This window comes from Lutjanus erythropterus, chromosome 15 (assembly GCF_056507025.1).
Source record: "Lutjanus erythropterus isolate fLutEry1 chromosome 15, fLutEry1.hap2, whole genome shotgun sequence".
NCBI lineage: Eukaryota > Metazoa > Chordata > Actinopteri > Lutjaniformes > Lutjanidae > Lutjanus > Lutjanus erythropterus.
This window is the reverse complement of record NC_139331.1, coordinates 360,185-426,442: the sequence shown is the minus strand read 5'-3', so window position 1 is coordinate 426,442 and position 66,258 is coordinate 360,185. Positions and strand designations below refer to the sequence as shown.

General features: G+C 38.9%; 2 protein-coding genes across 3 annotated transcripts; one reads left to right on the top strand and one right to left on the bottom strand.

The window, feature by feature from the left end:
- The first annotated feature begins 6,247 nt into the window (after window positions 1-6,247).
- On the top strand, window positions 6,248-35,936 carry hsf2 (heat shock transcription factor 2). Its single transcript, XM_084737276.1, has 12 exons — window positions 6,248-6,448; window positions 10,791-10,899; window positions 13,389-13,516; window positions 16,747-16,871; window positions 18,990-19,065; window positions 19,380-19,441; window positions 26,011-26,089; window positions 27,335-27,468; window positions 30,360-30,644; window positions 31,993-32,095; window positions 33,394-33,457; window positions 34,995-35,936. Exons 1-12 carry the CDS (start codon window positions 6,356-6,358, stop codon window positions 35,321-35,323), a joined length of 1,587 nt encoding a protein of 528 aa, XP_084593402.1. The 5' UTR covers window positions 6,248-6,355; the 3' UTR covers window positions 35,324-35,936.
- Window positions 35,937-41,784: 5,848 nt separating this feature from the next.
- Window positions 41,785-64,377, bottom strand: serinc1 (serine incorporator 1). 2 transcript variants are annotated; one of them, XM_084736854.1, is made up of 10 exons: window positions 64,218-64,377; window positions 62,697-62,858; window positions 58,202-58,395; window positions 57,644-57,723; window positions 56,222-56,359; window positions 53,810-53,979; window positions 51,801-51,891; window positions 50,700-50,841; window positions 45,662-45,886; window positions 41,785-42,776 (listed from the first exon to the last, which is right to left on the bottom strand). In XM_084736854.1, the coding sequence occupies exons 1-10, from the start codon at window positions 64,254-64,256 to the stop codon at window positions 42,638-42,640; spliced, it is 1,380 nt and encodes a 459-aa protein (XP_084592980.1). In that variant the 5' UTR covers window positions 64,257-64,377; the 3' UTR covers window positions 41,785-42,637. The 2 variants fall into 2 exon arrangements, with proteins under 2 accessions (XP_084592980.1, XP_084592981.1); XM_084736855.1 differs by lacking the exon at window positions 41,785-42,776 and adding an exon at window positions 44,219-44,565.
- Between the last annotated feature and the right edge of the window lie 1,881 nt (window positions 64,378-66,258).

Genomic DNA, 66,258 nt, shown 5'->3' with positions numbered 1-66,258 from the left:
TATTATTATTTCAAAACTTAATCGCTTATTTAGGGGCTTTATCATATTCAAAAACTCACCAAATTTGGTGGTCGCATCAGTCCCAGCGAAAAATTTCATATTTTAGGGTTGTCGGCAGTGGGAGGTCCAAAATGGCTAGGCCACGCCCCTTAAACAGCAGCCCCGACGGCTCATTTCACCGACATGCACGAAAATTGGTACACATGTAGAACATAACCAGACGCACAAAAAAGTCTGTTGCAACCATAGGCTAAACCCAACAGGAATTTGGCCATTTTTAATTTTGTGGTCATTTTTTGCCATTTTTGGCGTTTCGCAAATTTCATATTTTAACGAACTCCTCCTACAGGATTAATCCGACTTCAAACTTCAAATTTGCTGTGTATCATCTAGAGAAGTTTGTGATCAAAAGTTATTAAAAGATCGCACTATTGTTAAAGGGCGTGCCTGCTGTGGAGTAACAAATATTGATGTTTCGCCATGAAACACGAAATTGCTATAACTTTAGCACAACTAGTCCAATCTGCACCAAACTTCACATGTTAGATCATAGTTGCGCCCTGAACACACATATATGAAAATATTCCGAAATTGTTATAGCGCCCCCTGGTGGCTACAGGAAATGACATGTTTTACAGTTTGAGGTGCTGCTCTGAGCACGTTCACCATATCTTACTCAAATTTGGTCAGCGAGGCCTTAAGACCTTGATAATGCTATACTATGAAAATGGTGACATATCGTCAAATGGTGTTTTTGTGTCAGAGCGGCAAAGTCAATGTTTCGCCAAACATGAGAAATTAGCATTAACTTCACTATACTTTGTCGCATCTGCCTGAAACTTCACATGTAAGTTAATGGTCCAGGCCTGAACATTTGGTATGAGTTTGGCCATGCCCTTTAAACAGCAGCCCCTGCAGGGCAGGGCACCCTGCCAAATACACTATAGGGCAGTGGTGCCCAACCCTGGTCCTCAGGAACCCCTGTCCTGCATGTTTTAGATGTTTCCCTGCTCCAACACACCTGATTCAAATGATCAGGTTGTTGTCAGACTTCTTCAGAGGCTTGATGATGAGCTGATCATTTGAATCAGGTGTGTTGGAGCAGGGAAACATCTAAAACATGCAGGACAGGGGTCCCTGAGGACCAGGGTTGGGCACCACTGCTATAGGGGAAACACTGAGCCGCACACCACTAGTCAGGGCTGCGGCTCTGTCAGACGGCAGCCCCTCTCACCCAGTGCGTATAAACCGATTGCCATGGCAACTCTGTATGTTTATATCAGCAAAGTCGGACAGATGAATGTAGACTGTGACAGAATAAGCTGATATATATTCACTCGATTGGAGAAACTTGACCACATTAAGCACATACACAGACATAAACCTGCAAGCGGAGCTGCTGCTCCTGCTGCTACTAGCACTGCTAACGTTAGCCACACTGTGTGTCAGGCTGGCTGCTAACGTTAGCTCTGGGTCCTTTACCTGCAGACACGGTGACCTTCAGTCTGAAAAGGTAATGCGTTTAGTGAGTTATTGTCATGTTTTGTACATTAAAGTGTAAGGCTTGTACTGCACAGCGCAAAGTAGTGCGCATTTCAGCAGCATTTAAAGTACAATTTGGCGATTGTAGACTGTGACTAATGGCTTCAAATGGCTCTTAATACACAGTAATTTTTTTTGGACAGTGTTTAACATTATAAATTAATAAATTCTGCTATATTTTAACAGCTTTCTGAGGGTTTTCTTAGTGTTAGACTAGGGCTGGGCGGTATACCGATTCGTACCGAAAACCGGTCTTTATTTTCGCTATGATATTAATTTTTCATATATTGCCATACCAGTGAATAGCCCAAACAACATCCAGAACGTGCGCGGCGGCAACGTGTTTCAGCGGGGACCCATTTCACTGCTGCACACCAACACCACAGGCGTGCTTGCTTGAGCGTGTGTACTAGGGATGTTCCTGGCAACTAATTTCTCTGTCGATTAGATGCAAAATTTAATTTAGAATAGTCACTAAGAAAACACAAGGCAGAATTTATTAATTTATAATGTTAAACACTGTCCGAAAAAAATTCTGTGTGTATTAACAGCCATTTGAAGATGTTAATCACAGTCTGCAATCACCAAATCGTACTTGAAATGCCGCTGAAATGCGCGCTACTTTGCGCTGTGCAATACAAACCTGACACGCTTATGCTTCACCTTTTCAGACTGAAGAGGGTGCTGCCAGCCTGACACACAGTGTGGCTAACGTTAGCAGTGCTAGCAGCAGCAGGAGCAGCAGCTCCGCCTGCAGGTTTATGTCTGTGTATGTGTTTAATGTGGTCATGTTTCTCCAGTTGAGTGAATATATATCAGCTTATTCTGTCACAGTCTACATTCATCTGTCCGACTTCGCTGATGTAAACATCCGGTGTTGCCATGGCGATCGGTTCATACGTGCTGGGTCAGAGGGGCTGCTGTCTGATAGAGCTGCAGCCCTGACTAGTGCCGTGCGGCAACAGATAACTGGCATCATGCATGAATGAAATATTGACACATATTTCATTTTTAAATATTTTAAACGACTAGTATTTCTGGTGCCGACTAGCGTGGGTGGGGACGTTTAATTGTATAGTTGTCCATGTGATGGTAACCATACTTTGAAGGGGTCATGCTTTTACCTGTCTTAGCTGTCATGAAAAAAACATGATACAATCCTTATGACAGTAAAATGGGCTGTTTAAAGACAATCAACTGCAGTAATTCTGTTCTCAGTAAAAGAAAATGTGGGTAAGAACACTGTTGCATGAAAAAAAAAAAAAAAATACCGTCAAATACCGTGAAACTGATATGATTTTTTTTTTTTTTTTTTTTTTTTTTAAATATTCTTTTTATTGCCGAGTGCACACTGGGTAGAATACATGTCTCTTACAAAGCAATCATAGATTTTTATATTTTGTAATATATACAAATAAAAGAAAATACAAAAAGAAAAAACAAAAAACATAACAGCAACATCAAATATGAATAGATTGGATATGACAATATGGCGGATTTCTACACAGCTTGGGTTCTGTGGCAAAACAACAACAAGAAAAAGGTGTAAGCCTGAGCTGGAAGTTTATAGAACAACGATGGCAACAGAAACTAAACAGAAGCTATGCGTCTGACGACAAATGAAATCAATATCATTTGACAGGGAAAAGAACCTTTTTACAGTCAGCATCATCACAGAATTATCATGAGAAGACGTTCATATTGTAACCTTGACTTCACTCGAGTCCTTCAGGTACTTTAATACAGGTTCCCTCAAGTTTTTCCATGCACAGGGTCTCGCTGAGCTCCCTCAGCCACATTTCAATTGAAGGTACATTATCTGACTTCCAGTGTCTTAAAATAAGTATTTTAGCCAAAATGGCACCAAAACATAAAGACTGTTGTAAAGACTTTGTACTGTTAGAATAATGAGTTGAATCACCCGCTGATCCCAAAATGGCCACCAAGGGACAGGGTTCACACAACCTTTTAAATGCCTTTGAGTAAAAATCAAATATTGAAGACCAGAATGAGTGGAGACTGGGACACGTCCAGAGCTGATGAGTGAGTGTTCCAGCCTGGTTCTTGCATTTGTCACATGAGGCTGATACATTAGGATACATCTTGTTAACTTTTATCTTTGAGTAGTGTAATCTATGTATTATTTTAAACTGAATTAGTTTATGCCTAGCGTTAATTGAGCATCTATGAATATTTGAAAGACATGTATCCCAGTATTCCATAGAAAGAGGCACTCCCAGTTCAGAGTCCCACTCAGACCTTTGCTTTTCTGTACTAGTTTCTATCTGGTTGAAGAGTATTTGGTAAAAACTTGATACTGCTCCTTTTTTACCTGGCATGATTTTAATTATTTTTTCAAGTGCATGGTGGCGTGGGATATCTGATAATGTTGATACATGGGCCTTTATAAAATTTCTGATCTGCAGATAGCGGAAGAAATGTGAGGCTGGCAAGTTATACTTAGCTTTCAGTTGCTCAAAAGACATCAGGTGCCCCCTCTGATATAAGTTGCTCAGGGACCCCACTCCCTTCTCCCTCCATCGAGCAAACACTGGGTCTCCGGCAGAGGGCTTGAAAGCATGGTTGTTACAAATTTGTGTATCACTGTACATATTTGGAGCCTTTAAATGTGATTTAATCTGATTCCAAATTTTTACCGAGTTGTGTATCATGAAGTTACCATTGTACAGTGACTTGCTAATTTTGATGGGGCTGTTCAGCAGGGCTAGGAGAGAAGTCCCTTCACATGCTGCTTTCTCTAAAGAAAGCCAGACAGGGGATGGACTGGTTGTATCCTCAGTGAGGTTCGAGTTCCTCCAGAAAGCCAGAATATTTAGATGTGCTGCCCAATAGAAACATTTGAAGTCTGGTAGGCCGAAGCCTCCCTCCTGTTTTAATTTACAGAGGTGTTTTTTGTTTATACGTGCTGCTTTGTTTTGCCAGAGAAAAGGAATCACTATAGAGTCCAGCCTCCTGAAGTATGCTTGTGGAATAAAAGATGGTATTGATTGAAAAATATATAAGAAACGTGGGAGAACTACCATTTTAATGGCGTTTATTCTTCCTACCAGTGATAGTGGGAGGGTCTTCCAGAATTCAATATTCTGCTTCAGTTGTTTCATCTTTAAATTCCAATTTTCCTCAAGTAGCAGGCCAGGATTCCTGGTGACAGACACCCCTAGGTACATGAACCTGTCCGTGGCAATTTTAAAGGGAACAGAATTCAGAGTGGTACTGTTATGATTTAGATGTATTGGCATTAATTCACTTTTTTCCCAGTTAATTTGAAAGCCTGAAAGGGAGCCGAAATGGTCAAATACCTCAATGATTGATGAGATTGACTCTTTTGGGTTAGACACATATAATATGTCGTCCGCGTAAAGTGACAGGTGATGTTTTTGCCCTTTAATAGAGACAGGTGATATCCTGGGGTGCTGGCGTATTTTTGTGGCTAGCGTTTCTACAACCAAATCAAAAAGGTACGGGGAGGTGGGATCTCCCTGTCTAGTTCCACGAAATAGTGGGAATTCAGAGGAGACATCCTGGTTTGTAATAACGCTTGCAGTAGGATGAGCATATAAAATCCGTATCCAGTCTATAAATACCTTCCCAAAGCCAAATGCATTTAAAGTCTCATACATGTACGGCCATTCGACCTGGTCAATGGCCTTTTGAGCATCAACCGATATTACAACTGTTTCTGTAGTATGCTTAGTATACAGTATATTGAATAGACGCCTTAAGTTAAAATAAATATGCCTATTAGGGATAAAACCCGTTTGATCAGGATGCACAATCGTATGAATATGTGTTTTTAAGCGGTTTGCCAGGATTTTGCTAATCAGTTTTGTTTCGTTTGGGATTAGTGACACTGGCCTGTACGATGAGGCTTCCAACTCATCCCTGCTCTTTTTTAAAATTAATGATTTTTTTTAAAAAACGTGATATGAAAATTTTGTCATACCGCCCAGCCCTATGTTAGACTACTCGACTAGTCTAAATAGACAGAGAAATTAGTCGCCAGGAACATCCCTAGATGAAGCACTGAAGCAAGCATGCCCAGAGCACACCTGTGGTGTTGGTGTGCAGCAGTGTAATGGGTCCCCACTGAAACACTTTCCCGCCGCGCACGTTCCGGACATTGTTTGGGCTATTCACCGGTATGGTGGTATATGAAAAATTAATATCATAACAAAAATAAAGACCGGTTTTCGGTACAAACCGGTATAGTGCACAGGCCTAGCCACAGGACATCCTGATGGGTGTGAGGGCCCATACAATGCTACAATTCTAATTGTTTTTTGTTTCACAGAGTGTCTGATTGAATAAATGTATTGCTTGAATTATTTACTAAATGCAGTAATGCATGGCTTCTTACCTGTACATTTACATTCATGGATATTGAATTACACCATTATAATAATATCATTAATTAATCAATTAATACAGTACAACACAAATTTAAAAATACAGAATTTACTCTAATTTCTTCCCTACTGGACACTGGCAAAACAAATATCAGATTCTGGACATTCACAACATAAACAATTCTCTCTCTTGCATTTCGTTAACATACTCTTTGGCCAAAACATATCAACTCTCTTTTTGTTTGCATGAAACTCCACGTGAGGACTCTTACGTAAAACCATTTTGGACCAATCAGTTGTCGTTCACTGGAACCGGAAGTTGTAAGCCATTGGCCTCATTAAGCTCTGAACGACAAACCTGAGAGCAGCTTCTCTCCGGGTTGTAAACAGTGCAAACAGTGCGCATTTTACCCCAAACTGAGTTTGTCCTGAAATTTATCTGCGATATGAAACACAACTCGAACGTCCCGGCGTTCCTCACCAAACTGTGGACGCTGGTGGAAGACGCAGACACCAACGAGTTTATCTGCTGGAGCCAGGTAACGCTAACACTGGACACTGTTAGCATGCAGCTGTGAAAGCTAACGCAGCTCACGCAACCGTTAGCCTCAAGTTAACGCAGCAAGTGAAACACATTAACAGTCAGGGTTCAACAGTCGTCTATTTGACGTTACTGTTCGTTTCAGCCACCTACTTATAATATGGTTTCAGCACAGAGAGCGAGCAGCAGCACTAGCTGAGGCTAATCATCAGCTGTTGGTTAGCCATTCACGTTTTTTCATTGTGTACCAGCTAGATTTCCTCCATAGGTCGGCCAGTCTTAAGAGTTTGGGCACAGAGTCGCTTAAAGGTGTGTGTGTGTGTGTGTGTGTGTGTGTGTGTGTGTGTGTGTGTGTGTGTGTGTGTGAGAGAGAGTGTGAGTGTGTGAGAGAGAGAGAGAGAGAGAGAGAGAAAGTTAAGTGTAGTTAAATAACACACTAACACAGATCCGTAGCCTGCGAATGAGCCTTTAATTTACCCATTGATGATTGTATATGGGTCCTGTTTGTGCCTGTGTGTGTAAATAACAACAAAGGAAACTGAAAAGAAGAAAGAGTCATACATTATTAACTAGTGTTCTATGCTCTGCTTTGCCAAACTGTGGCATTTCTAATGTGGCCTATGGGAGATGCAGGGAAAAACACACTCAAACCCAACATATTTATGTTTTATGACCTTTGATGTGAAAAGGTCTCTAGCAAATGAAAGAACATACTTCAGAGAATACCATGCTGACAGATTTATTAAAAAGTGATTATAGGCAAGTCATAGAAACAAATGATTTATTTATCATTATACAACAGAGTTGTACAGTGAGAATTTAAGATAGTTCCCTCTTTGACTGATCGATTAGATTGGGTGAAGAGATAAAAAAAATACATATAACAAACCATTTTACACAGAGGAGGTGCTGAGGATGAGTTAAACCATCTCACAGCTTGAGGAAAGATGCTGTTTTTCAGTCTGGCAGTGCAGCAGCAGAAGGGTGAACAGGCTGTGGTTGAGATTGGTGTTGTCTTTTAGTATTGTCTGGGCTCTGCACAGGCACCTCGCCTCCTTGATATCACTGATGCTTAGTAGATCGGTACCAATGATGTTCAGGGCAGTGTTAATAACCCACTGCAGAGTCTTTTTGTCCTAGGCTGTGCACATCCCATAATACCAGTTTGTAATGTTTCCTGTTTCCTTGGATTCTTTCAGTTGCTCCTCTGTAGACATTAATAAGAACATGGTACTGGAATTTTTTCTTCTTAAGTTTCCTTAAGAAATAGCATTCTCTTCATGTTGGCGGTCATGGCTGTACAGCGTGTTTCGTCAAGTTAAACTGCCCACCGTGTCAAATTTAGAAAACATTGCAAGCAAAGTGTCCCTTGAAAAGTTTGAGTTTAGAAAAGATAACTATTATCAACAAAATCTGTCTTATTGCTTGTCTCATCCTTTTATTTCGATCCAGAGGCTGCATCGCCATGACTGACTACTAATAGCTAGGGGTGGTTAATCTGTCTGATTTCCCGATCCGATTCAATTATGATTATTGAGGTCCCGATTCGATTACCAACCGATTTTCGATTATTAACGATTCTCGATTATTGATTTTCCATTTGACAACAGTAACCCAAAATACACCACAAAGTTATTGCACCATTAAAAAAAACAGTCAGTCCCTGAATTACTTAACTCTTTTATTGAGTAACAACTCAAAGCACTTCCTGTGCAGTGCAAAAAAGAAAAAAAGTGGGATTAGGGTTAAATTATTTTAAAAATGCACTTGTCTTTGATCTTTGTCTGTCTGTAATTATCACCATAGTTATGTAATGTAAAAATAATGATAATAGTAATGATAATGGTAATAATATTAAAAACGTCAAACTTATACAGTGCTGTACTACGTATATACTATACATATATTAGATCATTATACACTGTACAGTATAATACACAACTACACTCTGTAGTCTGGCTTAATGTCCCGCCTACAGCAGCACATCTGATTGGTTAGAAGTCATGATCAATCAATCAGCAGACACACTGTGTCACAGACGGGTGTAGAAGTTAAGACAGCTGATATCACCAAAGTTTCAATGAACATCACAGTTTTATGATCTGTTTCTTTGGTGATAGCAGAGTTACATCAGTGAAAAAAGTTATGGTCTGAATTTCACTCAAGGCGATGTGACGGCTTTTAAATCAGTCGCTCTTCACAGAGATGCGCTGCACACAGCAGCGTCTGTCTTCACTGCAACTCTGCATGGAGATTTCAGGTATTGTAACTTATACAAAACTAACAGTGACAGTAAAACTATGATGCTCACATGTGGTCCGCGGATCACATACATGCCAAACCGTAGAGGGCGATCTGTACGGGACACGGATCAACTGTGATCCGTTGCAGCCCTAGTTGGTTGCTCGTTGCTGGTTGATCCTCGTCCATTTTACACACCTGCTCGTACGGCTCACTCGCTCTGGCCGCTGCACGCACTTGCGAACTGGGCGCGCTCGCGTGACGTTCAACTTCGGTTGACCGTGGGATAACATTTTTGCAAAATAAAATGCAAAAAAATAATCGACTTTTGGAAAATGTAATAATCGATTCATACTCGTCCATAACATAATCGCGATTAATTAATAATAATTTTTTTCACCACCCCTACTAATAGCCATAACTGCACAATTTAGAAAAAAGTCATGTAGTGATTACTTTCGCTGAAATTGCGATATGATTAGTTGCAATGACCAGTTTTACATTACAATGATCCTGAAAAGAAAACTATTAAAATCGTGATGATGTGATATTTATTGGTCTGTACCAAACAATTTGCAAGTCTGTACTTTAACGCTTATTTAAGTATGCATTACATTATGTGAGCTACTTAGTTACTTTTAAAATCATAACTGAGTACTGAGTACAATTTGAATTAAAATCTTAACATTTCATCTGCATTTTTGTGGCCAGTCAGGTGATCACAAATTGGCCAATGAAAACCAGGACATACGGGTGAAAAACAAAAGACTGCAGCAGCACAGGGTTGGAGTAAGGATGGTAATAATTGATCATTAATTGATTCATCGCCATGAAGAATTTAAAGCGATAGTTAACCCCAAAATGAAATTTCACTCAATATCTACTCATCCCTGTGCTGATGTAAAGATGGGTGAAGATCTCCAGTTCACAAAACACTGCTGGAGCTTCAGCAGAAAACAGCGTTACAGCCAAATCCAGTACAATTGAAGTGAATAGTGAAAAAAAAAAAAAAAAACACAAAATGACTCCATACTGCTCGTATGGTGTAATCCAAGTGTCCGTAAGTCACAACATTAAAATTTGACCCAAAAAGACACCACTTACACCATGTTTTTAGCCTAAATGTCAACTGTAGCCTCTCAGACCGGATCTGTGTGCACACACCTGAAGCGGGTACACAAGCTCTCGCCCAAGTGGCGCAGCTGCAGCAAAGAAATGATGTTCTTCTATGTTGAAGTCCTCTGATACTTTCTTCTTTGTTGAAAGTTTGCGAAGTCAACTGTACGCATAACAAGTCACTATTTCTGAGCAGATCTCTCTCTGTTGTCTGAGTCGTTTCAAGGTAGCATGTAAACACAGGTATGAAAGTATCGTGAGATCTCGTATCTCATGTTGCGCCGCATGTGTTTTGTATGTTAAAAAAATTCATTGTCAGTGTTTTCATCAGTTAAAGAAAATGCACAACAATTTTATGGAGTAATTGAGACTGAAGATTTTGACAAGCATAAACCCCTCTGAGTAAATGCTGCTAAACATCACGAGTTAAAAAGTAAATAATATTCTGAGTATCTGTAAAAGATACTTTGTACTTTTACTTAAGTTTTGTTTTTTTGTAATGTAACAGTACTTGTACTTGAGTACAAATTTTCAGTACTCTTTCCATCACTGACATTATGCCTGTTATTTTAAGGATTAGTTTATAAACTACCAATGGACAGTTAATAATCAAAGGAGGTTTGTAAATGTTTCATATGAATATGTGATATTTCTGTAACACTGTCAATAATGCTTACGTTAATGAGACCAATAGTTAATAAATAGTCAGGATGTAATTCACTGAAGTTTGGTCTTTCATTTGTTAGATACATTTCTTCATCAAAAGTCATGAGGTGTAGATATGTCAGGTTTTACTGTGCTTCTGCCTACATTTCCCATAAGCTTCAATCACACTAGCACCAAAGAGCATTAAAAGACTGTTTAATGATGCAATGACCCATCTTTCATTTCTAGTTTCCTTGATGACAACAGCTTCTCAGAGGAATTATTAAAATATATATTCTTTTTTTTCTGACTGCCATGATGGTGTTTGGTGTTTCCAGGAGGGCAACAGCTTTCTGGTCTTGGATGAGCAGCGCTTTGCCAAGGAGATCCTCCCCAAATTCTTCAAGCACAACAACATGGCCAGCTTCATCAGGCAGCTCAATATGTGTAAGATGGCATTCATGACCTCGTCTTCTTCATTTGTGCCTGCCATTAGTCAGTGTTTTACAGCTGTTCTGGAATGACTCAGGGGTGTCTGCTGGCTGTTTGATTCTGGCTTTGTTGGTTTGGCCTGCAGCCATACTCAGATAACCCAGTGGCAACACATAACTCAGTAAGCATATACAGTTAGAATTAGTTTCAATGTCTGGATGACAAGCAGGAAACAATCTTGGCAGGTGATTGTAGATATCATTGACTCACCTCTCCATTAGGGCTGCATGATATGGTAAAAACAAATCCTGAATATTTTGACTGAAATTGCAATTGCAATATGCAATACACTTATTGGCAATGATAATTTTTGTATTATTTTTCATCTTTGCCAGGTCATCTCTGCAGCACCACAGTACTTCATTGTAATGCTGTTTTCTCGCACATTTTTCCTTTTTCAAAAAGTTGTGATTTGGTTCTAGCTCTGCAGTTTGGATTTTGCATTCGGCCATATTGCAATTTCCAAAATATTACAATTTATATTAATATGAGTAATAATTAAAGCAGGATCAAAACTAGATATGGCTGCAATTAACAGTTATTTTCAATTAGGGCTGGGCAATATTTAGCTTGCAAGGCAGCTGTTTTCCTGAGATCTTTCGAAAATCAATCTTGCCAGGCTTCAAGCTGTCTGTTTGTATCAATACCAGAAGTGGTGCAAGCCATTTAGCATCCTCAGTGGGACTACTAGCAGCTATGGGTGTGGTTTTAGAAACACAGACAGCAAGAGGACCTCGTGAAGAGGTACTGTGATACTGTGATTGCATCAGTTATATCAGATCTGGAGAGTCTTTCTTCCTTGCAAGTAGAGCAAAGAACGACACTACAGACTGACTTATGGATGGAAAAGATGCTTTTGCTCTTCTTCCAGGCAACTTCGGATTCGGTTCAGTGAGTTGATCTGATTGGTTGAAGTTAGCCCATGTTATACAAGACAGACAGTTCATCCAAACACCTGCCGAGTGTTGGTCAAAAACGCCCGCCCTTTTCCAAACAGTTTGTATCTTGGCTTCCCAAATGGTACTGTGTAACAAACTATCTGGCTTGTCAGGTTAGGGCAATATGCACAGAATCGAATATCACAATATTTTTGACCAGCTTCCTCAATATCAACATTGTGACAATATTGTAGCGATTACTATTGGTGCTTTCACAACATTTTGAGATTTTTGCTAATTGATATTGAAATAATGATATATAGTGTGAACAGGCAAGTAATGGAACAGTTAGAGTAGTCTGATAACTTACGTCATTTCACTGTTATGCAGCCTTTAAAACACTTAAGTGATGTGACAATATCTGAAATCTAAGACAATATATAGCCTGATATCACTTTATAGATATAATATCAACATATTGCCCAGCCCTGCTGCCACTAATTTGGACATTATTTGCTTGGTTAGGCGATTATTTGTTTGGTTTATAAACTGTCAGAAAACAGAAAATACTTATTATTTCCTACACTCCAAGGTGATGTGGTCAAGTAGCTTGTGCTAGGGCAGATAGTACAAAACTATAATAACTCTGCGTACCTGTAACCAGTGATGTTGATGCAAGGTAGATACAAGGAAGAACATTTTGCCACTGAAGAACTCTGCTTTCTCAATAGAACATAAATTTCGATTGACTACATTTGATGGGAAATGTAGTCATCCACATGAAAAGTGCCAGCTTTTCTCTCTATAATTGTTAATGTATGAAATGACCAGTTCTTTATCACAATCATATGATTTGCATCATCCAAAATAGCCTAATACAGTCAGAGATACCAAAGTTAGAGTTACCATGATCTAAACATAATGTCAAAAATTAAGCAATTTATAGGATTCTATAAATATTTCCATTCAAGATATGTATCATCCTATTGCATAGCTCTATTCCACTGACAGTCAGTCAGCGGCTATGTCACATTATTACCCAATCCTAATCTGTGGTGTACTGGTACACCAATCATGTATGGATATTTGAGCAAAAATCTGAATCTGAATTTGTTTCATTTAGGGTGAAAAATGCTACAGATCAAAGATGGACAGTGCTTTGAACAGATACGCTGTATCATGTAATTCAATCCAATACAGATAACCTGCAGTTATTATTGATACTGTCAGAGAAGTTTTGATTGCTAGTTTGGATATTTTTTGGTGATTTTTTGGTGATACGTTTCTAAAAATGTGACTCTCCAGGCACTGGGAAGCATTAAGGAAACCTGCATATTTCTGTTTCTATGTTTGTTTTTGCATGTACACTTGTATACATAAATGTCTGGGTGAATTTTTGATGTGTGTGTGTGTGTGTGTGTGTGTGTGTGTGTGTGTGTGTGTGTGTGTGTGTGTGTGTGTGTGTGTGTGTGTGTGTGTGTGTGTGTGTGTGTGTGTGTGTGTGTGTGTGTGTGTGTGTGTGCGTGCGTGCGTGCGTGTGTGCATTGGTGTGTTTTGTGTGTTCAGATGGATTCCGTAAAGTGATGCACATTGACACAGGCATTGTGAAACAGGAGAGAGATGGTCCAGTGGAATTTCAGCACCCCTACTTCAAACATGGTCAGGATGACCTGCTGGAGAACATCAAGAGGAAGGTGGAGTCATTTGTATTATCTCTCTTTTAATTTGTCCTGACTTTAAGCGGTTCCAGCAGTGACTGACAAGCACTGGTATCTGCCATTTCCAAAATTACTAACCATGAATAGGTACATACACTGTTGTGAACTGAATGCTCATTTTCACTGAAATCAAACCTTGCTGAACGCAGAGAGAAGTGTCATTCACTTGCCAAGAGTATCATGCTAAAAAGCTCCTCAGCAGGTTCTTTGAGCAGTGTACTTTTTTGGCATTGAACCCAAAGTCAGACAAGATGTTCCATGGCTGTTTCATCTCTCTCTAGCTATGACAAAGCTAGGTAAAGATGTGTAATTTTAGTATTTTATCATTTTATGAATCATATATAGGGTGTTTTGTTCAACTCCAGTTCCAAAAGAGCTGGGACATTGTGCAAAATGTGTATTTTTTACTGTGTATTCAGTTTAATACAGTGCAAAGACAAGATGTTTAATGTTCAAACTTGTAAACATAAAATTGTTTTTTGTAAATAGACACTCATACTGAATGTAATGCCTGCAACATATTTTTAAAAAGTTGGGACAGAGATAACAAATGACTGAAAAAGTTGTGGAATGCTCAAAAACAACTGTTTGGAACATACCACAGGTAAACAGGTTAAGTGCTTACGGGTGAAAGTATCATGATTGGGTATTAAAGCGGCATCCTCAAAATGCTAAGTGGTTCACAAGCATGAATGGGGTGAGGTTCGCCGCTTAATGAAAAACTGCTGACAAACAGTTAAAGCACATTTCTCAACACACAACTGCAAGAAAATTTAGGGATTTCACCATCTACAATCCATAATATCATTGAAAGATTTGGAGAAGCTGGAGAACTATCTGTATGTAAAGGGCAAGGATAAAGCCAGCACTGAATGCCTATGACCTTTGACCCTTCACAAAGCACTGCATTGAAAACTAGGGGTGGTGAAAAAAATCGATTATTAATTAATCGCGATTATGTTATGTACGAGTATGAATCGATTATTACATTTTCAAAAATTGATTATTTTTTGCATTATTTTATTTTGCAAAAATGTTATCCCCCGGTCAACGGAAGTTGAACGTCACGCGAGCGCGCCCAGTTCCAGTTCGCAAGTGCATGCAGCGGCCAGAGCGAGTGAGCTGTAAGAGCAGGTGTGTAAAATGGACGAGGATCAACCAGCAAACGAGCAACCAACTAGGGCTGCAACGGATCACAGTTGATCCGTGTCCCGTACAGATCGCCCTCTACGGTTTGGCATGCATGTGATCCGCGGACCACATGTGAGCATCATAGTTTTACTGTCACTGTTAGTTTTGTATAAGTTACAATACCTGAAATCTCCATGCAGAGTTGCAGTGAAGACAGACGCTGCTGTGTGCAGCGCATCTCTGTGAAGAGTGACTGATTTAAAAGCCGTCACATCGCCTTGAGTGAAATCCAGACCATAACTTTTTTCACTGATGTAACTATGCTATCACCAAAGAAACAGCTCATAAAACTGTGATGTTCATTGAAACTTTGGTGATATCAGCTGTCTTAACTTCTACACAGCTCCTCTCTGCTCGCCGGTGCAGCTCTGTTTCACCCCGTCTGTGACACAGTGTGTCTGCTGATTGATTGATCATGACTTCTAACCAATCAGATGTGCTGCTGTAGGCGGGACATTAAGCCAGGCTACAGAGTGCAGTTATGTATTATACTGTACAGTGTATAATGATCTAATATATGTATAGTATATACGTAGTACAGCACTGTATAAGTTTGAAGTTTTTAATATTATTACCATTATCATTATTATTACATTACATAACTATGGTGATAATTACAGACAGACAGCATTTTTAAAATAATTTAACCCTAATCCCACTTTTTTTCTTTTTTTGCACTCCACAGGAAGTGCTTTGAGTTGTTACTCAATAAAAGAGTTAAGTAATTCAGGGACTGACTGTTTTTTTTAATGGTGCAATAACTTTGTGGTGTATTTTGGGTTACTGTTGTCAAATGGAAAATCAATAATCGAGAATCGTTAATAATCGAAAATCGGTTGGTAATCAAATCGGGACCTCAATAATTGTAATCGAATCGGATCGGGAAATCAGACAGATTAACCACCCCTATTGAAAACTGCATTAAAAACCCACATAATTGTATAAAGGATACTACATGAGCTCAGGAACAATTTTGCCATATATAAAGCCATATATTAACAACATCCAGAAACATCCAGTCCACATTTCATACTGTTTTTGGAAATCATGGACATTGTGTCCTCCATGCTAAAGAGAAGGACCATCCAGATTGTTACCAGCGCTAACGTCAAAACACAGCATCTGTGATGCTGTGGGGTTATGTTAGTGCCCATGGCATCATGGGTATCTATCACATTTGTGATGGCCCCATTAATGGGGTACATGCAGGATTTGGAACAACACACGCTGCCATCCGGACGTCATTTTCAGAGACGTCCCTGCTTATTTCAATAAACAGTGCCAAGACACATTTGCCTGTGTTCCAACAGTGTGGCTTCATAGTAAAAATGTTCAGGTAGTAGACTGACCTGCTTGCAGTCCAGACGAGTCTCCCACTGAAAATGTGTGGTGCATTATGAAGCACAGAATACAACAACAGAGACCCCGGACTATTGAGCACCTGAGGTCGTATATCAACCAAGAATGGGAAAGAGTTTCACGTTTAAAACTCAAAAATTAGTGTCCTCAATTGTCAAACACTTGCTGAGTGTTGTTAAAAGAAATAGTGATGTCTCACAGTGTATTAGAAATTATATACTGAGGCTGTGAGTCCTCTACAGTGGCTGTGGGTTCAACTCCTACCTACACCCCTTTGCTGCATGTCATTCCACCACTGTCGCTCCCCCTTTCCTGTCATATTTTCAGCTCTCTTATGATAAAAGGCAAAAGCCAAAGCATTTTTTAAAGAGAAAGGTTTTTGCAAATCATTGCATTCTGTTTTTATTTATGTTTTACACAATGCTCCATCTCTTTTGGAATTGAAAGAGTTTATACAGGCAAATTTAAGACAAAATTGTGACTGATTAATTAAATGTATTGAGACATACTAAGTCAACTTGGACAGTGCTTGTCAATAAAAGAATTAAAGCTTGTTCCAACATATTCTCTCTGCATTATCTGAGATTAGATTAGATTATCTGTTCTATATCTATCTCTGAACACACGATATGAGATTTGTAATTTGTATCTTTCAGGTTTCTAACACTCGGCCAGAGGACAATAAAATCCGACAGGAAGACTTGACAAAGATCTTGGCGAGTGTTCAGAGTGTTCACAGCAAACAGGAGAACATTGATGCCAGGTTAGCAACGCTCAAAAGGTAAGTGTGAAGCTCTGTGCAGGTCATCCCAGAAAATAAACAGAAAACAGTGACCAAAAGCCAACATCCATGGAAAAGTCCGTGCTTTTTCCATTGACTCTACGTAGGCCTGTCGCCAAAATTACTTTGTTGGATGTTATACTACAAAAAATAAACAAAAATAATTGCGATAAAGATTGTAATTTGAAGACCATTTTATGCCACTGATATCATGTTAATATAAATACAATTACACCCTTTTAAAGAGCAATGAACTTTTAATTCCTGGGTATTTTCAGATATTGAAATTGGAATATGAAAAATACATATCCTGAATAAATTAAAAATAAATTATATCCTCACAACCAAAACAAAAAATAAATTGGACTGTCAGGGTCTTTTGACAAAATTTACACTTATAAATTAAATAAATTAATTTTAAACTTTTGGCACAGGTGTATAGGTTAGTCATATTGCCACTTTTTGTTGACTGTGGTTTTAAACAAAGTCGGCATACCTGCTTGTTTACTTTAACCTTCCTCTTACATTCAGATTAAACACAAATTGCTCCCACACTGGAGCTGTGGAGTGCAGCTTTGAAACAAAGTCCATTTGGAGCAAATGTGGTCAGCTCTTATAAAAGCAGGGAAAACCCATGCTGTTTATTATGGCATCATGGTGAAATGTTGGTGACATTCCTATGTATGTCTTTAAAGTATGACAAAATAGTCTTGGTAGGTGATTTCAGTTTCCATATGACAACACATATGTGCCTGCTTGTGTCTTTTTTTAATGCAATTAAAGCCTTTAATTTTATTCAACATGTGAAGGATCCTACTCATAACCCAGACCACACCCCCGACCTGGGGCTGTATTTACAGACATTCTGAGAATACTTTCATTGAGCTCCTGACTAAACCTACAAATTTCTAGCTTACAAATACTCAGAGCAACTCTGAGTTGGTTAGGAACAGAAACTTTTATCGTAGTGTGGAGGTATGGTTGACCCCATTTCATATGACACATTCTTTTTTGATTGGTTGACCCCACCCCACCCCCCAAAAAATTGCACTCTTAGTGATAATGGGCATAGAGGTAGCTGACAAAACACAGGCCTATTTGTGCAATAGCTTATAGATGTGCTTATAGATATTGATAGTATTAATTTGCTGAGGTTTATTGCCCATGCTGGTAATTTTCATACCTAATATATTTGGTATTAATGGGAAAAGTCCGTTGTGTCCATGAATTCCCTGTGCTTGCTGTATGTGCGCATCCAGTGGAAATAAAATGAACTACATCACAATATGAGAGCATGGAAGTGCTGTAACTGTTTATCACTCTGCTGATGAAGGTTTGACAGACCTAAGTCATCACTGCAGCACTGTTGTATTTTTCCAAATACTTTAGTCTTGATATTTTGATATATCTGCCTTGTTTGGTTTTATTTTCTTTTGTAAAGCATTGAAAGCATTTGTAAAACATGTGAAGAGAAGTGCTATAGGAATGTTATTATTAGTAGCACATAACCTCTTAAATGTCCCCCCTCCTCCTCACAGTTTTGACCTGAGGAGCTCACTGAGGGGCTAAGATCTTTACCAGGATATACTCTATACTTAAGGGGAAATTCTTAGAAAACATAATTTTAAGAATTTTCTTAGAATTTCAGCAGTAGAAACAACTCACTAGGAAGCTTTATGAATAGCTCTACAAACTGGGACTGGGTGACTTCATCTCACTTCATAAATGCATTAGTTTTGATTTCATAAGTCAGCCCTTTTAGCACACTGCATTCTCTTTCCAAATGTTTTTTTTTCTGTTCTAGCCCAGGGCCTTCTCACATTGCTGATATGGGAATCATATCAATATAATCATGCTAGCCAGCCTGCTTTGGATAATCTGTCCCTCATGATCAGATCCATCTCTGTAGGGGCCCTCTCCAAAGTTTTGTCCTCTCACATATATACATATATATAATGCAGTGGAGTACAACACTACTCATCACTACTACAGCTTCAACCAAGTAACCATGAAATGGAAAGACACCTTTGTGATCATATGTCAGAAATCAGAATGAAGCTACAGGAACCCATTAGAGATGAGGTTGATTCTGTAAATGTAACATGTTTTGTTGTTCAGGGAAAATGAAGCTCTGTGGAGGGAGATCTCAGACCTGAGACAGAAACATGCCCACCAACAACAGCTCATCAAAAAGGTGAGTACTTCACTAGACCCACATCTCCACACTATCTGGAACTGTTCATGCCTCCTGTAACCACTATAATAACACAGAATAAGCTGTTTTTTTCTGAAAGTAATGAGATTGCCATTTGTGGGAGGAATTAAAACTTTCCACAATCCATTTAACAGAAGAAAATTTGATGAGTCTTTTAGATTACTTTGTACTCTGCGTGAGAGTACTTTGCCTGATTGTGTTATATTCGTCATTGGCATCCGAGCAGCAAATCCAGTTGCATATTCTGTTGAATCTCAGAGAGTTTTTGTTAAATTATTATTTTTTTTTTTCAGCTGATACATTTCATCGTCACATTGGTACAGAACAACCGCATCCTGAATTTAAAGCGCAAAAGGTGAGTAAACTGTGTTACACCCTCCAAAAAACAGAGGCTCTGTTCAGACCTGGTATAAACATGTGTCCTGGGTGATCCGAACACAAGTAGACAGCTTCAGACAGTTCACACCTGGCATTATAGTGCGTCTCCAGGTGTGTCTTTAATTACCTCATGTCACTTCCCCACTCTGAATGTAAATAAACACAAGAGCTGTTTTGTCCGTTGCATGTCCATTACTGTCTGTTTGACTGTTTATTCCACACTAAATTTCTCTATCAGCCCTCAGTTAGCCTCATGTTTTACCTGCCATCAGACTGACAGGAGAGCTCTGTGGTTCACTAGCATTTGTAACTGAATTATGATCAGGATGCTCACTGTAACTTTTCTGTGTGGAAATCTGATGTTAGACATTAATGACAAAATCAGAGAGAGAGTTAAAGTGTCTGTCTGAGAGCGTTCTGTCCTGTCTGCTCCTCTTTGCAACACAACACTTTTTACAAGGAAAAAAATAATTTAAAGCTGCAGTGGGTAGAAAGTTGGTTGATGGTTGATTTTTGAGTCTTATCTGAGTTAGGTTTTGTTTCTGTGTCTGTGGCCCATCCTAGACAAGCAGGACACACTTCATGCACACAAGCAACAGTTTACTGAGGCAATCGTGTGCGAGCACAGACCGACAGACATCAACTGTGTATAATAAAACAGACACCTGACAGTAAAAAACACTGACAGAGAAGAGAAACTACATTTTAAAACATAAAGATTCAGTGTGAAGCTACAGAAGTACTGAGATCTGAACATAAAGAGGCTTTTAAAAACATCTTGCTCTCTGCGCTCTTGTGCACTAACATGAGCTCAGTATCACAACACTTGCTTGTTGGAGAGGGTAAGAAAGGAGGCTCACCACATGACCGCAGCCCGCTTGGAGACTAGTCGGGCTCGCTCCAGAGTTGGTCTATGCCGGGTGCAGCTCGCCACGATATAAGCGGTAATGGAAATGCAACTCGACAACAACGCGGTTTGACTTTGCCAAAAATGCCAGAATAAAAGCACAGTGTCTGTAATTGTGTGTCATTACTCACCTGGAGAAGTTGATTCTTTACTCTACATTACTCCTCTCTTTACTCTCATGACATGACTTTCAAATACATTTGTCCTCCAGTCAGCAGTCACCATAGACAGACAGACTATCTTATTGTAAACAGCAAAGTCGGCTCCTCCGTGATGCTGTTGCACACAGGTTTACACGCAAATATGAAGATGAATCCACATTTTAATCCCGGAAGTTTAAAAAACAAACTCTGAGCCCTCATCTGGCCAGTCAGCACGTCTGTAATTGTTTCGTGAATCCTGCTTCAAAGGGGCTGAGAGGCAGGAGTAAAAATAAATCTGCTTTTTCATCTCAAAAAGTTTTCAAAACCAATGCTGAGCTCTGGCTGGTTCGCAGTGCCATGATTTCTGCGTCGTTGCTGGAGAGGGTTTAAATGCAGGAGTGAAAATTAGTCCACTTTTTAATCCCAAAAGTTCGAAACACACACTCTGAGCTCTCCTCCTCCCAGTAAAGTAGCTGGCATAAGAGAAGAAGCTTCACTCCACCGACCCTCTGCTTCAGAGCTACCCGGCTTTGAGCAGCTGTCTGTCGGCTCTGTGTCTCAGCTCCAGTCCTCTCGGCAGAGTTCTGCGATACACATGAATGAAGGTGAAGTAAGCTGACAAATTCCTGGGCTGAGCATGCTGCTCATTAGACTCTTTTCACTTTATTATAATTCCATTTTATAGCAACTTTTCCTGCAGTAGTTTCTGTCATTGATTCAGGGTCTCACAGAAGAGACGTGCACACGCAGCTGCACTAGAAGGGGGAGCCCCTCAGGTCTGAGAAGATTCGTTATTGGTTTAAGTCTACTGTCACAGGCCAGATTCTCTAAATGCTGAAAACAGAGCCAAGGGGAGATGCAGAAGTCTCTCTCAGAACACTTGATTTTCAATATACTGAAAGGTTATTATGAAATTATTTCTCAATGATGTTGCCTACTCTAGCTTTAATGTTTTGTATTTAATGCCAAACTTACAAGAAGGCACAACTGAATTAAGAATTAGCTGTTTTACTTTGTATGCAACTAATACAAAGTAATAAATATTTTTACAGCGGCTCACTGAGACACAAACACTATATTTCTTCCACAAACAAAAAAGAAATTAATGGGCCATTTAAATATATATGAATATATAAGAAATTGCCACAAAGTTTCTCCTAACTCAACAACTCAGAAAATAGCATTTTTTCAACGGACTCTGGAGTTACTAGCATGCTCACAATTATCCATTGCAGGGAAGAGTGCCCAAACACATAATTTGCGTTACAATGAAACAAGTGATGCATTTAAAAATACCAGTTGAGTACGTGGTCTTTCGACGTGGCCCAGGACACATACACCGATCAGGCATACCATTATGACCACTGACAGGTGACGTGAATAACACTGATTATCTCTTCATCATGGCACCTGTTAGTGGGTGGGATATATTAGGCAGCAAGTGGACATTTTGTCCTCAAAGTTGAGGTGTTAGAAGCAGGAAAAATGGGCAAGCGTAAGGATTTGAGCGAGTTTGACAAGGGCCACATTGTGTTGGCAAGATGACAAGGTCAGAGTATCTCCAAAACTGCAGCTCTTGTATCTATCAGAAGTGTTCCAAGGAAGGAACAGTGATGAACCAGTGACAGGGTCATGGGCGGCCAAGGCTCATTGATTCACGTGGTGAGCGAAGGCTGGCCCATGTGGTCCAATCCAACAGACAAGCTACTGTTGCTCAGATTACTGAAGAAGTTAATGCTGGTTCTGATAGAAAGGTGTCAGAATACACAGTGCATCACAGTTTGTTGTGTATGGGGCTGCATAGACACAGACCAGTAAGGGTGTCCATGCTGACCCCTGTGCACTGCCCAAAGCACCAACAATGGTCACATGAGCATCAGAACTGGACCACGGAGCAATGGAAGAAGGTGGCCTGGTCTGATGAATCACATCTTCTTTTACATCACAAGGATGGCCGGGTGCCTGTGCGCCACTTACCTGGGGAACACATGGCAACAGGATGCACTATGTAGTGTTTCCCCTAGCTTTTTTGCTTTGGGAGTGCCTGGGCTAGAATGAGCATTGTCCGTCACTGGGACCCTTTCGTCAAAGGACCCCATTACCATGATTATAGAGCATTTGGACCTGAATAAACAGTTAACACTGATTTGTGTTCACATTTTTTATTTTAGCAATGGAACACTGTCTTTATTCATTTATTCATTAATTTATTTATTTATGCATCTATCTATCCATCAGGTGCAGCATTATGGGTGGGCCTAATGGGCCTGGGCCCACCCACTTATACATCTGGCCCACCTTAAATGACTGGGAGAACATATATTTTCTTAACTTTTATTTTTAATGATTAAAATCAGGATTTTAATACACCCTTAAGACAAAAAAGTTTCAATTTGACAAAAAGAAAACATTTATTTTGCTATTATAACATGTGAGGTCTGGACCAATCACAATGGGCCATAATTCGTTACACCAGATATGTTACGCTTGCACACACACAAAAAAAAAGCCAATGTGCAGGCCATGTCTCTCCCTCTCCCTCCATCGCCCACTCCATCTCTCTCATACAACACACACACATATCGAATGTGAATAGTGAATCTCCACAATTTGACGAATTTAGACAGACCCAAACCCACACATTCCACATTTTGCGTAATAATGAAAGCCAGGGCTGGCGCCAATAAGTGAATTAAATACATGTCTTTCTTTAGAAGAGCTGCAACCAGCGACTGTTGTTGCTGAACCTCCTGAGAACAGTGTCCTTCCACTCAGTTGTACACTTTCTGGTTAAGTCCCTTTCAAATGCCAGCTGAACCAACTGGGCCTTTCTTTTGTGGAGCATTACGCGTCTGTGGTCCGAAAATATGTTTCTCAGGGTGGAGAATGAGTTCTCACACATGGCTGTGGAGGCTCCAAATGTTATAGCATGTTTGAAAGCAGTCAATACACTCGGCATTGCGGTGAGATGCGTGTGGTACTTGGAAATGATGTGCTGTACAGTTGAGTTGCGCTCGCTGAATCTGTGGTCCATTTCTCCAAGTACTGAATCAATAGTGCTGTAGTACAGTCTCTTCAGTTCTGTTTTGTCATCGCCATCTCTGTGTCCTGTGGTTCCCACAAAGACATACTAATCCATATTGGCGGCCGCTTTGCGTCTCCGTTTGGGAGTCGTGGGTCTCAGTGGAGCGCTCGCAGCCACAGCCACATTCCCACACCTTGTTAAACTCCTCGTCACAGCGGAGTCTCCGCACACAGGCTGTTGCACTAGCTACGGTACTTAAACCTGTCATCAAGTCAGCGTCCTCTCTCTGAAGAAGCTTGTTTGGTGGATCCTGCAGGGCAAGAACTGTGTGCACCAAGTTAGCAATTAACAAGAAGCTGGGCTCAGTCATTTCGTGCAGCAGGCCCGCAGCCTCCATCCATACCTCTGCGCCAAACTGTTATTTCAGTTTGATAATAGCTTGCTTTCACTGTGAAAAATGATAGCGCTGTAGTCCTCACTGACCGTGCATTCTCTTGACAAAACGACAACAAATCAAACCAGTAGGTCATAGGTCAAGCACCGGACCAATGAGCATAAGTCCTCGCATGTGACGCAAATATAACTAACAAATGTGTGTTGTGGTAGTTGTTTTTTATTTATTTATTTATTTTTTTAATGTCATTTAACAAAGACAATTTCACGTTCAATATGATAAATTTAAGTAATCAAAAAAATACAAAGTTTGGCACAAAGGCTTGGTCTGCTTGTGGGTGTGTGGAGGGGGGGCACAATGACTCATTTGGGGGGGCATGGCCCGCGAGTGCCCCCCCATGACGCCAACCCCGATGATTATCACTTCACCCCTCTCTTTTTACGGAATTGTATGGTCTGATTCTGGCACGTGAAATGTGCATGCTCCGTAGATGCCAGTAAATGCACAGCGTTGGCTACTCAGTTGAAATGCGATCAGGTGCGTAGACAACATATTAGAACACGTGTCAAACCCAAGGCCCGCAGGCCACATCCGGCCCGCGATTCAATTATATACGGCCCGCGAGATAATTTCATGTGGCCATTATGAGTGGCCCGTCGGTAAATAGCACTCCCCCTACTCATACTACAACTCCCACAATGCACTGTGACAGCTGCCGCGCAACTCGAGAAATAAATCAGCTCGCAGTCGCGGAGACACGAGTTTCTGTCAAACGACAATGTAAACAGGTTTGTCTGTTTAGGCAACTGACTCAGTGCAAAGAAACACAAGTATATGAGGAGGGAGATGAGCTGCAGCTACACCTGAAACCAGGTAAAAATAAAAATAAGACTGACCCACAGCAGAGAGAGAGAGAGAGAGAGAGAGAGTGAGAGAGCGAGCGAGCAGTGGCATAACTGGGCTGTATTCCACATGGGTTTTGAGGTCAAAGGGGCCTGACATTGCACACTTGAATAGAGGACAGAAAAAAGCCAAAAAAGTAAGGAATAAGTAAGCCAGGAATAGACCATCACAGTGATTAGAATTATTGTTTCATTCTTCAGCTCCATTTAATATATTCACACACGTTTGTTTTGTCTCTGCTCCAAACCATGGATGTATTATGGTCAAAATGCGCACCACCATCAGAGCCTCTGTTCCCATGACAACTGACCGGAGAAAGACACATGGTGCGTCATGTTTATGGGCTTCAACTGTGGCTGTGGCCACACCAAGCAGCTGGAGCGGATACAGGTTCAGTCACGTTCAGATTACCGGTAGTGTCGGTTCTTGTGACAGTCTCAAGTCTGAGATCATGATAGCGCCGTGTTACAGCAGACAGTGCTTGTTTACCTGCTGTGGCCGTACTGCTGCTCGGACCCGTGTCGTCACTGGCCTGGCTGCTCCCACCATGACAGAAGAGATCTGTCAGTTTCCGCATCCTCAGTTAACTTTTTTTTCTTTTTTGCCCCATGCTTATCTGCACCACACATCTCTTTTTCTGGTGGCTTCTTTCTTTTCAGCATCTTTGCAAATCTCCTCTACCTTGCTTGCTTTTTTCTTTCTTTTTTCCCAGAAAAATAACAGTCACCGTCTGAGCGGCTGAGCCAGTCACATTCAATAGACGCGTGGATCAGTTCAAATTGGGAGGGGCCGCTCGTATCCCCCCTTATATGCAACAAAATGCAGTGACCCAGTCTGACGTTACACTCCGTGCTACCTGCCGCTGCGAGGGTCAACCGTCGCAACATTACATTTAAAAAAAAAAAAAAAAAAGTTTGACCACAAGAGGGCCCATGGGTTTACAAAACCCACCAACCCTACGTCATCTACGCCACTGAGAGAGAGAGAGAGAGAGAGAGAGAGAGAGAATATTTCTTTTCCTAAAATACTCTTCTTTTAGTCTAAAATAGTCTTCTTTTAATTGTGATACTTTTGTCTTGAACAGCTTATAGTAAATCAACTGTTTTCACTCCTCTCAAGCTGTATACTCTAGCCTGTATGAACTTTAAGTTGATGTGTCTCTGTTTTTTGACAGGCCAGTTCTTATGAACAGCAACGGAAAGAAGCCCAAATACATACATCAGATCTATGATGAGAAAGTGTGTGTGGAGCAGGTCAGTAAATTATAGTTGCTAGAAGGTGACTACAGATATTTAAAAAGTCTGAAAATGTCTTTAATTCATGTTTAGTGATGCCGATTGAGGGTCGGGTTTATTTTTTTAGCCCATAAAACACTGCTAGAGTATCACAGGAAAACTGTATTAGAACATCTCCCAAACAATGTATCTGAATAGTGACCAGTTTTCAAATGAAAAAAAAAACAAGTTTAAAAAAATGATAAAATGCCTCCATACTGCTTGTCTGGTGTAACCCAAGTCTCCTAAAGTCCCGACATGCTGTTTGCACACCACCACAGCACACACACAGTTCAGTCAGTGTGCATGTGCATGTGAACATGGCTCCAAGCTAAGGATCTACAGTGAAGATAACATCATGGTGTAAATAACATTTTTTTAGTCAGCTTGGTATGTTGGATCTTTGGGAGACTTGGATTACACCAGATGAGCTTTAAGGAAGCATTTTATGTTTTTATTCTTGTGCTTTTATTACATATGTAAACTGATCACCAGTCGAAATGACATATGATGACATGTACCCATTTATTTAAAAGCCACATATAAACAATAAAACAGAAGCATAATAATAATACAGCTCAGGCTGCTTATAAATTGGCGTTCTACCTTGATACAAACCCTGGCTGTAGGACAATTGTAGTGATTAGACTAGATAAATTCGTTAGATTTTCTTTACTCTAGTTAATGAATTTGGACAAATTTCTTTCACTCAATGAGTAATTGTCAATTTGCCTTGATGACAATTTTGGACTGGCAATAAACAGATATGTGTGAACTCAGAAGAATACACCTATATTTTCACATCTGATGTTTAGTTTTATTACAAAATTGGCCTTAAATTTAATTAAACAGTGGTATTGAAAAGTCCATCCATCTATTTTCAACCATTTATCTGGAGTGTGGTCACAAGTAACAGTTCCAGAAGGGGACCCCAGACTTCTCTTTACCCGGGGGTATTAAATACCTGAGGGTACGTATAATGCACAGGGGTATTAAGTCTCACATTTAACTTGCTGATATATGTAGATACCCTGACCCAGTGACTTAAATGTGGCAAGTATTACCTATAGTGAACACTTGTGAATCAGTGTGTTCCTGATATGATCAGTTCCTTTTTGCTTTTTTAAGCCTATGTGGTTATTTTCTGCTTAAAAAAAAGATAATATTGAATATGTGAAGTGTTATATGGGAAGAGTTGTAATTCTGACTGTGTGTCGTGTTCAGTCATCTGTCAACAGTCTGAATGGTGTGAAGGGCTCAGAGATATCAGATGATGTTATCATCTGTGACCTGACTGAGAATGATACTGAAGTGACAGCAGAGATCACAGAGGGATCCCCCCAAGCCTATGAGCAGGGGTAAGACTATTTACCTTTGACTCTCTCTCTGTTCTTATTTTTTCACTGCCACATTATATGTAAAGGGAAACTGCTAACAGCTGCAAGACAAATGGAAAGACAAATGTCTGCTTTACAACAATTCTCTTCTAAGTGTCTGTGAGGGTTTTTCGTGGTGGGGAGTAGGGCTAGTTGTGCTGTGAATGACCATAAGCGATCAAACTGCATTGGCACTGTTAAAGTGTTTTTCCTTTACAGCAAGGTAAGTTATCTACCTTGACGACGTGTTGGAGGAGTTTTAGTCACAAACTACAGTGAGAGTCATTTCAGCTCACTGTTAATATTTGTGCTGTTCCTTTCTGCAATATTTTAAACTGATCCATTGACCAAATAGCACAGAATAAGTGTATATCTTACAAGGGCTGGGGTGATTCTCAGACATAGTCTATGTCATCGATTTGGGAAATACATCGATTTGCATATCGTGTGTGGACGCATCGCTATGAACTGCTGCACATAATCAAAGCATAGATTCACTCAGAGAACAAGCTGCAGGGAGCAAGACTTGCCACAATCATCGAAAGTGTGGGGGTATTTTAGACAGAGTTGCAAGAGTTTGGCTCTCTTAAGCTCAACAAACTGGACATGACTTCTCTCAGCAGGACAAACTGCTCTGCACAAGTGCTAGAAGTAAGTCACCGAGTGACCTGTCCACCTCCTACAGCTGCAGCAGCATCATCCTGTTTACTTTCTGCCAGCACCCAAACACCATATATGAGGAATGTCAACGTGTTTCTGTTAGTAGAAATCGCTGAAGATAGATTTTCTAGATATTTCTTCATCACTTTATCAGCCACTTATGAGTCAGAAATGGCTAAAACTAATGTTTAATTCAAGTTGGCACAAAAACAACAAAAGAGATTTTCTTTGCCCCACAGTGATGCAAAAATACACTGCCAGTGATCATGTTACCTGCATATGAATTAACTCCATGTTATAACCAGTTTAAGTTTTAAGTGAAAATATTGATTTTTTTAGTTCATTGAAGGGTTTATGGTGATTAGTTATTGAATTAATATGCATCACAACTCCTTTTGAATCAAGATCCCGTAAGATCCAGTGTTTTTCTGATCAGGCATCTGACATGGAGTGTATTAAATAGGGTGGAAATATGACACTATTGTTATTATTCTAATGTGCTTTATGTGTCTCTTTTTCAGGATTATAATTGCATTAAGTAAATTAATTGTTATATAATTGAATAATTTAAAGAAAAAAGTGAGATTAATTGATAGATTAATTGTTTCAAAAATAATCAATCAGGTGCAGCCTATATCTGTATATATAGCCTATATCTAACACTAAAGAACATTCATTGAGTCACGGAGAAAAAACATGGTTGAGAATGATTACTTGATATACAAGGATACATTGCTGGTATGACATAGGTGCAGTTGGGGGTAGGCTGTGGGTGTATTGACCTACCTTGTTAAAAAACGCTATAAATTTGTATAATAAAAAGTGTTTGTTTACCATGATAGATACAGAGTGGTTGTGATCGGGGGAAGAATTCAGATCCTGTACTCAGAATCTTACTTAGTTAACAGTATGTCAGAATTCTTAGCAAAATGAGAAGTAGTCATTGTGCAATAACATCGTCCCTATCAGTTGGGGATGCCCAGATCGATCATTATCGGTGGATTTTCAGTAAAAGAATGTGATCAGGAGATTGGGACTCCCTTCACTCCCAACATGATTTGCATATGAGTTACTCAATATGTGTGAACATAGAAGCAGTCCAAAACACTAGACGATCAATCGATTGTGAAATTTATCAACTATTTTGATCAGTTAATCTGTTTCAGTAATTTTTTAAGAAATAAAGGTCAGACTTCTCTGATACCAGCCTCTTAAATGTGAATATTATTGTTGGACTGTGGGGTGGTGAGGAAATCATCTTAGGCTTCTGGGAAACGATGATCAACATTTTGACCATTTTATGGACCAAAACACCAATTGATTTATTGAGAAAATAATGGATAGATTAATAGACACTGACAATCCTTGGTTACAGTACTACAAAACACACTATCCACACACTATATATATGTTGGTGTTGATTGTGCTCCAGTTATCAAAACTATATGAAAATATTCATCTAAAAACTTTGACACAACTTGTGCAGTGTAATCCATGTCTCATTTATCTGATGATTGCTCACTACTTTCAAAAAAACTCAAAACATCATTTCTGGAGGAAAACCATGAAGGTTAAATAGTAGTAGTACTACACACCTGTGGTTAAACACAGGTGTGTGTACTCCCGCCTCCCACCTTGTTCACCAGCCAGGAGCTGTGCATGTGATTTTTCAGGCTCTGTGCAGTCACACAGAGATGTCAGTACACTACAAAGCAGTCACACTGACCTATAGTACTGACACTGAAGTTAGAAAACAAAAAAGAGTATTGGCCAAGATGGCTCATAGATGATCAGAATCTGTGGCAAAAAAACATTATTGGGCATCCCTACTGCCAGTGTTTTTCAAACATGTCTGATGTTTTCAGATTAATATTACTGCTGCATTTGTGTGCATGTTGCCTTTTACTGCTGTAGATGTTTATGGTTGAGTTCATTACACAACTTTATATATTGTTGACTAGTTTATTCTACAACAATTCATCATATTCGAAAAGGTCATCATCTAACAAGTCCACTTTTCAAGGTGTCGGCTTTGTGACTATGCATTTTCCAACTGGTCCACGATGGTTTTTAAAGAATTTATTGAGCTTATTTTTTTAAATTCAGCTTGAAAATATCCATGTTGTGTTAAAACGTCCCTCTTGTGGGACAAATAAAGTAATATCTATGGAAGGAGGAGAATTTTCATGCTGTTTGAAACTGTCCTCTTTCAGTGATGTAGAAATCGTGGAGGTAGAGCTGGACAGCTCTGCGGTGCTGCCAGCTGAGACAGAGGTGAGCACCACATGCACAGCTGATGTCAAACCGACAGAGGCTGGTGTGTCAGCAGCAGCAGATGAGAACCACAGGAGCAGAACTTTAGACAGCAGTGGAGCAACCAGCAGCGCCCTGCAGCTCAATAAACCATCAGGCCTGAGTCTGGAGGACCCTGTCAAGATGATGGACTCCATACTAAATGAGAACGGAGCAATATCACAGAACATCAACCTGCTGGGCAAGTAAGTGCAAACCTTAATTATAATTATTTTTATTTAAAATACTATATTTAAAGGGTGTTATAATAATGATGATAGTTTGATTTATGTTGGCTTCATTTTTGGGGAGCTCTCAAGTTGTCCATCTTTAATATGTCAATGGTCTGGATGAGTTTCAAGCTTTTCCTCCCTTCCCTATGAAGCTACTGAGCTATGTACAACCCCAATTCCAAAAAAAATTGGGATAATGTGTAAAACGTAAATAAAAACATAATGCAATGATCTGTCAGTCCTTTTTAACTTGTATTCAATTGAATACAGTACAAAGACAAGATATTTAATGTACAAACTGATAAACATTTTGTAAAGACACTAATTCTAAATTTGAGTCTGCAACACATTCCAAAAAAGTTGGGACAGGAGCAACAAAAGTCCGTGAAAGTGGAAGAATGCTCAAAAACACCTGGTTTGAACATTCCACAGGTAAACCTGTTAATTGGTAACATGATATTATCATGTTAGGTTGTTAAAGCAGCATCCTTGAAAGGCTCAGTCATCTGCAACCATGGATGGAGGGAAGTCTACCATTGGGTTAAAAACTCTGTCAGCAAATAGTCCAACATTTTAGAACGTTTCTTCACTCAAAACTGCAGGAATTTTGGGATTTCATCATCTATAACCCATAACATCATTAAAGATTCAGAGACTCCAGAGAGATGTCTGCATGTAAGAGGCAGGGCCAAAAACATTGAATGTCTGTGACCTTTGACCCCTCAGGCAGCACTGCATTAAAAACCAACATCATTGTATAAAAGATACTACATGAGCTCAGGAACACTTTGGAAAACCGTTGTCAGTAAACACAGTTTGTCTCTGCATCTACAAATACAAGTTAAGATTCAAACATGCAAAGAGAAAGACATATATCAACAATATCCAGAAACGCTAAGACCAACTCAGAGGAGTTCACATTGTTTTTGGAAACCGTGGGCATTGTGTCCTCCAGGCTAAACAGGAAAAGGACTCTTACCAGTGTTAACTTGTATGCTACCATCCGGATGTCTTTCAGAGATGTCCCTGCTTATTTCAGCGAGACAATGCCAAGACACATTCTGCATGTGTTACAACAGCGTGGCTTTGTAGGATACTCCAAAAATCGAGCCAACAGTATTTTGTTTTACATAACTCATACTTTATCTTGGTTGGTTACACTGTGGATATTGTAAAATACATCTAATCTAATAATCTCAGTCAGGACTTCCGTAGGGTAGACTTTTTTGATGCTAAAAAGAAATCAAAAATTGTATTAAGGCAAGTTGATATTTTGGTGAATTGGTTATTGATGTGTGTGTGTGTGTGTGTGTGTTGCCAGGGTGGAGCTGATGGATTATCTGGACAGCATTGACTGCAGTCTGGAGGACTTCCAGGCTATGCTTCATGGGAAACAGTTTGGTACTGATTTCGATGCCCTAGAGGTAAACTGATATCACACACACAATAAACTAGAAACCATTCACCTGATCAGTACCTCCTCAAACTAACACATGATGTCTAATCCAGACATTCTTAAATACTGGGTAGTGACCGAAAGGTGGGTCAAAGGAGATTTTATTTGGTTCAGCAAATAAATAAGACTATGGAAGACATTCTGAAAAATATCAGATCTATGTCAGCAGTAAACATTTTATAAAACATTTAAAATGTTTATGTTATTTTACTTAGAGGGAAAAAATAGGAGCCTGTTAATTTTATCTACATGCACTTATTTTGTCTCATTTATGAAGTAGGTTAAAATGTCCTGTACTGTAAAAAATGTTGAGGCAAACTCAGTAGAGTTTTTACTTTTCTTCTTTAGATAAACTTGAATCTTTGGGTTTTCGAAACCCCCAAAAGTTTATTTCAGAAAACACTGAGTAAATCCATTTGAGTGGAAGTGAAGAATGGTTAATATTTTAATATAAAAAAAAATGTTCAAGCCTAATAAGATCAGGTTCTCATCACATTGTGAATACTTTTTGAATTACAATTTGTTTTGAGTTTCTAAACTGCATAGATTTAAGTTGATCTAAATAAGTAAAGTAAAATATCTCAACTAGTTCAACAAAACTTTTTGAAAAATTTACCTCAAAATTTAAGTTTGATTCAAAACTCAAATGTCTATTACAGTAAGTTGCCTTGAATTTTTTAGTTGTCTCAACTTTTAAGGGTGTGTTTTCTTGATGAGAGGAAATAAAAACAATAAGTTGACCTGTTAACTCAGCCTAAATGCATTTCTTTCTCATTTATCAAATATTTAAATGTGTGTATGCATGCTTCCAGATAATATAAGGTGATGTGGAAATGATTGTAAAATAGTCAAGAATGTTAATTTATGCACAAATTAACTTTAGATTTATTGATAAGACCTGTTGGCATATACACCTTATGACAGTTTTCACACTGCTGTAATGGAAGTTTGATAGGAAAGTTAGAATAAAGGGACAGAAAGAGGTTTGTATGGCATCAGTAAAGACAGGACAGCATGTCTACTCCACCACTTTATTCAAATAAACTAGTGGTTGGCTTCTAAAAGTGGGGCATGCCAGAAAAACCTTGTACTTATACTGAATGCCTTGTACCCATACCAAAAGTTACACAGAATGAGGAGTTAGGATTCCTCCATTCCTCCTCTACATCTATATGTTTACAAACCACGTTTTTTTTGTAGTTGTTGGATTTGAAGCTGTTGTTTTTTTTGTTTTTTGTACTCATCATTTTGTCTCTGTGTTGTCAGGAGAGTGTGGCCTCCAAAGAGAATGCACAGCTTAGTCAAGGCAGGACAGAGGAAGACAACACAGGTGAGTTTGAGGACAACTGCACTACCGTGATAACTTACCTGATCTATACAGAGGCCATATCTGACATTCTTAGTTCAATCCTGTTAGACATGTAGACAGTTTTAAATAGCAGTTATAATTATAACAATTCCAACAATATGTTGGAGTGCTAAAATGATTGGTTCACCATAGTTGATCCACAATTCAAACATTTTTAAGTTTGCTTCTCAAGCAGGAGAAATCTTCAAGCACTTAATAGGTTAATGAATTGTCAGTTGCAGCTGTGACACAATTTAATCTGAACTGTAGAGATGCTGAAACAAAATGATGATAAAAGGTAGCAACAGATGGCAAAAAAAATCAAATGGTTCCTTGTGACTTTATCCTTTCAAAAAGCCCTCATGTTCACTTCTGAATTATCACTTTTTCTTCCCACAGTCCCTCAATTAGTCACCTGTAATGGGAATAAGGACAACCTAAGTTAGATCACAGCAGTTAACTGTCTCAAACTACTAATAAATCTGGCTAGTTTTAAAAGTGAGTACCTCATCTACACCAGTGGCCTTTCAGTTGGGGGGGGGGCAAAAGAAAGACTGTGGACACTTGTCTCTTATATTTATACTGAAAGACAGACGGAGTGTATCATTTCCAATTAGGATTGAGGGCCCTGATGATTACAAATGTGCAGGGAAAAAAAACACTAAAGGACACCTGAAAACACACTTAGTATCTGTCAAGGTAAATATCAGTTATGTAAGTTGTTTGTTTCAGTAACATGTATGTTGATTCCCTTTCAGGACTATATATAATGGTGTTATAAAGTTAGTTTAAGTTCTGTGTGAATTCAGCGCACATTTTCATGCTCCATTAAATATTACTAGTTTTATGGTAACATTTACTTTTTCTAAAAGCTCATCTCTGATTTCTTATGATTCATAAACTGATACTAACTATACTACACTAAATATTCAGCGAATATTTAACAGAATTCAGTATTAATTCTAGCTCCATGTAAAATGCTGGTCTGTTTTAAGAAATCAGCAGTTATAAAGTTGTTAAGGCAGAGTTTAGTCAAACATGCCACCAAATTTAGCAGAAGACCTCAGTAATGTATAAAAAAGTCTGATTTATCAGGTAATAAACATTATGAGTGTCTGATGACCAGTGATTAGATAGAATAAGATAGCTTTTATAGTCCCACAACTGGGGAATTTGCATCAACAATAACCTAAGCATTCATTTTAATATGATATGAAAGAGTGTGTCCGTAACACATTCTCAGCCTAGATCAGTAAAATTCCTTCATATCCTTCATCAAAAAGCATGTCATGAACCTCATCAATTGTGACTAAAATTAAAACTGAATTCCAACAACTACATCTTTACTAAAAACAGAAAATACTAGCATTCGATTTGAGCTAACTATAATTCTAGCAAGTGACTAAGACTAAAACTAAACCAAAATTCTTGTCAACATTAACAGTGCAACAGATGATGAAGTGTGTGGTTTTTTTTTTTGTTGTTTTTTTGACTGGTCTCCCCTGTGTCATGTGTTCAGATAAGCAGTTGATTCAGTACACCTCATGCCCCCTGCTGGCCTTCCTTGATGGATGCACCCCTCATCCAGAAGTGGATCTGGGCACGAGCAGTGGCAGCACCAGCTCTTCCAGCACCCACCTCCAGTCGTCCTCCAGCTCCGGAGCCTCTGTGGATGCTGAGCTGCCCTCAGAGCTGTTGGACACCAGCCTGGAGTCCAAGCAGCTGGCTTGCAGCTCCCTCATCCGTCTGGAGCCTCTGACAGAGGCTGAGGCCAGCGAAGAGACACTCTTCTACCTATGTGAACTCAGCCCTGCTGGAGCTGAGGCCGACTCGACCCAGCTGGACTGAGTGTGAGTAGAAATGGATCTGGTTTGACAGTGATGCCACTCATACTGATGTTGGTTCACCACAGACTACATCCCTCCATCCTCCATACATGGCCGGCAGTGTGTGTTCATAATCCCTCACCTCTCTGGCCTGAGGTTCATGTTGGGAAAAAGAAACAGAACTGAAGATAACACCTGGCTGGTGGAAGAACAGTGGCTGTTTGGATCAAGTACACATTTTTACATGGGCGAATTTTGCGTTGAAGAGAACATTTATGTTCCAGAAATAAACCATTTTTCATCAAATAGGATGATAACCACAGGCAGGAGTGAACTTGATAACTGTGCTTGATAACTCAGTCAAAACTAGGGATGCACTGATCAACTGAAACTGGCTGGTTTTCTACATGACCTGCCCTGACCAGTGACTGGCTGGTCAGTGTCACATATCTGATTGTGTGCTGGTCATATTCGCACACATGCTTGCACGGTGGTCATGTCATTCACACAGCAGACACTGACCTTAATGTCATACCCGCAACAGCGCTGATAACAGCCACACACACTCAGATACATACTTGCATGTAGTCAGTGATAGCGATAGATTCCAAGAACAGGATAAAGAGAAGACACAGACTGCTGTTCACAGAGGGACAGTTAAAATCTCATCTCCTGTTCTGGCTGAAGAATAAACAACCTGTGTTGATGTGTCTCCTCAAACATTTTCTCATCCAGACTCATTTAACTTCTGCTTCTGTTTTTTAACATCTGCTTCCACATGATATCATGTCAAATCATGTCCTGCAGGATTCCACAAAATCTTTTGAGATTGAGCTTGTGTTCCCTCTAGTATATAATATTAATATAATAATATAATCAGGCCTGACTGTAATCAGGAGCACTTTTGGAGAAAATGTATGTTTTATTATGAACATCCAATTTAATTTAACAAGAAAAGTTGCAAAAATGTCTGTGAGTGCTGTTAATTATAGGTCTTAGAAGGACTGAAAATCAGAATCGGCCAAAATCAGTAGGTCAGACCCCTAAAAATCAGATTTGGCCAAGAAAATTGGAATCGGTGCATCTCTAGTCAAAGCAGAGCATACACACATCTTACACATAGCATATACATACAGTATGAATATAAGTATCAGTGCATTAAGGATAAACATCCATGTACTTAGCTGAAATAATAGAGTGGAGGCTGCTGCTATTGCTGATATAAGACTACTTCATCAATACCATCTTGATATTTTATGATTTAAATGTTTTTCTTCAACGCAATGGTCTGAAATGTAAAAATGACCTGAGGGACACAAACTGTGGCTCATGTAAGCACAAGACCGCAGGACCATGATTTCTTAAACACAGCTCTTCCTCAGCACACCTTCATCTCTGTGCTGTTTTCTGAAGACAGAAGCCTTTGGTCTCATCCATCAGTAACTCACTGCTTCACATCTGGTCTTGCCACATCAGTGTGGAGACATCCTCACCTGAGCTGTACTGAGACCGACTGAACCTTTGTATGTACCTCTGAAAATCTATTTATTCTTATTTTGTTTATCTTTTGCTATATTTCTGTCCACAGAGCTGAAACTGTTTCAAGTGGTGTTGTTTTCAGCTGGGGCTGACTTCATTTTGAGTTCAGATTTGGGACAGTGAATTTTGTTAGATTCATTTGATGAATGCATTCTAGAGAACTGGGACAAAATGCAATCTGTGTAAGACTGTACATTGACCTGTTGAGCAAGTATCAGATTATCAAAATTCATTTGACAGTTTGCACATCTGTGTTGTATCCTGGAGAACATCTCACAAGCTTCACTTCACTCAGAGCACTGTGGCAGAGCGGGGGATTATGTTGTGCAGTTAATGAAAGTCACCTGAAAATCGATCTACATATGTGTCTGTGTGTTTGGATACAGATGTCATACATCTGATGGGACTGGATCTGGAACTGAAATGTCTTAAGTGTCTTAAGTGTCAAAGTTGGAAACAGTAGTTTGATTTCTAAAACTGCAGTTTGGTCCACTTGCTAGCTTCTAGCTGCATCTCATATTTGAAAGCTCATGAAAAAGCTCTATTATCATGAGAACAAAGTTCATGTAATAACATCCTCAGGCGCAGTCTGAACCACATCCGTCACTTTGCTGTTGTTGGGTAAAAATACGAACTGTGAAATGCTGGGCTAATCTGTACATCTGTGGCAAACACTTCACCACAGGTTAGTTAATGCTGTTACTGAGTAAATGATGTGTGTGCTGATTGTGCCTGTAGGTCAAAGTGAATCAGAAGAGTCATAGTGATGGTGGTGAACTTAAGTTTTTACTATAAAAAATATAGCCCTGCCATAAAACCTCTTCTTTTTGAATGGAGTTTGGTTTAACAGTCTGTTTCATGTTAATAATTCAAAGAAATTGAGCTGACCTACCTTCTAATAATAAACTTAAATAATTAAAGTAACATAGGAAGTCGTGGGCAGGCTAAAACCGACCTGTTTTCTCTCTGCATAATAAGCACAAACTCATATCAAATTACTCCCCACCCCCAAACACTAAGAACAGACCTGCTGTCCCAGTTGTCAAGAATGGAAAAACAGCAACAAACACTCCCTGATTTTGTTCCAGTGCTCAGTTGTTCCTTAAGTCCCCAAATCTCCTGGGGATTTGGACACAATCAAGAAATGAGAGAACACTGAAATTCATTCTGGTTTGCTGCAACAGAATCAAGGAGCCGATGTTTGGTGTCAGTGGAGCAGCTGTACATGATTTCACTCAGTTTCCTGATATAGAGCTTGTGGGGTTGAGTCGCCTCAGTATGTTCCTGTTTTGATAAAGGGAAACTCCTCTCCTGTCTCTTTTTCTCTGATATGAAGTGCCTGCATCCCTCCTCCATTTCTTCTGGTAGAGCTGCACTTTAGACCTAAGATTCTGTTTGTTGTCTACTGTGCATGTTCACAGTGGTCATATGACTTCTCTGTGTCCTGCTCACATCCCAAGCCCTGTTGCAAGCCCTGCAGTTACAATAAAGCAAATGCTACAGTGTTTGTCTTTTGTTTCATTTCTTCTTATTGTACTCAGGAGACTGGAACTAGTTCTTTATTCTATGTTAGAGGTTCTAAATTTTTTCTCAGCCAAGGACCCCTTACATAATAGCAATTTTACCAGGGACTCCGTCGTGTGTTCTGTGGAGTTATTTGACATAGCCTTTTAGTTAGTTATATGAAAGAAAATCACAAGAGAAATGTAGAGAGAGTCAGTTCCCAACATCTAGTGACGTGTTTAATTCTGGTGGGAGGAACAAAATAAATATTTTTATGCTCTGCACCAGCGACAGCCATCGCTGGAGGCATTATCTTTTCAGGTTGTCTGTGTATATGTGCATGCTGTTCTTGTGAACACAATAGCTCAGGAGAGAATTTCTGCAAACATGGTACAAACATCCACATTGACAACCAAATTCTAATCAATTTATTCTTAAGTCAAAGGTCAAAAAGTTACTGTGACCTGAAAAACCACATTTTTGGCCATTACTGAAGAATTTACACAGTAATTAGGGAAAAAATACACTCAAATGTCTAAAAGTATAAAATGATGAGGTGATGGCATTTTATACACAGACAGTGGAAAAATTAGTAGTATTAGTTTGTGAACTACGATTTTGCCTTGAGTTTAGCAAGACTTCAAACTAGTGGTTAAAGGGACAGTTCACCAAAAAATGAAAATTGGCTACAAAACACAGCTGGAGTTTTACAAGAAAACAGTGTTGCAGAATCTCCCAAACAATGGAAGTGAATGGTGACCAGTTTTCAAACAAAACAACAGAAGCTAGTTTTGAATATTTTAGTTTTGAGAAAAGGCTAGAGGTTTCTAGAAAACTGTCTTAGCAATTGTCAAAAACTGTCATTTCCAATGGCAACACACAGTCCTCACAAGGTAACCTAGAATAGAATCCTCATACATGAGTGATTCAGCATCAACTAGCAATTCATACAGTAAATGCCTGCATGGTCTATGGCTGAAACCCTAATACCAGGAAAAAAATTCTCCTTAATTTCCACCCTTTCTGTCAACAGGTCAGAATTTCCATTTTTTATTTATACTACTACCTGCTGGGTGTTTTGTTTTTAACTCTCCTCTCATTTCAGTCATTTGTGAAATAGCTGGTGATGGATTCAGTTTTAAGGTTAAAACACACCGTGGTGGAAATCTGGCATAAAGATTCTGAATTCAATGTTGTCTTTGAGAGTTTTACTGAAGTTGTTGTAAAGGGGCCACAGTCATCACAGTTCACGCTCTGGACAGAAATTTCTCATAGACAGGAGTGTTATTTGTTCAAGGACAAATAGGAAGGGAGTGAGAGATGAGCAAAGGGTCAATCTGCCTGCTATGCAGACAGATAAAAAATATAATATAACACATACAGAATAAGAATACAGAGCAAGTAAGATTTGTGCACAGACTAAGTAAGAAGACTGAAATGGTGCTTTTGTAAATTAAACACAAACAACTAAAGCAAGATATGATTTATTCAAGGTTCTTTTTAATAAGACATGACAAAAATAAACATTTTAAAAATTAGTAAAACATGAAACAATAAAACTCACCATCCTCATCCCAACCTGCAAAAACTGTGTGAAACTATTTGCATCAGTTTTCACTCTGAACCCACAAAATTAGTCCTTCAAAACTTCCAGGAGTGTCATATTATTTGCACTGAGCTGGAAGCCACACTGCTGCTGATGCCAAAGGCTCTAATAAAATAATAATTTATTATCACATACTCTAAATAATGTCTTTGTATCCCAACAGTTACTACATTTTAATATTTTAATTCATCCAAATGTGACACAGGTATGCTTTGAAATCTCCTTTTCCATCAGGAGATAGGGGAAGATGGTGATATCCCTGAACAGGCAGGCTCGTGGGAGAGTGCCACTCGGGGCAGACAGATAGGGAGCAACAAAAGGGGGGTGAACAGTCCTGAGGGAGCACTGTCCTACAGCTGGGATTGGAGCTGCGTAGCAGGGTAGAGGAAGTGGCTGCTGGGCTGCTGTTGTTATCCTGTTGCTACGCCCTGTCTCTTCTGGCCAGAGCTTGTGGCCTCCAGCCACATGGGGAGTGGGGGGGTGGTAGCACCAGGCGTGGCCCAGGAAGAACTGTCACTATTCTTTAATCCTTTTGCCTCTGGTAAGAGTCTCTTACTGTCCTTGAACTTTTGTTTTGGAAACCAAGAAAGAACAGCTCAGTGCCCACAGACTTCCTGTAAGACCAGAGAAATCTACCTCCAAAGGTCCAACAACACTCGCATCCACAGGCTGCAAGATGTGAGACAGAGAATGACTTGCTCGTCCTGTGCTGCCCAGACCAAGTGTGTACACACAAATATACATAATAGTACTTTAAAAGAAGACTGTGTGAGAAAAGCTGTGGGCTATATTATGTGAATTGTAAGTGAGATGTAACTTTGTAGTACAATACTGTTTTTAGGTTATGTGACCATTTTAAGCCTACAATGTTCCTGTAAATGTTACTCATAGATGCACTTATAAACTTAATTTTAAATAATTGCTAAAATTTTATATTTATCTATTATTATTATTATTATTATTATTATTATTATTATTATTGTTATTGTTATTATTATTATTATTATGATTGTTGTTGTTGTTGTCATTTCTTTTTGGAGTCATTATTTCCCTGTTGAAGATTTTTTTTTCCTTTGATTGTGAATAGTGAATATAGCAGCCAACTTGGTAATACAGGGGCCCATTCAGGACCATTGTGGTCAATTATAGACTGTAGTGGCCTATTTTGAACATAGCGGCCAACTGTTAGGCTGGAAATATACTTGCCTTTAACTACGTGTTCGCATACACACCCCTACACATCCCTACCTTTTATGGCTGCATCACATATCCTGCATCCATTTGGAGCAATGGTTGTGCGCATCCTCAGACATTAACGCTACACATATACTTGCTGTTTAACCATGCATTTGTGTATCTCCAGCCTAGTGTTCGACTCAGGAACATAGTGGCCTTTATATTAGATTTATGCTGATATGTATTTTCTGACATTAAAAAAATCATAACATTATAAAACAATAATTTGGTGGACCCCCTGCAGTAGGAGGATAGATTTCCTTATTCTTAGCTGATAAAGTTCAGATTGCTATTTGCAGCTGAAGGTAAATATTAAATCTATGTGGAGGCTCAGTGGTGAGCTGTAATTTGACAAAAACTGTTGTTCTTTAGTCTTGCTAAGGCTATGTTTGTCTGTACAGTAACAACATACCACTTTTTGCCTAACAATTACAGTACATGATCAAGCAGCACAGAGGCAGTAAACAAAACAGGTGGGCTTTTATTTTGTCAGTTTTATTAAACGAGTTACAATATACTTTTATACGCCAAGAAAAAATGATATTAGAATAAAAGCAGAGGCAAGACAATCAACAAATGTATAGCCACAATACTGTACGTCTACCAAATCTGTGAGATGCTAAACACTACCTAATAACTTATCAAGAAGATTTCAGTCAATTTCAATTTTACATTTAAAGTCAAGATTTAAAACAGAAGCAACAAAAATGTGAATGCCTCTGTTGTATATGTGATCAGGAGTGTGCAAGCTGCAGAATAAACACACATGATAGTGAATAACTATAATACTACACGCACAACGCTATGCAGCACTGCTCATGCCTGCTGATGGCACCAGTTCAACTCTCCCGCTTTCATCTCTCAGTGCACACACAGTTGGGGTCCTGCTCATACACAACTCAAATCCATCCCACAAAAGCACAACTGAAGCAGTTTCTCCCTTATTTTACATGTAACAGCATTTCCATTTGTAATACTACAGTCAACTGTGGCTGCCCATCAAAGCCATCGTCATCCTCATAAAAAGCTTAAGATACAGTTACTGTTAATGCCACATCAAGTTTAAAGGAAAAGCATGCAGCTCTGTTTTTATCGAAAGAAAACATCCACTGGGAATACACAGGATATTTACAATGGAGGTAGCCAGGGGAAGCACTACAACAAGCTGAGAACTCACAATGACATGACAACAGGAGAGACTGGGACTGGGCTGCAGTCACAGCTGGGACAGGACACATTTTAACTCCTGTTGGCTCTCTGTTCGTAACCCTGAAACAGACTAGACAGATACAGCCTGTCCTGAAACATTCCAGCCAATCTGAGCGCAGGCCCAGCCCCTCCAGAGCTAACTGATGCAGGGTTGGCTATCTACTGTTTTACTGACTTTGCTGAAACAAAACACGGGTGGGGCAGAGCATTAATGACTGTATGAGCTGAGGGACAAAGTGTGTTTCAGTCAAAGTCTCTGTTGACCAGGACCAGCGGAGCCACCAGTGTCCACACATAGAGGGCGATGCAGATCCAGCTGGAGGAGATCTTCACCCACACAGACGGCCACTTGCTTGTCATAGCCTCATAGTTGGAGTCGGGGCTGCAGAGAGAACAAACAACCACAAAACACATCAGCTGACAGATAGAAACTCTGCTGCGAACAGTCTGGATTCTGAAATAACATTATCTGAACGAAGTGCAATGCTCCAAAAATATTTTCAAATATTTACATCAAGAAAAACCTCACTGAAGCAGAAATATGAAATTTGCATGTAAGTGGCCATAAATTCTAATTTGAAGAATAAAGCTAAAAAAGCAGAGTATTAATCTGGACAGAACCTAGTCAATCAACATATTGTCAGTAAATGTTAGCCAGAAATGTAACCAGAAACTGTGATTTTGATGGTAGACAAGTTGTTTAATTACAGGATGACAAAAAGGAATTAGTCTGGACTCAACTTTTATAATTTTTTAGTAATTAGTCAGAGGAAAGTTTGACAGTAAATGTTTCTTTTTCAAACATATTTTCAAGAATAACTTGTTGTCTATCTTCTCTCAAGTGGTAGCTGTCCTTATAGTTTGTTCTATTTCTATCTGTGATTCGTAATTTTTGGAAAACCTTGAAAAACCAATTTTTTTGTACTGCTCTGTTTTATGACCATTGACAGCTGACTTCTTAATTGGCTGCTAGAGGCCACAAGTGATTGACAACTTCTGCTTCTGTTTGAAAACATGTATATGGAGGTCACATTAATGTTGGAAGATTCTTTTGTGGGCACCTTTCACAGCAGTGGTCATTTTAAAACATTCAATGACGTAAACAACCTGCTGAAATGCCTTTGTCAGTTAACTTAATGGTTATAGTGGTGAGACAGTGGGTAAAGTTTTGGATTGTAAATGACTGCTTGCTCATTCAGTCAGTGGTCAGTCAGATGAGCCTCAGTGTTCATCTGTATACCTGAATGGCCACAACATTTTTGTGATATATATAGGTCAACATAATATGATGTAGAATGTCAGTGTAATTGATAATTAACACTGCGTAGATATTAATTATCAACATGTATACACACCATTTGTGAGTGAGGAATCTTTGTGCTGTTTTTAGCTCAGATAAATCACACTAGCAGCACGAGATGTGAAAACAGCCAAATCTGTTTCTCCAAATATTCAAGTATTTCAACCTTGGAAATGGAGCAAGGTACTATGCATTAGAGCTTGAGATCTGTGCCCCTACCCAACGGGTTTGGGTTGGGTTGGGCCATATTTCATGGGCTTACATCAAGTTTGTGCTGTATTGTTGTTGTTATTGTTGTTGTTGTTGTTGTTGTTGTTGTTGTTGTTGTTGTTGTTGATGTTGATGTTGTCGATGTCTGTAACTGCCAACTCCTACAGTTTGGTACAAACAGGAAAGCTTGTTAAGAAATATGTTGTAATCAGGTACGGGCTGAAATAACGAGGGACAGGTCTAGGTCGGGTTCCGACAGAATCTTGCTGGGCTTGGGTCCAGATTTTCCATACAGCTTTAAAAGCTGTATGGAAAATCAAAGGCTGTAAAACACAGGAATGTACCTAACCCTACTCAGAATTTTGTCTATTGGATTTGACTCTTCAATATAAAGATTTGATGATTCATTCCTTTTTTTTCCCAATTCAGCACCACACTGAACTACATAGCCCATATGGCTCATGTTTTAGCCTACGTCATATTTTAATGCCTTTCTTCATCATCTGTCATCTGTAAACGCAGAGTTCCACACAGTCAGAGAAAGTAAAAGTGTTTTATGGTTGAGATATAAAATCCCAGTGCATGGTGGAGCATCTCTCCTGGATGGATGATGCAGCACTGTCACTGTGCACTCCATGGTGCACTGGGGTGGCTGTAGTGGCTGACAGGATGTGGTTTGCGATTTAGAGACTTGGTTTGTAAAATTTACAGCCTGTCATGTTGTTGCATAACTCTGTTCTGCTGTTGCAGAAAGACAAAAAAACGAGCTTGTTTAACTTGAACTTGTTTACTGTTTCACCTTCTTTCATCAGTTAACTATCAGCATGTTGTGACAGCTTTTTCTGCGCAATTGTTAAATTACATTTGTTTATTCTATTTATATTTATTTATTCTTATTTAATTTACTTATATTTATTCGTATTAGTTGTTAATTAGTTTAGTTTTTGGGGTGCCAGCCAGGTAATAAACTGACAAAAATCATCCAGTCACATAGTCCTATACAAGTAACCACCACAAAGGATGTATGCCTCAAATTAATGGATAAGTTCACACAGCCTTAAAAAAGGATAACCATTTACACCAAGAGAAAACACACTACTTTGCTTCTTCAAAAAGTAAATAATGTATTAACCCAAGTACAAGGCACTGATTTTCTCAATAAATAAACCCATTAGAAGACAGAGTCCATTTCTCGGTCCATTCTAAAAAAATAATAAAAATTCAGTTCTTGTAAAAAACAAAAAAGTTGAAACAAAATATAAAAGAAAACCAGTCTCTCTTTGTATATATGAAAAACAAACCAAAGCAAACAAAAATAAAAAAAAAAACAGTATCCAAAAAAAAAAACACCATCTCTCCTGACTTGGAAAAGGCAAAAAAAGAAAAAAACTTCACTCACAGTTCCATGCTCTTGTAATGACACTCGACAGAGAAGTACTCACACAGTCAGTCAGTCAGAGAGAATTTTTTCTGTCAAGGTTTTTTTCTTTTTTATGGACCGAGGAATAATAGTTACACACAAAAGCCGTCACAACGTTGTCACCAATTTTAAGTTGTAATTTCTCCAGCTAATATAAAACTGTATTCATGACTCCCCTCATTTATAATTCCTCATTGCAATGTTCTCCCTGCACATTCTTCGAAGCTTTTATCTGATTATCCTGTTACTATAATTCACACTGACTGACAAAAAAAGGGACAACTGCTAATGATTCGAGACTTATGGAAGGTTACTGTGTTATATTCCTGAAGCCTACCTGTACCAGTTGGTGAGTGTCATCATGATGTAGAGTGAGGCCAAGAACAGCATGAAGTGGAAGAAAGAGTAGGAGTAGGTGACGCCATCCTTCTCATTGTCCACAGCTCTGTTGAGGCCGTTGCCCTCCTCAAAGCTGTCAGTCTGAGGTCCATCCTCAATGAGAGCTGACTCATCACTGGTCAGAGTCAACTTGTTCACTTGAGAGTTGGATGAATTACGAATACTGATGGACAAACGGGAAAAGAGAGAGCATATACAACATCATTTTAGGCAGCTCGGTCATTAAACTGCAGTGTTTCCCAGAATGGGCTGCAGGGAGGGAGTGTAATTAAAACTCTAAATTAATTACAACATTACAGAAAATTTGGACCTGAACAAACAAACATTTTTTTTTTCAAACATATTTTTATTAAACTTTTTTTGCAAAGCATGTGTGAAAAGGGGACAGCATAAAATATAGCACTAGTAATAGTGCAAAAATACGTTCAATTAAACCTGACAAAGATACTTGAAATAAAAGGACAGGAGCTTAGGAACTCTGATCCTTTTCCTAGGCCAGGTCTATAAGCCCTGCCCTCATCCTACAAGGTGCAGTGGTGCTCAGGTAGTCAAGAAATGGATCCCAGGTCTGGTAAAATAAAAAGGGCTCATCCTTGAATGCTGTAGAGCAGGGGTATTCAATTAAAATTCAAAGAGGTCCAGTTAGACATTATGATGTTCCGGACCTTTGCTTTAGGTAAAGCGTAAATTTTCTCGAACTTTCTTGAGTGGGCCGAACCAGTAAAATTTAAGTATAATCTATCGATTATTCTGCCGATTAATCAAGTAATCAGATAAGAAATATTGTTCTGCATTTTTTTTCTATTACATTACTTTTGTTTTATTTAAGAACAATGGTAATATACAAAAGAAAAGATAAGACAGGTCTATTAAATGAACAACTATAAATTGCTAAAGTAAAAGTAAAAAGACTCAGCAAAGTAACTTTACTTTTAATGTAGATTTACTTTTACTGTTTTCACTTTACTTTTTTTTTTTTTCCAAGTACAAAGTTAAAAGTAAAGGTAGTAATGTCTGCAGAAACCACAAACAGAAGATGGAACTAACTCTTCTAACTGAAACAGTCACCAGAATATTTTGTTCACATGTTAAAATCACAACATTTTTCTTCTAGAGCAGGACAGACGCTCCCAGACCCCCAAAGGACAGGGGACAGAGGACAGGGGACTGGTTTACCAACATGCCACCTTTTTCTCCTCTTATGAGTTTGCACATCTGTATTTAGTAATAAAAAAACATAGCGATAAGAATACCATTAAAGTACAACAACAACAGCAATAAAAATGTTGATTTTTCAAAAAAGGAAACAACATGCACAATTTTTAAATAAAATAAAGTAAAAACACTAATACCACAATGTAAAAATACCTAAATAAAGAATCAGAGTATTTTTTCCATCACAGCAGGTCAGTGATCAGTGTTTCAGTGACTCTCTGTGGTTCAGTGAATAGTGTTTTATTTATGGCAGCCCGCCACATTAAAAACATCGACACCACGACATGATTTTCTATTTTTGGAGCTGCGCACCTTTTTCGGTCATGTTTAGAAGGTAACTCTTTATTTGCACAACTCTCGCGAGATTTGTGTTCATCATTTCTACTAAAATAATCAAACTCGCGCGATCTTTCGCGGGTCTAGGGTTCCCTTCTAGACACAACCCTCTGTCTCTCTGTCAAACTAATGACAGCAGACTGTCTGTAAACAGCACGATGTTACACTCTGCAGTGTTTCACACAAAGACTTTATTTGTGTGGACACCCAGGTTTGATTTGTCACCAATTTTGTCATTTTTATTTTTTAATCAGTCAGAGAGGACGACGGTATCAGTGATTGATTAGTGATCAGTCTGCCCTCCTCTCCTCCCTCACCTGTTCACTCTGCTGTGAGAAGATCTGAAAGTTTCTCACAGAGAAACACAGACTCTCCTGTTTTACGTATAGGCCTCTTTATACAGTTGTTTAATTTTATAAGTGCATCTGGTTGGTGTCGATGTCATTAATCATCACGTTAGTTTTGACTGTTGTAATAAACTCTGTCATTAACAACAGTCTCCTCCACATGCAGTTTCTCTTCAGTTGGTCTGTGCGTTTCCTGATCAGCTAAACCAGCGCCGGAAAGACTAGAAAAGTTGCGGCAGTTAAAATAGAAGCGCCCCGTAAAAAAATTAAATCTATTAATAATTTATTGGTTATAGGTGCAGGTCCAAAACTTAAGATGGCTACATGGTAGTTGCCAGGTTCTGTAGCGGGTTTAGTCTTACCAAATATCAGAACATATCAGTTGTGTACTCACATGAGGTATATTTATGACTGGGTCGTAAATACCTCAAACTCTATTTGGTTGGGAGTTGAAGCTTCCCTTTCAAAGTATCCACTAAGGGACTTACTGTTTTTTAAGAAATTTAAAAATATCAGACTGAGTTGTAATAACCCCGTCACGCTTAATACACTTAAGGCCTGGCAATTAGTATGTCGACTTGAGGGGAGGTCAAAGTTCACATCTGTTTTCACCCCTATTGTGAATAATCCTGATTTCCAACCTGGGATGTTTGATACTGGTTTTAAGCGGTGGGGGGATAATGGTATTCATAGACTGAGGGACTTAGTCTCTGATAATGTGGTCATGACATTTGAACAAATGACAGAGAAATATTCTATCCCCAGACATGACTTTTTTCGTTATCTGCACATAAGGCATTATATTTTGCACAGTACTACGATAGTTGAGAACCATGAAAGCTCTCCTGTTGAGAAATTATAATTTTTAACAGTTAGAGAGATATCTAAGTTTATTTTATAAAGCTATGTATTTCGCTCCCCCAGTAAGGTTGCAGAGGCTTAAAGGCACATGGGAGAAGGAGCTAAACATCACAATGGATGATGAAGAGTGGAAGGATGTCTGGAGACATGCTAAATCAATTTCAGTCTGCAATCGTGCCCAAGCAGTGCAGTTAAAAATTATACACAGAATGCACATATCCCCCAACCGCAGACATCACTTCAATCCTACTCTCTCACCCATGTGCCTTAAATGCAAGATAGAAATTGGTACTGTAACTCATTGTTTTTGGTCATGTTGGAAACTGCAAATGTATTGGTTTAATGTGTTATCTGAAATAGAAAAGATATTGGGTTTAAAACTGGAGATGGACCCTGTGTTTCTCATATTAGGCTTCCCAAGCCGACGTTTAACATCAAAACATAATAAGAGGCTGTATTGTATTCTTACTTATGCAGCGAGGAAGAATATTTTATTGCAGTGGATCAATGAAAAAGTACCAACTGTTAAAGGCTGGCAAAAAGTGGTGTTTGATCTACTGCCATTAGAGTACCTTACATGTATATTACATTCAAAACTAATTCTATAAAGTTTGGGAACCCTATTTGAACTACGTAGAGCCTGGGGTCTCTAATATCATGTTGCAGGGATTTTCTTGATTGTTCATACCGTACATTTTTACTGTAACCCTGGGTATTATTTATATGGATCTGAGCTGGTGTTTTGTTTTTTGATTTGTCTGTTTTGTTCTGTCTATTTGTTTGCTTGATTTGCTTTTTATTTCTGTGGACCATATTATGTATCCTTTCTTTACTTGTAAAAGTGAAAAAATTAATAAAAATACTGTTAAAAAAAGATATGTCAGAGTGAGGAAAGAAGTCTGTGAACTTAATGTGAATAAAACTTAATTCCTTATCCATGAACATGTTTTCAGCCTACAATGCCCACAATCCCACACTACCTCACAACATCATCAAATGACAGCCCTGTTCAGACCTGGTATTAACATGTGACCTGAGTGATCCAACAGCCCAGTACAAGTGTGAACACACCCAAGATTCCTTTGAGATCTGATTGCTCTGGTCACAACACACCACCCACTCAAATGATATTCTATGAGCACATAATTTGTTTCATTGTAATGCAAATTACACATGGACTCTCTTACCCACATAAGTAAAACACAAGTAACTCCGGATGCACTATTTTGTGAATTGTTGAGTGATGAAAACCTTTCTAAAATTTAATGAAATGGTGTCTTCAACAAATTCTTAATTATTTGGGCCTTCTTGTAAATTTGGTGAGTGTTATACATTTAACCATCTCTTTCTTTGTGGAAAAAACATTTTGACTGGTTGTCCCAGCAAGCCGCCAGTTAAAAAAAAACAACAATTTGGCACAGAGTGGGGAAGTAAAACAGCTATTTCTTTATCCATTGTGCTTTCTTGAAAAATTCTGCATTAACTGCAAAACATTTGTATCGTTGTACTGTGTTGCAGAGAGAAGCAGACACGGCAGAGGCTGTGGGGCTCAGACGCACACTTTAACTCTCTCTGACTCTGTCATTAATATCTTGCAGATGTTGCAGATCTGTGCATGAGAGCAGAGAGAAAGAAGTTTCTTAAAAGTCTCTTTGCGTTCAGCTCTCACTACTTCTGTTGCTGAATCTCTGTCCTTTTAAATGTAGTCACTCTCCTCTGTGTCACTGTTTGTACTTTCAGGTGCATTATTATCTGCATTATTTTACAGTTATATATTTGCTTTCAGTTGTGTTGAGTCATGTTAAGTTACTGCTGATGAAACCCTGAATGAAAACATTCCCAGTTTGTGCTGCTTCATAATAAAATGATTAAAATAATGACACAGTGGGGGACTTTTATTATGAAGAATTTAAGGAAACAGCATGTTTATTCCAGAGACATAAATTCTTAAGCCTCTTAACAGTCCTCCTCTGTTCTCCTTTCTCCTTAGAAGCTCCCTTAAGGGTTAAGATGCTTTGTGAGTAAATTTATTTTACCAGGATCTACTCTTACCTTTGAGGGGAAATCCTCTCAGAAAACATCACAATTCTAAGAATTGTTCTTAGAATTTTAGCACTAGGAGCTCCACTGTGTACTAAGAAGCTTTATGTATGGTCTCAGGGTGAAAAAATCTTCACAAGTTGATAACTGTACAGAAAATTAAAAGGACTTCCTCACCTGGAGTAGAGAACACACATGAGGAAAAGGATCAATCCCACAATTCCCTGGGCATCCCACCACTGAACCACATGGTCCTGACCTGCAGGACTAGTGCTGTTCAGCCCAATAATACCCAGAAGGCTTGGGTTACATTTCCTGTCTGTGAGAGACGAGAAAAGAGTCAAAGTTACTGCTAGTGTCAGCTCATGAGTGTCATCTATGCTTTACTGTAGGTACTGTACCCAACAGATTAGGTCTTTGTTGTATTCTGTCACATAGCAGTTACACAGGTTACAAATAGGTGGATATGAGCATCATTAAATCACTTGTTGAATCTAATACATAATGACAGATGAAATATAATCCGTTTTTTACAACTTGAATCAGATTTTCACAGGTTTGGCCATTGTTTCTACCAGTCTTAAAACAACTAGTGTATTTATATTCATTTAAGCAACCTGTTTATTATCAGTGTTTTACAGTAATATGACCACTTAAACATTTTATATAAGAGAAGCCTAGTTGCTCTCACTGAAGAAAAGAAACCTCATTTCCCTAGCAGTTTTCCTGGTGAATGAGCATTTCTCAGTCAGTGTACAGGTAAGCAAGGTCTTTGTTTTGATTACACAGTGCACATGGAATAAAACATACTTGTGCAAAATGTAAAAATTCATATGGGATATACCAACTTACCAAACTAATACAGCAAATAGGACTAAATAAGTAATTTTCCATCACTGAACATTACTATTATTAAAATTCAGACATTCGCATGCTGTAAGACGCAGGTCCTCTCATTGCACTGACAGCCCTCCGACATGTGTAATGCGTTGTTTGATTCCTTGCGCAACTTGATTTCTCTGAGTAACATGGTTTCTTGTTTCTATATGATCACAGAGAGTGATCCTCTGACTATTTGGGTTTCTTACATATCCAACTTATTTTTTGTGATTCTCCTTATGTGTTTCTGCCAAGAATTTGGTGAGTTAACCTTTCATGTTTCACAAAGACACTAAAAGCTCATGCTGCATACTGATCAAGGTAAAAACAGCATGGATTGCTGTTGTAAGTAAATGGGAGTGCATAGCAGCTCTGTATATAGTGGAAATGTTATCTTACCAGGCTCATTGGTCATGGCAGACCAGGTCAGATACATGGTGTACAGGGTAACCAGGGAGGACTGCAGCAGGCCAGACCGGGGCTGGGACTCCTGCACACAGCAGTAAGAAAATAATTCTAACAAACAAACGCAAAAAGCCTCTACAGATTCTTTATCCTCCATGTCTTTCCACAGCACTCATCATCAATGATGAGCCCATATCCTTCTCTCACACCTGTGATCCATTCTGCATGCTGATCAGATCATCAGATGTGTCTGCATTCTGTCAATCTTGCCACAGAACATCATTTCTAAAGTATCTTGTTGGGCCATGAAATACTGGCCTCACATTGCCAGCTCAATATGATGTTAAGCTAGACTTGACCCAATTTCAATTTTCTTGGCCAATCCCATTTTTTTCAGCATCTGACCTGCTGATTCTGACTTTCAGTCTTTCTAAGAACTATATTTGACAGCATTCACAAATATTTTTGATTTCATAATAAAACACACACTTTTAAATAACTTTTACATTTTTTCCAAAAGTGTTCAAGGTTACAGCCAGGAGACTAACAGAGACTGAGATGGTGCAACAGTCTGCTGTTGTTAAGCTTTGCAGTGAGAAAGACAAAGAAAAGTTAAACAAGCCTAAATGATAAAATGTCTGAGGAGATGTATCAACACGGGTTGTTTATTCTTCAGCCAGAACAGGAGGTCAGATTTTAACTGTCAGTCTATTAACAGCAGCGAGAGCTAGAAAGTTCACCACTGTTCAATGACACCACCAACTGCTCAGTTGTTTCATCTCCTTGTAGACTGTCCATCTTCTCTTAATCCTGTTGTTGGAATCTATCACTAATTCTGAATTCATGTCAGCATGTATATGGCTGTGAGTAATGCTGATGTGGCTGTGACCAGCATTAGCCTCTGTTGCTGCACGCATGACTACAGATGCATTGATTTCAAATTTCTTGGCTCATTCTGATTTCCAATTTTTTTTAAGGGTCTGACCTGCTGATTCCGATTTTGGCCGATTCCGATTTTTTGTCTAAGTACTATAATTGAGAGCATTCATGTTTGCAACTTTTCTTGTAAAAATTAAATTAGATGTTCATAATAAAACACTGACTATTAAATATTCATTAAATGCTATTTTATATTTTCTCCAAAGTCCTCCAGGTTACAGCCAGGCCTTATTATAGTTTTATATTAAGACTGTGAATAGGCACAAACGCAATCTCACAAGATTGTGGAATCTCATGTGGAAGCAGATGTAAACAAACCGGAGACAGACACAGTGCAACAGTTTGCTGCAGTAAAACGTTGCCATGGGCTACACAGACGCAGAAGTAAAACGAGTCTGGATGAGAAAATGTTTGAGAAGACTCATCAACACAGGTTGTTAATTCTTCAGTCAGAACAGGAGGTGAGATTTTAACTGTCAGTCTGTGAACAGCAGTCTGCTGCTGGCTAACATTAACCTGAAGAGCTACAAAGTTTACAGCTGTTCTGTGACATTGTCAGTTGCTCTGTCTTGTTGTAGACTGTCTGTTTTCTCTTTATCCTACTATTGGAATCTGTCGCTGACACCAACTTCATGCAAGCATGTGTGTGAGTGTGTGCAGCTGTTATCAGTGCTGTGGTGGGTGTGATATCATGGTCAGTTTGTCTGCTGCATGCATCACGTGACCATCATGTGGAACAGGTGTGACAATGACGGGCACAGAATCGGATATGTGACGCTGACCGGCCAGTCATCGGTCAGGGTCGGTCATTCTAAAAAATGGACGGTTCCGGTCTCTGGTCTGTAAATCAGTGCATCTCTATATTAAGCCACTAAAGAGCAAAAGTAGCTTTCTTCAGGCCTTACTACTGAAATATTACAGAGTGAAAATGTTAATCCTTGGGTTCATTTTAAGTGTAATCTATAAATATGTATAAAGCGAAAATCCTCTGGAGGACTCTGGTGAGGGAACCCAAAGCTCATTTCCCTGCTAAGACATGAATGTAAAAGAGAAGTTTTGTGAACCTGGATCTGAGGCAGGATGGACATGACGGAGGCAGCCACACAGAGGAGCATGTTGATGCTGATGAAGACCTTGTTCTCCGTGCAACCATCAGAGTGGGTGTAGTAGACATAGAACATGACCAGAGACACCAGAGACAACAAGTAGTTGACTGTGGTGACTGACAGCAGAGCTGTGAACACACAACACAACTTCATTACATGTATACCTGCCAGAAATAACAGGAGAGGCTTATAGACTGAACAATGGGCCTTTTCATTAAAAATTCAACACTATTAAACAGGCTGTGTTTGGGAGGCTCTTAACCTGAAAGCTTTGAGACATTCTGACAGGATATTTCATATAGATGCATGACTCAGTATTGATGTATCTTCATATAATATATAATAAAGAAATAAATATGTAATACAGGAACATTAGAAACAGCTGTAAAACATGATATATATTACTATTTTTTATCCCATTGATCTTCAACAACTAAACTCAATAATGTCTTCATCTAAACCAGTGTTTCCTAAACTTTTTTCCTAGGCACACACTTTTTAAAAGTAACAAACCACAATAGGCCTTTTTAATAAATATGGGAGGGTTAGTTTGTGCATTAATAAACGTTCCTGGCCATTTCCTGACCATATATTATCTTGACGCATGCATACAGACATTTAATACTTTATAACTAAAAAAAAACACATTTAGGCTGAGTTAACAGGCCATGTGTAAATCAAAGCCAACAAAGTGTTTATCTGAGGATTTTCAGTTAGAATTAAGAGTCCACCATAGCACAGACAGCACTGGTGAAAGTTACAAATGACCTAACTGCATCTGACAACAGACTTGTTTCTGTACTTCTCTTGTCAGTGGCCATGATATCCTATTATGGAGACTACATTTAATTGGCATTAAAGGAACTGCACTAAACTGGTTTAACTCATATTTATGTACAGGTTAACAATGTATGTTCTATGCACACCAAAGTTAGTCACCGAGTTCCTGTCTGTGTTTGGAACAGTTCTATTCACCCTATATATGCTTCCTTTAGGGAAGTATTACATACAAATGATATGTACCCATCAAGCCAGGTGATGCTAGCTAAAAAATTTAAGCTAGTCTTATAGTTACTCTAGATGGCAGTACCCTGGCCTCCAGCTCCACTGTGAAAAAGAGTTATCTTCAATCAGGATATGTCTTTGAACTCACAAATAAAAAAACCTCAAGGTCTGCCTTTTTTCACCTCTGTAGCATGGCTAACAATCAGGCACTTCCTGTCTCCAACAGATGCAGAAAAACTAGGCCATGCGTTACTTCTAGGCTGGATTGCTGCAATTCCCCACTATCTGGCTGCCCCAGTCTCTAAAGAGTCTCCAGTCAGTCCAGAAGGCTGCAATATGTGTCCTGACTAACTAGAAAAAAAGATCACATTTCTCCTCTATTAGCTTATTTGTTTTCGCTCCCTGTAAAATCCAGAGTAGAAACTGAAATCATTCTGCTCACATACAAAGCCCTAAATGGTCAGACACAATCATATCTCAAAACCCTCAGTGTCCTCTCAGCCCACTAGAACTCTGTGCTCTCAGAATGCATGGTTCCTCTGCTAAGAGAAAACTTATTACTTTCCTCTTTAATAAATCTTATAGTTAAGCCTGGCTCAGGTGAGCCATCCCTTAGTAGGCCTGGCTGGTATAGGTCTAGATTTCTGAGGGGCTTCCCATGATGCACTGAGCTCTTCTCTCCTCCTTTCCGTATCTGTATACACTCTTATGCCATTAACGCTCACTGCTAATTTGACATCTGTGTTCCCCACAGTTTTGTGCTGTCTCATCTCTACACTTCTGCCTCCAGAGCTGTATAGTCTAGATGTGTGGCTACAAGAAACCTATAATGGCTGCACAGTTTTTTTTATTGTTGGTAATGGTAATGGTAGTGGTGTTAGGATTACTGATATGCCCATTACTATTATTGCTATTGTAATTATCTCAAATATTGTCAGTATTATCACCACTACTGCTAACATTATAATTACTTTGAATCTTTAAGTGAAAGCTACATTCTGCTACAGCAGGTTCTCTTTTCTTTTATCAAATTGAAATGATTATATCATCAATTACTGTTCTTAATTTCATTTTGATTAGTTTTAATGAAAAGTCTTGGAGGTATTCTCTTTATAACAAGAATAAATACATCTTGAAGAAATACTGACTAATATGACTAATTTTTCCATAACATCACGGTATAAAGTGGTATAAGATGGCACAGAATTTTCAATTTTTTACTTCAAGCCCTTGTTGTCTCCATGAGAGCCACCACTGAAACATTTTAGGTATTGTTTAAATCCATCACTGTCACATAAAACAGGTCTTTTAAGGTTTTTAATTTTCATTCCTATGTTCAGTCTCAAAATAATACTGTCATCATACCTGCATACCAGCAGCGAGAATTGCCTTCTTCCATCTTCTCCACCCAGGATTCATTCCAGGAATGGGCAAAGTCTATGAGTAAAACCAGCTGGATGAGGATGAAGCAAAAGGCTCCAGCCATGCCGACATAGAACCACACTGTGGAACACATACAGAGGGTTCTTTAATTCACTGTCACACTACCTGTGGAACATTTAAAGCGATAGTTCACCCAAAAATGAAAGGCAAGCACAACAGCAGGTGAGAGCCTGTGTACCCAGTTCAGGCGTGTGCATGCAGATCAGGTCTGAGAGGCTACAGTTGACATTTAGGCTAAAAATTGGTGTAAATTACGTCTTTTTGGTTCAGATTTTAATGCCGTGACTTACAGACACTTGGATTACACCATGCAAGCAGTATAGAGTCATTTTGTGTTTTTTGTGTTCTTTTTTTAAAAATTTGTCACCATTCACTTCAACTGTACTGGATTTGGCTGCAAAGCTGTTTTCTGCTGAAGCTCCAGGAGTGTTTTGTGAACTGGAGATCCTCACTCATCCTCACATCAGCACAGGGGTGAGGAGATATTGAGTGAATTTTCATTTTTGGGTGAACTATCACTTTAAGGACCTTCTTACTGCGACCTTAAAGCAACATTAAACAACTATTCTGCCTCAAAATAACAGCTTCAAAATTATTTTGATGCCATTCTGACTTGAATGACTTGGTGAATGATGCCTCTGTCATTCCCACTCTATGCTCACTACGTCTGATCTCGCACCACTAACCTTTGGTGAGCGAGTCACACGAAGTGCTGAATGTTTTACAGCACTAAGTTACACACCAACCACTGTTTTTTTGTAAAAGTCAATAATATTTTATAGAGAAACAGTTTTCTGGTTTTCCCTCTGATGTCCTCTGAATGCGTCCATAATTACAACAAAACTGTACTGAACTTACAAAATTTAAACTGAATAACAAACTATAATGAAAATACAAATCAATCAAGAGAAACTGCATTAGTCTACAAAAGCTGGTTTTGTGGTTGCCATGACAGAAATACAAAGATATATCAACTTTGTCCAGTGAAGACCATGTATCTTCAAATTTGATGATTAATGACTTCAGTTAAACTAAGGGACCGAATGCCTTTTTAAAATTGTCTTTGTTCTTTGGACAATAAAACCCTTTCAGAACCCATTGCATTTTGTCCATGATGTTTTTGATATACATGGTTTTGGACAGCACTGGACAGACAGCAACAATATAGACATTCATATCTCATTTTCTTTCAAATGTCGACATGGTGCAATGTAAAATCTTTGATGGCACAGGCTTATTCCTGTCAAACCTAGCATCTGCAGTCTTGATCTACTGACACAGTGGTACACATGTTAGCTATGTCTTTCATTTGAGAGGAAAAAGACAATGGACAAGAATCATTACCAGTAGTGAAGGGACCTTCTGAGATGAAAAATGATCCAACAGTAATGGCAGCAGCTGCAGCAAACTTAAAGAACCAAAACCTGCGAAATGGGCAAAAAACAAAAAAGATTAAATAGTTCCCTGGCAGTACCTACCATTAGTTCTTACAACAGACACTGACAAGAAGTGCAGGATTCAGTTCTTGCACACATTAAATGAATATCAGACTAGATGAATGTTTCAAAGTGCAGATGACCTTCCACTCCACTGTCCACTGGATGGTGGTAGAAAAGGCCCTGAACAATGGCAAGCCCTTAGATCCAACAGTGTGTGCTCAGGTGCACATAGTCACATACTCATACATATGAGGTCACATTTACTGACATTTCCAAATAAAATATAAATGCTGCTATTTGATGTTTGTCATGTGCATTTTATAAGGGTTAACACAAAACAGAGGAAGCATCATCAGTTTCTCTAATGCAGGTGATAAATCCATAAAGTGTCAGCAAAGCTTAAGTTTATGTGCTCAAAGACAGAGCAGGTTGTGGTTGGGTGGATGGGTGGATGGATGCTCACCCATTGTGTAGCGCAGCTCGAGGGTCCTGGCTGCTCTTCACTTTAATCATGAGCAGAGAGAACAGCAGGAAGAACATGGCCATGCCAAAGCAGACGCGGTACACAGCCTTGTAGCCAACCAGCACATCACAGTTCACGTGACCCTCCACACCAGGAATAGATGTACCCATCCCTCCTTCACAGAAACCTGGAATCTGTGGCAACACACAGAACTATGATGCTGCAGCATAACAGTGTTTCATTATTTTAAAAAAAAATCACAAACTAAAAATATATATACATTATATATACACACACACACATATACATATTCACACACACAGTACATATACACACATATATAGTTGCAAAAGTTTTAGGTAGGTGTGAAGAAATACTGTAAAGTAAGAATGCTTTCAAAAATATAAAATTTAATTGTTTATTGAATCTTTAATCTTTATTGATTTACAAATTGCAAAGTGAGCCAACAGAAGAAAAATCTAAATGAAAAATTGCAAAGTGAGCCTACAGAAGAAAAATCTAAATGAAATCAATATTTGGTGTGACCACCCTTTGCCTTCAAAACAGGATCAATTCTTCTAGGTACACTTACACAAAGTCAGGGGTTTTGTAGGATCATAGTCAGGTGTTTGATTAACCAGTTATAATAAACAGGTGCTAATGATCATCAGTTTCATATGTAGGTTGAAACACAGTCATTAACTGAAACAGAAACAGCTGTGTAGGAGGCTTAAAACTGGGTGAGGACCAGGCAAACTCTGCTACCAAGGTGAGGTTGTGGAAGACAGTTTGATGTCACAGGTCATACACCATGACAAGACTGAGCACAGCAACAAGACGCAAGGTAGTTATACTGCATCAGCAGAAGCGCAGAGACACAGGCAGCGTTGAGGACCGTAGACCCAGTGGTCATGCTTACTTCCCTTTGAAATTGGAAGATGTCCAGCAGTGCCATCAGCTCAGAACTAGCAGAAACCAGTGGGACCCAGGTACACCCATCTACTGTCTGGAGATGTCTGGCCAGAAGTGGTCTTCATGGAAGAATTGTGGCCAAAAAGCCATAACAAGGCCAAGTGACACAACTATGCACAAAAACAGAGGAACTGGAGTGCAGCAAAATCACAGCAGGTGCTCTGGACTGATGAGTCAAAATTTGAAATATCTGGCTATAGGGAAGGCAGTTTGTTCACTGAAGGGCTGGAGAGTGGTACAATAATGAGTGTCTGCAGGCAACAGTGAAGCATGGTAGAGGTTCTTCGCAAGTTTGGGGCTCTATTTCTGCAAATGGAGTTGGGGATTTGGTCAGGATCAATGGTGTCCTCAATGCTGAGTAACACAGGCAGATACTTATCCATCATGTAATACCATCAGGGAGGCATCTGATTGGCCCAAATTTTTTTCTGCAACAGAACAACGGCCCTAAACATATAGCCAATGTCAGTAGGAACTACCTTCAGCATAAAGAAGAACAAGGAGTCCTGGTATGGCCCCCACAGAGCCTTGATCACAACATCATGGAGTCTGTCTGGGAATGCATGAAGAGACAGAAGGATCTGAGGCAGCCTACACCCACAGAAGATCTGTGGTTAGTTTTCAAAGATGTTTGGAACAACCTACCTGCCGAGTTCCTTCAAAACCTGTGTGCAAGTGTACCTAGAGGAGCTGATGCTGTTTTGAAAGGTGGTCACACCAAATACTGATTTGATTTAGATTTTTTTTTCTGTTCGCTCACTTTGAATTTTGTAAATTGATACAAATAAACAATTATATTTTATTTTATAGTTTTGAAAGCATTCTTACTTACAGTATTTCTTCACACCTGCCTAAATCTTTCACACTGTGTGTATATACACACACACTCACCCGCCACTTCATTACGTACACCTTGTTAATACCAGGTTGGACCTCCTTTTGGCTTCATAACTGCCTTCTTTGTAACATAGATTCAATAAGGTAAGAGATTTGGGTCCATATTGACATGATAGTTTCACACAGCTGCTGCCGATTTGTTGGCTGCACATCCATGATGTGAATCTTCTGTTCAACCACATCCCAAAGGTGCTCTATTGGATTAAGATCTGGTCACTGTGGAAGCCACTGGAGTACAGTGAACATACCAGTTTGAGATGATTTGAGCTTTGTGACATGGTGCGTTATCCTGCTAGAAGTAGCCATCAGAAGATATGTACAAAGGGAAAGACATGGTCAGCAACAATACTCAGGCTGTGGTGTTTAAACAATGCTCAGTTGGTACTAAGGGATCCAAAGTGTGCCAAGAAAATATCCCCCACACCATTACACCACCAGTGTGAACCACTGATACAAGGCAGGATGGATCAATGTAGGGCTGTGCGGTATACACGGTATGACAGTAGAAACTATATAAATTTGGCCACGGTAGAGATACCTGCCTCTGTGTGAAAATGGCCGCAATCACAGTAATGGCAGAGAAGGAGGGGCTGGTAAAAAAAAAAAAAAAAAAAAAAATGGTGCTACATTCATGATTTGGACGTGGTTCGGGTTTAAAAAGTCGGATGTTGAGTAGAAAAATGTCATCGGCAAGATGTGTGGAGTAGCGCCCGGCTCAAACATCGGCTCAGTCTACGACAGGGGTCCCTAACAGGTGGACCGCTGTCCGAGTCCGGACCCAGATGCCGTCCTATACAGACCCCCACCTATAACTAATAAATTATTAATAGATTTTATTGTTTTACGGGACACTTCAGAGTGTAACATCGTGCTGTTTACAGACAGTCTGCTGTCATTAGATTGACAGAGAGACAGAGAGGGTCGTGTCTAGAAGGGAACCCTAGACCTGCGAAAGATTGCGCAAGTTTGATTATTTTAGTAGAAATAACGGAAACAAATCTTGCAAGTGTTGTGCAAATAAAGAGTTACCTTCTAGACACGACCGAAAAAGGTGCGCAGCTCCAAAAATAGAAAATCATGTCGCGGTGTCAATGTTTTTAATGTGGCGGACCGCCATAAATAAAACCCTATTCACTGATCCACAGAGAGTCCCTGAAACACTGATCACTGACCTGCTGTGATGGAAAAAATACTCACATTCTTTACTTAGGTATTTTTTACACATTTTTCCAGGATTACAGAACCTTTTCACTGATTTTGCCATTTGCATCATAGAAAACCTGTTTACAATATCCACTTTAGTTTTCTAAGAATTTTTGTACTTCTGAGGCACTATCCTTACTTCTGTTGTTCTTCTGCACAATAAATGGTCAAAAAATTACATTATTTCTTTGCTTTTTTTTTTTGTTGTTGTTGTTTTTTAAATCAATTTAGTTTTGCTAAGGGACTACAAAACCTACTACAATAATAACAAAATGCAGACAGAATATACTGTGTTGTGCTGCGTAACAAGGAAACTAGTGAAAAGTCTACTTAATTTCTAAAGAATACTGATAAATAAATGGAAATTTAATATTAAAGTAGTAATATTAAACGTACACCATCTCAGACATCGAACTATTTTTATTTATAACACTACCACTACTATCAAATTACACTGCCACTTTTGAGCAGCAAAGATCTACAAAAGCCATTCTGGCTTTGTGTCATCACAGTAGTCTTTAGAGGGGTAGGAGTCTTCATAGTCGGAGAGTGTGGACCTCCCCTGGACAAAGCTTGAAAATGAGCAAATCTTATTGTCAAATCAATTAATTAGTAATAAATTAGTGAAGAAATAGTAAAAGGTTCTATCAACAAAAATACACGTAACAACAGGAGAAAATGTGTCCCATTTCAGGAACTCCAGCACAAGTGGGAATGGAGTTGAATGTTTTTTAATTTTCCAGTGTGATGCACACTTTTCATGTGGATGTCCAGTCATTGTTGATGTAGTCAGTTGAAATAAATTCCTGTGAGTACTAAACTGACAAAGACAGCGTAGTTTTCTTGCTCATATTCAGTCTTATCCCTGGTGAATGTATGCAGTGCTGATCCACTAATTTTGTCTGTTGCTCCGTTCATTTAATCTTTTCTAAATAATTTGTTCATTATTGTATTCAGTGGAATCACTCATAGTTGCTTATAAGTTGATCACATTTAGGAGGTGTTGTGGAGGAGTAGTTTGACATTTGTTGAGGGACTGTAGTTCGTAGTGAATAAACCTATCATTTGTAAAGAAGTTTAATATATGGGGTCTGTGTGTAGCAACCTCCCGTCTGAGACTAAATTGATTTGATATAATATTTTCTCCTTGTATGAAGGAATACTGCCCAAGGTAAAAAGTGTTTGATAAAAATTCTGCTATCTGATATAAATACTGATTATTTCTAATAGTCAGAAGTGAGTGCAAATTTGACACTTCCTCTTACCAAAATTAAGTCATTTCTTAAAGTCATTGCAATGGTTAAATCCATGTATCACAACAGCTTCATAAATGAATATGTGCAATTTAAATCTATTATCTACAACTTCCCCACAATTAACACCCTCACAGTTTGGTGTATCACATGTATGTTATATGAAGTACCTTCTTAAGCTGACCCTCCATGCCAGGCATCAGCATAATACAGGCAATACCCACTCCCAGCAGCAGGAAGAAGGCATAGATGAGGCGAGTCACTGTTGAGTTATTTCCACTGGGGCAGCATCGACACAGCAGGCAGGGGGCGCTGCCACACAAGCATGGGATCTGCACATACAAACCATTATCAGTATTTATTTACTTACTCTGATTAGGCAGATGAATAGACAGATAGATAGATAGAAAACTGAAACCATCAAATGTTTAACATTTTTGCTTGAAAAACGACAATTAAAACAATTAATTATCAAAAGAGTTAATAACAAATTTTCTGAATGGACTAATCACTGCAGCCCTAGAAAATAGGTGTCAATTATGTGACAGTATCTACTGTAATATTAGGCCACACGTGGTTTTCATTTGTTTGTTTGTATTTTATAAAAGGACTGCTACTGACAGCTGTGTTGTGTTTGTTTCACAGATGCACATACATAATTAAAGTGTGTTTTATTAAAAAAGGAAAGCAGAAGCACTTTAAGTTAAAAGGAAAAAATTATAAACAAAATTGCTGTACACATCAGATTTCTTATTCAATAAAGGGTATTATTCATGTCAATAAATTTCTTTGTCTTTTAATATCTCAATATAATAAATACCATATCAAGGACTTTGTATTGCTAATTATTAGTATTATACTTATAACTATTATTATCACTATACCTTGAGTTAACATACATCCATTTTTGTTTATTTATTTTTACTGAGCTTTGTTGTCCTTGTTTGTACCTGTATGTCTATCTCTGTGAGGTATTCTTGGAAGTGCGTATGTGATTAGCCTATTTGTGAACTGGCCTGTGCGTACATAAGTTTCTGTCTGTCTGCTAATCTGACTCTGCCTTCACATGTCGCAATAACAGCAAAACACCACCCTGCTCACTGACTGACTGCAGCTGATAGCAGTCTGTTTATAGGCTGCGGTGTTGCAACAGCTAGCCCCGGCTGCTGTGTTGACATCACGGGCAGCTGAGTGGTTCTTGTGGTCACCAACATTACAGCAGCAAACACGCTTAGTAATACGCATTATCATTATTATTATTATTATTGGTAGCAGTAGTAGTAGTAATAGTAGTAGCAGTACTAATATTTTTAACAGGCTAACGGCTAGCATCAACATCACATTTCACTGGACTACGTCATCAACAACAGAAGCGAGGCTCGACATGTTTGTTATTGTTCAGGGGAGCCAGTTTCCGAACAAATGCTCCTGTCATGTAGTGCCTCAGTTTGCCGCTGTAACACCATGAGATAAATACTTATCTGTCCACATTATGAACTACAGCCTGTGTGTTAGGACTACAGAGGACAATAAGTCAAATACGCGTGTCTGCGCCACAGTGCGCCAGCGAGCGGCCTACTGCTTTATATTATTGCGCAGTCATGTCAGCATTAACGAAGTGAAAGAAGCAGCTAATAACACTAATCCCACTAATTTCACTGTCAGTGTAAAGGCTGTGTAAGTCTACTCACCCAGCTCGCCATGGAGCACAGTCCAAGAACGGCTCCCATGATGGCTTCTTTTTTTTTCTACTGAAGCGTTCGATCAGATGGCTGATGTTTCCCAGAAGATGGACGAAGAGCTGTTCGCATCTCTTCTTCTTTTAATACGAGCTCCGGTAGTTTACATGCACATGCGCGTTTTGCTGCCCTCCACAGGACGACTGTGTTCGGCCCATATCCCAGTGGTAAATCATAATTTTGAGATATTAAAGTAAAAATTATGAGATAAAAATCGAAATTATGACTTTTCATCCCATAATTTTGACCTGTTATCTCATAATTATGACTTTTCATCCCATAATTTCTCATGATTATAACTTACCATTGGGATATTTTTTCTTTCAGTGGTGGAAATGGGCTTCCATACATAAAAAGTTTAAATTCTGAATTATGACTTTAAAGTTGAAAATATAAAATTAAAAAGTCTTAATTATGAGATAAATGATGTTAAGAGATGAGAAATCCTAATTATGAGATTTTTTTCAATTTTGAGATAAAAAGTCATAAGTATGAAATACAATTCTAAGATTGAAAAAAGTATGTTTTTTTAAGCTTATAATTAACTTTTTATAGTTTTTTCACTCACTCATAATTCTGACTTTTTAACTAAATATTTTGGCTTTTTATCTCATAATTAACTTTATATTTTATAATTTGGAATTTGTAATCATATAATTTCTACATTTTAACTCTTAGTTATGACGTACCATGGGGATTTTTTTTCTTTTCTTTTACTGGCGGAAATGGGGTTCCACACAACTCAAGCATTCCACTCACAGAAAAATTGAACTTGTTATATGTTAGGTCTTTTTTTTCTTAGAAGACAAACAAACTATTTAAGGCTATCCAGTGTAGTGATAGCCATGACAGAGACTATTTGTGTTTGCAGGGCCTACCTAAGTTAACAAGGTGTAAGAATAATTTTAAAAATATCTACAGCATATGTATACAGGGAGTCTGTATCTCAGCATTTAATTCATTTCTGTGTGGTAAACTAAATGAAAAAGTTATTTTTAAAGTACTGATTGTTATTTAAGATATACACTTTAAAAATTACAGAATGAGGGGACGATGAAGACCTGAATACAAACTATATTCTCAAACTTTTCACTCTAATAAACAGCCTCATCCTGCAGTAGAAAAGTACACAGTTAAAACAACCAAACAGCTGATAGAACAATGGCCAAATATCAGAGAGAAAAAAACACTGAAGTAGTCAAAAAAGCCAAGCCTGTTCATGTATGTATGATTGTTCTTTGAAATACATAATACAGACAGAGAATTGTATATAAACTTCTGAAAAATATTACAATAATCCTTTTCTGGTGTAATATTCAGAGAAATAATCTACTAAAAATTCATCCAAATTGCTTAGTTGGCGTGATTGTGTCACTGTTTGGGTTAATTGTACAGTTTATCCGTTGTTCTGAACTGTTATTGTTATGCATTAACTATAATGGGAAATATCTATAAAAAATCAGAGGTCAGAGGTCGTCAGTTTACTCAGTGATAGAAAGTTTGTGAGGCACTGCCCTAATCCCAATACATGTGTTAAAAGCGCCCATCATCTCATAATAAAACTTACAGGCATATTACAACAATTCCCAGTGAAAATAAAACAAATAGAAGTAATAGATTGGAGTCTTTTTTATTTATTTATTTATCTTTATTTAATTAATTCTCACAGTCTCTCTTCAAAGGAGGCCTGACTCCACTGATGCCGCGACCCAGTGATGTCAAGGACTACAGACCTGTGGCATTGACCTCCCACATCATGAAGACCCTGGAGAGAGTTGTCCTGGATCAGCTCCAGCCTGTGGTCAAGCCACTTCTGGACTCCCTCCAGTTCTCCTATCAGCCCCGACTTGGAGTTGAGGACGCCATCATCTACCTGCTCAATCGTGCCTATGCTCACCTGGACAAGCTGGCAAGCACTGTGCAAGGGTGATGAGTATGCGTACAGGGCACTGTGGACAACTTTGTCACATGGTGTGAGCAGAACCATCTGCAG

Bases quoted from the DNA above. Each gene is read 5' to 3' on its own strand.
- hsf2 (XM_084737276.1), top strand. From the start codon at position 6,356: ATGAAACACAACTCGAACGTCCCGGCGTTCCTCACCAAACTGTGGACG. The intron at 16,872-18,989 runs GTAAGTGTGAAG...TTTGTTGTTCAG, and splicing joins AGGTTAGCAACGCTCAAAAG to GGAAAATGAAGCTCTGTGGA. The intron at 32,096-33,393 runs GTAAACTGATAT...CTGTGTTGTCAG, and splicing joins CTGATTTCGATGCCCTAGAG to GAGAGTGTGGCCTCCAAAGA.
- serinc1 (XM_084736854.1), bottom strand. From the start codon at position 64,256: ATGGGAGCCGTTCTTGGACTGTGCTCCATGGCGAGCTGG. The intron at 56,360-57,643 runs GTAATGATTCTT...TGTGTTCCACAG, and splicing joins AGAAGGTCCCTTCACTACTG to TGTGGTTCTATGTCGGCATG. The intron at 53,980-56,221 runs GTATGATGACAG...GTGTGTTCACAG, and splicing joins TTCTCGCTGCTGGTATGCAG to CTCTGCTGTCAGTCACCACA.